Source organism: Erpetoichthys calabaricus, chromosome 18, assembly GCF_900747795.2.
Source record: "Erpetoichthys calabaricus chromosome 18, fErpCal1.3, whole genome shotgun sequence".
Taxonomy (NCBI): domain Eukaryota; kingdom Metazoa; phylum Chordata; class Cladistia; order Polypteriformes; family Polypteridae; genus Erpetoichthys; species Erpetoichthys calabaricus.
Genome location: NC_041411.2, coordinates 51,030,421 through 51,086,440, shown reverse-complemented (window position 1 = coordinate 51,086,440; position 56,020 = coordinate 51,030,421). Strand labels below are relative to the sequence as shown.

At 38.0% G+C, this 56,020-nt stretch overlaps 1 protein-coding gene across 1 annotated transcript; it reads right to left on the bottom strand.

Annotated features, from left to right (window-relative positions):
• Positions 1-1,352: 1,352 nt before the first annotated feature.
• On the bottom strand, positions 1,353-32,138 carry psmd8 (proteasome 26S subunit, non-ATPase 8). Its single transcript, XM_028824482.2, has 7 exons — positions 31,938-32,138; positions 31,569-31,641; positions 23,575-23,677; positions 23,299-23,464; positions 13,965-14,065; positions 2,381-2,489; positions 1,353-1,731 (listed from the first exon to the last, which is right to left on the bottom strand). Exons 1-7 carry the CDS (start codon positions 32,121-32,123, stop codon positions 1,594-1,596), a joined length of 876 nt encoding a protein of 291 aa, XP_028680315.1. The 5' UTR covers positions 32,124-32,138; the 3' UTR covers positions 1,353-1,593.
• Between the last annotated feature and the right edge of the window lie 23,882 nt (positions 32,139-56,020).

The following is a 56,020-nucleotide window of genomic DNA, read 5'->3' as shown; positions in this document are numbered from 1 at the left end:
ATTTTGAGTCAGGATGCAATATAGGTTGCTTTGTTCAAGCACGGGAATATAAAACACCCTGGCATCATTCATTTGAGGGGCCTTTAAAACAGAATATATGTTCACTTACCTGCTACACAAAAACACACTTTGTGAAAACTTCAAGTTGACACTGTCTCCTGTTTAGGCCACATAAGTAATCCAAACAAAATGTTTATACTGCAGAAAAGAACAGCCGTTTTATTGTAGTACAGCCACTTGCCCTAGACAGAGGGTGTCCAATTCCGCGGTGTCTGCAGGCTTTAATTCTAACCATTTTCTTAGTGACCAGTTTCTGCTGCTAATTAACTTTTGCCTTATTTGTATTTGACTTGCTATTTAAGACACAGACCTCTTGTTTTTTTCCTTAATTAGCAGTGAAACAATAATGAGACACAAAGTAAGCTAATACATGTCCAGCTAACCTGCGTCTATCATACAATATCTTTAAAGAAAAGATAGATGAAAGTAGCAGTAATGTTGATCTGCTCAGGTCTGTAAAACATGTCAACGGTTCTTTAAAAAAATAAAATAAATAAATAAAAGTCAACTGTTTTGGAAATGTCTGCTGTAGCAGAAATAAAGCACCAGCAAGCCATGGAGGTAAATAACAGGTTTAATTAACATCCAGAATAGTCTTCTAATTAAAACTGGATGGAGAAAAAGAGTATGGAGTTAGCTGGTCATCTGTTGGCTCACTTCACATCTCATTTTTGTTTGGCTGCCATTTAAGGAAAAAAAAATCCATTCTGAGGATGGAGTCTTTAAAAACATGGCAGTTAAAATGAAGGGAACAGAAGTCAATTAACAGCAGAAATTGGTCCCTGATGAAGAAAGTGTCAGAATGGAAAACCAGCAGCCACTATGGCCCTCCAGGATTGGAGGTTGACACCCCTGCCCTACACTGAAAAGTAACCTACCTTACTTGAGCAATAAAAGATTTACTAAACATTAACAAAATATTTCATGATGCAATTACAGTAAAATTTGTTCCAATATCAGTAGACAGGGAAAACGGAGATAAAAACATCACTTTATCAAGACAAAGTCACTATAGCCTCTTAGATATTAACTTCAGCACAGAATTGGAGAAAGAAGCATATCAATCAATCGACATGCACTTTTCAAAAGTGCATGTCCTTACACACCTTTAATACTACCTGGAGTATGCAAATATAGCAGAAGTATGGTACACTGGTTATGCAAGGCTTGTGAAAGTTGAAGCTGGAATGACTAGGCTCCATTTCCATGACAAACACGTACAATGATCACAACCATAAAAAAACCTCAGCCAATAAAAGAAACTTAGAGTGAAACACGCGTCTTCCCATTTCTTTCATTTTTACCACAATTTATTCCATTGGACAGGATCCATTTACAGACTTGGGACAGTAGGCTTAGTATGAAATGCCCACAAAAGGGCAGGAGGTGCATGTAATGAAAAACTGAGGGGAAAAAAAAAAAAATGACAGCTGCTTGCAATAATTACATTGTAATTACAGTCCTCTGATACGGCTTCCATACTAGGACAGAGTTTAAATAGATATGAACAAAGTCCACTGAAGAAGGAGGTTGCTAGACAATCATCTCCAGTTGACGTGCATATTCAATGACCTGGCGGGCCAACTCTGTAGATGGAATAGTGGACTCCTCTGGTTTTTGCTGCTGACAGCCAAATGTGTATTGGTTATTAGAGTTTAAATGCCAGCCACGCTGTGGAAGGAAACAAAACAAGCAGTCAAATACAAGGTGAAAGAGAAATGAAAGAGAACCCTGCAACCAGAGGAGCAGACATACATATTACTTGACCCATCTGGCTGGGAAACTTTGAACACCAAGTTTGTCGGCTTCCGTTATAAACGGAATATTAGATAAGATTAACTATTTGTCCCATGGGGAAATTAAAATGCATACAGCAGCCAAAACAAACAAAAGACTCACAGGACTAATAATCCATCCAATCAATCAATCGATAATAAATAAACTTAAGAACATCAGGTGGAAGTATTGAATTGCCTGATAGCAGTGGGCAGAGAAGACCCCAGAGAAACTTCTTAGTACACAGTGGTGGAATTAGCCTGTGGTTAAAAGTGCTAAAAACAGAGGGTCTCCCAGAAGGGATTTTTTTCATGCTGGCATCCAATTTTGCCATCTTCCTTTCCACAACAGCTTCCAGGTTGTCCAGGGTTTGCACTGTGATGGAGCAGACTTTCTTGGCAAGTTTGTTCAGGCATTGTGCTTCTTTTGTGCCTAGGATGCTTCCCCAGGCTTCCTGGCAAATTGGAACTCCACCACCAGTTCTTTAACAACATATTATGGCTGCCAAAAATTGCATTAAAGAAAACAGAGTTGAAAAGCATACCTTTTTTGCATAATCCGTCATCTTCTTAGAAGTAAAGAAGAGGACTCTTGTTGCTTCACTGAAGAGTACCTGTTCATATGCCTTCTCAATACAGCCAGCAATCTCATCTCTGCACCAACACATAAGCACAATTGAAAACAGAAGTAAAACACTTGGAAGTTTCCTGTATGCTTGTATTATGCAAAATACCAGTTCACCCTTTAAGAGTTGTGCCACATTTAAAATGTAATTTTTCTTAAAAGAATTTTAAAATAAAAGTAACACCCTGTGGAACTTGTGAATAACACTATCACTTGAACCAATAAAAGATTTTAACATTTAAAATTAAATGTTTTCATTTCAAAATATCTTAAAAGTTTGATAAAAGTTTCCAGTGGAAAGATGTTTGTTTCCATATAAGGAACACAACTATAGCAATAAAGAAATGTATGTGCTGTTTTCACCATGAATTAATGTTTTATACAGACAGAAAAGAGTTGAGTAGAAACATTTTGATGAGAACAGGTCATTCAGCCCAATATCAAATCAAATTTTGAAAATCCCTGAAGTCCATGCTTATGGATTTTCCAACACTTGGGCAAAACATACCCTTAATGAGCTTCAACTGTGTCCCCATCTTCTTACTGAACTCATTTTAAAGTAACAACGTGGATAAACTGTACTAACTCCTTTCAGAATTTTAAAAAACTTCAGCCTCCTCTCCTCTTAATCTCAGTTTACTCAACTGAAAAGGTTTAACTCCTTTAATCTTTCTAAGTCCAAGAATCAGCCTAGCTATATTTCTCTGCACCTTTTCTGGCGCGTTTTTTTTTTTTTTTTTAGGCCAATGACCAAAACTTCTTATTACTCCAGCTGAGGCCTTAACATTACATAGCTTAAGCATAACGTGCTTCGACTTGCACAGAAGAGTTCTTAGGCGCCGCCGTGAGTGGCAGCCTTTCCAGCAGCTCTGTGTACAACTATCTCTCCGATCACTCCTACCACTTTATGTGGACTCGTTTCCTGGACACTTTTTACTACTTGGACATGAATTTTTACACGTCGAGACTCTTCTACTTAGGTAGTCAACTTCTAGCGTGGCGAACAAAGGCCCGTGCCGGTGTGGTTCCCTATTTACCAGACAAGATAAGAAGGCCGTATTGTGGCAGCAGAGCTGGTGCTAAGCTAATGGCTAAGCAGGTAGCGAGGAAGTGGCGATACAAGCCTTCGGTGCCTTCTGTGATCCTGAGAAATGTGAACTCGCTACCAAATAAGATCGACGAACTGGCTGCGCTGGTGAAAAATTTCAGGACCTACACAGAATGCAGTTTGTTGTGTTGTGAATTACCCCCTGGGGATTAATAAAGTATCTATCTAATTAAGGCTAACAGAATGGTAGTGTACTCCACACATTCTGCCATATAATCTGGATATAGAAACTAACAAATCCATAATACTGTATTTTCAACAAGGTTAGCACTGTATACTTCAGTACACTTCAGATTCCAACAGAAGAATTCAGGACTACTTTACATTCCAGTTCTGAATATCCACAGCAAAATAACATGAACCTAATCTCTCTAAGAAACAGTTTTAAAAATTTCGTGGTCCAAGCACGTTCTGTCTGTATGTCTGTCCGCTTTTCACGAGAGAATTACTTAACGGATTTAGATCTGGCCGTTTTCTATAATTTGCTTGAACTTTCTGGTTGAGTTTGCGACTTCTCTCATCACTCTAAGTACCATAGTTCGCTTGCGGTACCGATGTATTTATGCAAATACAAGAGAGTGGCTGTGGGCAAAGAGCAGGGGGGTGGGGTCTTCCTCATTCACTCGCCAGCCTCTGTTCGAGTTGGTCTACGTCTTGCCACGTGTAGGGAGTACACATTGCCTCCGCTTAGCTAGCAATACCTGTTTGTTCAACAGACATTACTCCTTAACAATCTAATCTGTAGATAATGTTTGACGTTTTTGAGAGAGAGATCAGAGCTCCATGTGTTTTAGAGGGAAGGTGCCGATTGCCAGAGATCACGGCCATGTGTTTTTCTCCCCACATGGGGAATGCTTGCCCGTCAGAGCTGAACACAATCAGATATAGTGACAACGTCTATTGATTTTTAAAGTTTGTCCTGTTTCACTACTACATGGGCGAAGCACAGGGTACAGCTAGTAAGTTCATATAAGCATAAATTAACTCAAACATGAGGCCTATTTTAAATTGCTGAATACTTAAACCGACACTGAAGGTCCAGCTGTTTGCTCAGAGTAAAAATGTAGAGTAACAGTGTAGTAACTCACTATGCAATTCTAGGCAGGGCCATTTAAAAAAATAAATAAATAGAATGCTTTATGGACAACGAATGTGCCATTATACATGTGATGTGAACAGAGCCAGCTTGTGCCAAAATTTTGAGAAGTGCAAGCAAAAGAAACAAAGAAATCATGAAAGAGAGAGAGAGAGAAAAAAAAGAATATTCTGTTCAAGCACCATTTACAAAGGCAGCACATTTGAAGTACACATAAAATACAGAAACCTTATTGTGTTGGGGTGGTAACGACCTCATATCTATTAAGTAAAAAACAATTTTGGCACATTTTAGATAGAAAACATATATAAATAGTACGAGGTATACCTTGGGAGGGCGTCCACACACACTATGTTCTGTGATCGCAGTATCAAACATTTCCTGCAAAGGTTACCCATGTGTTTGTCATGACTTGTATAAATAATGCTTGTTTACCACTTTTACCACTAAAGAGGATTTCAGACTTGACATTTTTAGTCACGTTACTGATGGCTAATCCACTGGCATATGATCAGCTCACTGGTGTGGCTATTAGATGCAATAATAGCCCCGTAATAGGACCAGAACTTTTTTTTTTTTTTTTTTTTTTTTAAATAAATTTCACTTCAAGAAAGTTACAATATAATCAAGCTGATAAAATTTGCAGAACTTAACCTAACAGAACAAGAATTGCTGATTTCCTTGATCTTTCCCAGTTCTCAACGTTTATTTACTTTCATATGGTTTTTCATAAGTAGACTCACCTATAATTCTGAATGTCAAACTTTGTCATACAATAATGGCACTTGGTCATATGCTTAATCATTTTGTCTTGTTGAAGCCAATCTTTGTAGTCAGCATTTTCCAACCATTTCAAATTAAAGATGCATTTTCCTGGCATTTTAGCTACTCAATAAATCACAGTGACACATCTAATACACACAATGCAATTTAACTTGCTAACTACTTACCCTCTAAACCTAACTCAACAATAATAATCTGATGTACAGGCTAACAGCAACTACATATCTAGCACAAGCTTGGATGTCACAAGACAAACTGATATTATTGCGATATGTGGGTGAATTGTTATCAAAATATCAGATGTTTAATCTCATGATGCGACTACTGGAATTCAATTTATTATTTTCCACGACTCGAGTACCATTTACTTTTTTTTTTTTTTTTTGTTAATTTCAAGGACTTTTCAGTACTTCATTGTGGCTTGTTAATTTTTTATGATTCCTCTGGTTTTCCAGGACCCTTATGAACTGTTTCAAGTTTAAGACTGCACTCAAATCTAACATTTTTACTTCCCTAATGCAATATCCTTTATTTACTTACATTAATTTTAATCTAATAAAGCCTGCATTCTGTCCAAACTCCCTCTGTAATGATTCAGCTGATCCAAGATTTGACATTCTGCTCGATTTGATTTCATCCATTTATGTTCCTACCCAGATCACACCCATAATTTTAAAACAGCAACTGCCCAGGCATTGACTCCTAAGGAATACAAATTTTAACATCACCTAATTCAAATATGGTTCCTCAAACCAAAACTATTTGATTCATGTACTTTAGCTAATTTTGAACCAATCTAAACACTATGACCAGAATTTCAACTTCTTTACCACTAGAATTACCAGAGCCAACGAAAAAATGTGTAAATCCGGCCCACCTTAAATTCCTTCACACCTCTCCGTCAGCCTCTTTTGTCTTCTAAATGTGTCGATAAGCCCAAGCAGCCTGCTATACCATCCCCCCCTCCGCCTCAGAATGGGCAAGAAGTTCTCCCAGTTCCTACCTTGATTGATTATCTGGGAGTGAGCTATCCAGAATTACAAGGGGAAATAATTTGATGTGTGTTTTGTGTCTACAACAATCTGTATAAACACATTGTTAAAACAAACGTTTTTCATGTTTTAGTAATAAATAAAATGTAGACATGAACTGTATAATGTGTGAAGGCTGATGGCCAAATATCAAATAAACACTTTCACAAAAGGTGCAAGTACAATATGCCAGCTTCCATGGTGTATCTGTAAGATCTGCCGAATTACAATCTGGAGGTCGTGAGTTCGAAACTGGCTCTTACAATAAACACACACATTTGATTTGTGTCTGTAACAGCCTTTGTAAATTTAAAATACTTGTAAAAGTTAGCACTTCTGGAGCACGATGTCAACGCAGCACGGAGGAAAAAAAATTAAAGATACAAAAACTGTATATGGGACATTGGGTATAAATTTATTGTACTTGTAAAAGTTAAGATTTTTTTCAGTTTTATTCTCTGAATCACAATCACGCTGTAACCCCACCCCCTCCTGATCTGACTAAGTAACAGCACCAGCATAAATTCACACCTGATCTGATGCGGTTCGTTTTCAAATAATATTGCATTAGTGCGATGATGTTTTCTGATTGGTACTATTCAGGTCATAAAATGATTTCTTCAAAATGTCACATATATTGTTTCTCTTTCAGGTGTGTAATAGAAACCACAGTATAGAGAGAAGTGTGCGCATTGCAACAGGTACAAATGTCGTAAATGTAGGAAGGACGGTCCTTGCGTGTGTGTGAACTGTTAACATTTGAATGTGATGATTGCACATAGCGCTGAACTGACCTCTGTACTATTGTTGCCTCTGCATGTCCTTGAGTACAAAAGAAACACTAACATGTGGGGACCGGCAAGATTGGGCGGGGGGGGGGGGGGGGAATATGCAGTGTTATGCAAATGAAAATGAATAATATGAATAATGTTGCAACCGTGCCACAATGTTTTCTGAAATGTACTATACAGGTCATAAAATGAATAATTCCAAATATCATATATACCTATGACTTTTTTTTTTGACATCATAGACCATAAACAGTATGAGCAGGAACACTCAATAAAACTGGAAAAAAAAAAAAAAAACACAAGCAACGGTGAGATACGAAGAAGGCAGATTCACCAGCATTTGTGTGTCAGCTTTTATCCCTCCAGATCAGAGAATGTCCAGTTCCATTGCCTCAAACCACACACTCACATCTACATCTAGTCCCAGTTTCAAATAAAAACTAACAGCGTCAGATCCCTAGGGCGGTAGTATAGATCGTGACTGAGAGAATAAAAGGGGGGGGGGACGCCACGGTAACTTACTAGTCCTATAAATGTATACCGTCTGTTACAGACGCAAACCAAATGTATGTGTGTACTGTGTAGTATTAACAATAAGAGAAGCTCACTACTGAAAACGGCAAATATAGCAGACAGTCAGGGTCGAACCGGGGATTACAAGTCAGCAAATCTTACCGCTACACCACAGAAGCTACTGTATCATCCTTGAACCTTTTGTGAAAGTGTTTATTTGATCTTTGGACCTCAGGCTTCACACATTATCTAGTTTATGCAAACATTTTGTCATTTACTACTAAAATATGACAAACGTTTCTGTTTTAACAATGTGTTTACACAGATTATTGTATAAACAGAACACACATGAAATGCATGTGTTCCAAATAATATTATTTCCACTCTAAAACTCCAGCACTTCACTCCCAGATAATCAAGGCTTGAGCTGGGAGAACTTTGTGGATGTTCTGCGGCGGTGGGGGATGGAATAGCAGGCTGCCTGCTGCTTGTCTTAATCGGCACATTTACAGGACAAAAGACGCTGAGGGAGAGGTGCGAACGGATTTAAGGTGGGCCGGATCTACAAGTTTTTTCGTAGGCTCTGGTTATTTTAGTGTTAAGCCACATCTCCCTGTTTTTACATTTCTCATCAGAAAACTGTACTTAAACTGTACAAGTAAATTTACTTCTGCTTGTTAGATCACATCTGAAATGCACAAATATAGTTCAACACTTTCTACCCGATAATGTTTTTTCACTTTACACCTCTAATATATCACGTTCTGCAATACTGATCTGACGTAAACCTTCATTGTAGCTAATGAAAGATGGGTATATTGGTCTTACTTAAAGGTTCGTTCTTATTTGAAGGTACTCCTTTTGTTCACCAGATTTTCTGGAATTGGTTTACTTAAAAATAATATTTTTGCAAAAATACTTGTGTGGGCAATTGTGCACACAACTGGATACCTGACATTTAGATTATGCAACAGAAGTAACTTGACATTTTCTTCATGGAGGTTTTTATACCATTTGTTAACAGTTTAGCATTGAACCCATTAAGTCCACTGTGACAGGCAGGAACTTTCTAAAACTCCATTCTACATGAAAAAATAAAACCAAAACTTTTTCTAGGCCATTACTACAAACATGGGGCAAGTAACAGAAAAATATTTTAGGGGGAGTATTCCTTTAAGTCACACCAGTTTCATCATGGCAAAGTCCTTCCACTTTAGTATATAAGGGTTTAAATGCAGTCATTCTCAACATTTAACTGGAGGGGGCCTTCTGTGGCCACAGGTATTTATCCCAAACCACCACTTCTCTTAATTGGACACCTACCTCAAAAAAGCAAGTAATTATTTCCCAGTTTATTATTTATTTTTATTGTTAAACAACCACCCTGAAATTGCAAAGTAGATATGCCATATTGCTACTGTATGAAGCAGGAATTTGCATTACACGGGTAAGAATTTATTATTTTTACTTTTAAGTATATATTTTTAATGTTCTGGTTATTCAGACAATTATTTAATAAGTTAATTAGTTATGCTAAAAAAGCAAATTAAAACCAAGTATTTTAAGTTACAGAACACAACAAATGTCTGATTTTCCTATTTCTGTAAGTCTCACACTACTGCATATTCCTAAATGAAAAATAAATGAGGAGAAAACAGGTCAGCTAATTCATGACATTAAAGGTAACAATGACTAATTGAGACCCTGAGGACTGAACACTAAGAACCACTGATGTAGTACATTTAGTTAATTTCTGAATCATAAAGACAATCTCATTACTCAAGACTGTTGATTTTACAGAAGTGATTTATTTGGCGGACACCTTTATCCCAGTCTGTTTACAACATCTTACATGTAACTGGTTACATTTTTTGTTTATTACAATTGAAGCACTGACAACAGAAGTGACTTGCTCATGGTCATACACTGTCAGCAGTGTGATTTCAACCCTCGACATCGGAATCTGAAGACCAAAGTCTCAACTACTACACCATACTGCCTGCCTTTATCTTGAGGTTACAAAAAGTCATCCGTGTGTAACTGTTTGCGCGCAACACTATTGACTAAACAAAGACTTGAATAACCATTCTAATTCTTTTATTGAGCTTAAGTATAAGCAACGTGAGTGAAAGTACAGTTATGGTATTAACAAATGCACAAGTATAGTATGAAAAATGAAATACAATAAATCAGGATGCCATTTTGCACATGTGGAATAGCCAACATTGGTCTGTGCATAAAGTATAAATAAATCCTGAGCTATAGAAATATTTACTGTTAATGGTTTAAAATATTAAAAAGGTAGACAAATGCATACAGATATCAATGCTCATCAAAACCAATCTCATTAAGATTGTACATGATCAGAGAGCTAAATCCTGTCCCAATGTACATAGTGTGCTCAAATAGTTTCAATTTTGTATGGAAAATGGGATACTTGAGTGGCCAAAAATTAGGTCCTGTGTACTTCACTATGTGAATACAAATTACTACCACCAGTGCTTTACAGTGAAGGCTTCTTGACTCAGAACTAGCAAAAATAGAATAATTTTTTGCAGTTTATGAAATCTTTCAAAGACTGAGAACAAACATTTAAAGACTCTTTCTTCCATAGACACTCCATTATCAAGAGACAAGCTGAAGAATTCCACTGTAGGCAGGATGTCTCTCAAAAAAATAGCCAAAGGTTTGGCTGGCCTTTGACACAGATAACAGAAGAAACTCACCACTGTGAAGCAATTTATAATTCATATACAGGTGCTGGTCATAAAATTAGAATATCATGACAAAGTTGATTTATTTCAGTAATTCCATTCAAAAAGTGAAACCTGTATATTAGATTCATTCATTACACACAGACTGATTATTTCAAATGTTTATTTCTTCTAATGTTGATGATTATAACTGACAATTAATGAAAGTCCCAAATTCAGTATCTCGGAAAATTAGAATATTGTGAAAAGGTTCAATATTGAAGACACCTGATGCCACACTCTAATCAGCTAATTAACTCAAAACACCTGCAAAAGCCTTTAAATGGTCTCTCAGTCTAGTTCTGTAGGCTACACAATCATGGGGAGGACTGCGGACTTGACAGTTGTCCAAAAGACGACCATTGACACCTTGCACAAGGAGGGCAAGACACAAAAGGTCATTGCTAAAGAGGCTGGCTGTTCACAGAGCTGTGTCCAAGCACATTAATAGAGAGGCGAAGGGAAGGACAAGATGTGGTAGAAAAAAAGTGTACAAGCAATAGGGATAACCGCACCCTGGAGAGGATTGTGAAACAAAACCCATTCAAAAATGTGGGGGAGATTCACAAAGAGTGGACTGCAGCTGGAGTCAATGCTTCAAGAACCACCACGCACAGACGTATGCAAGACATGGGTTTCAGCTGTCGCATTCCTTGTGTCAAGCCACTCTTGAACAAGAGACAGCGTCAGAAGCGTCTCGCCTGGGCTAAAGACAAAAAGGACTGGACTGCTGCAGAGTGGTCCACAGTTGTGTTCTCTGATGAAAGTAAATGTTGCATTTCCTTTGGAAATCAAGGTCCCAGAGTCTGGAGGAAGAGAGGAGAGGCACAGAATCCACGTTGCGTGAGGTCCAGTGTAAAGTTTCCACAGTCAGTGATGGTTTGGGGTGCCGTGTCATCTGCTGGTGTTGGTCCATTGTATTTTCTGAAGTCAACGCAGCCGTCTACCAGGAAGTTTTAGAGCACTTCATGCTTCCTGCTGCTGACGAACTTTATGGAGATGCAGATTTCATTTTCCAACAGGACCTGGCACCTGCACACAGTGCCAAAGCTACCAGTACCTGGTTTAAGGACCATGGTATCCCTGTTGTTGATTGGCCAGCAAACTCGCCTGACCTTAACCCCATAGAAAATCTATGGGGTATTGTGAAGAGGAAGATGCAATACGCCAGACCCAACAATTCAGAAGAGCTGAAGGCCACTATCAGAGCAACATGGGCTCTCATAACACCTGGGCAGTGCCACAGACTGATCGAATCCATGCCACGCCGCATTGCTGCAGTAATCCAGGCCAAAGGAGCCCCAACTAAATATTGAGTGCTGTACATGCTCATACCTTTCATGTTCATACCTTTCAGTTGGCCAACATTTCTAAAAATCCTTTTTTTTGCATTGGTCTTAATTGATATTCTAATTTTCTGAGATACTGAATTTGGGACTTTCATTAGTTGTCAGTTATAATCATCAACATTAAAAGAAATAAACATTTGAAATACATCAGTCTGTGTGTAATGAATGAATCTAATATACAAGTTTCACTTTTTGAATGGAATTACTGAAATAAATCAACTTTGTCATAATATTCTAATTTTATGACCAGCACCTGTATTTCACTGTAAAGTGTTATTAGTTTCAGTAGAAAGTGTATGTATTTTTGTATTTGGTGTATATACTTTAAAAATGAATTAAGTTGCAAATAGCACCTTATTAAAAAATATTGTAAACAATGTGTATAGTCAGCACTAGCATTTTTGGTGTCAATATTGCACACTTATGTGGGAGTTATGTCAGTGATAGAAAGTCGTGGGTTTGGACAGAGGACCACACGTGCAGTTTTGGATATAATAAATCAAAGTGGCTCCCTATTGCCTTGGAGTTACACATCTACACAGGAAATATCTAGGTCAGCTAATAGGTTGACCAGTACAGGGTTCAGTGTCCATTCCTACCCTCTTTTGAGCTATGCTAGCACCATCAGTGATGATACATTAACTTGGGCATGAGAAATCCAACGCCTCTTGTATTTCTTGTTCTTCCTCCCTGGGAGCTGGATGCGAGGTACATAGTGCACCTTGAGTGAATAACAACTTACTTTAGGTTCGGTGAACCTTCCTTCTTGCCTTTCAGAGGTCACACCAGATATTATCTCGTCTCTTTCCCTTTGACAAAACACTTCCGCTTATTTACTCTATCAATGCTATTTTGCCCAGTGGCGCTGTTGTGTTGGCAGTAGTCAACTGGCAGCTACAATTGTCTGCATAGAGCACCACACAATTGCTCACCTCCCTGCTGTGCCTTGCCATCATACCACATCACATACTACTTCCTTTTTAATAGCCGTGAAGTCACGATCATATTGAAGATATTTGGGGGGTTGGAGATATATGGTCAGATTAATTCCCCTAGTGAAGTTCGGATCACATCGAAAGTATGGGGGGTTGGGGTTGTTGCTGTTGAAGAATTGTTTACTTTTGGTGCCACAAAAATCCTGAAATGCTGGTTACCATACCACTTCAAAATTTGGATTTTTCTAAACTTTTCCAGTATTGGTATACCATGCAACCCTCTTGCCTACACATTATTATTCAAAGATAAACAAAGAAAACATGGTCTGCTTATCTTTTTTTCAATAACGTCACCAAATTTTAAATCAAAAATCAGCCAACACATTTAAGATTTAGGGGCAATTTGTTTTTCTATTTTTTTTTTTTTTTTTAAACTCTTAAATATTGAAATATCGGAGTAGATTTGGCAAAGGTGGAGGACTTTAAATACTTGGGATCAACAGAACAGAGTAATGGGAGTGTGGAAGTGAAGAGAATGCAGGCAGGGTGGAGAGGAGTGTCACGAGTGATTTCTGACAGACAGGTATCAGTGAAAGGGAAGGTCTACAGGACGGTAGTGAGGCAGGCTATGTGGGTTGGAGAAGGTGGCACTGACCAAAAAACAGAAGACAGAGTTGGAGGGTGTGGCGAGGATGGATAGGATTAGAAAAGAGTATATTAAAGGTTTAGCTTAGGTTGGACGGTTTGGAGACAAAGCCGGAGAAGCATGATTGCGTTGAAGGCCTATGAGGAGGTTTATGGATGTATTGAGAGAGGTCATGCAGGAGGTGGTTCTGACACAGCAAGATACAGAAAATGAGAACAACCAAATGACAAACAAATATTGATATATCAAAATGTCATTTTACAGCCCATTTTCAGATATTTAATTAAACAAGTGTTTATGTGGATGAGTGAATAAGTCGGGACAGTGAATAAGTGAATGAGTCAAATTTTGCACTATATGAATAGATTTTTGTACTCAAGTACTTCTACAATTTCAATAAGAAGTTAACAAAAAAGCTGCTTCTAAAACAGTACTGTATACTAAATACAAACAGCAACGGTTTGCATTGGTTCTTCATACATGTTACCTGTCCACTTACCGGATTGTGTCAAGAAGAATGTCAATAAAAAAGGTGTAACTTTCAGCAGGAATGTTCCCTTTTGCTAGGAAGACTTTGTTGTAACTTCCCTCCATCAGATACTGGAAAGAGATTAAAAACCAACTGAAATGAAGTCTGTAGCATATATACTAAAATTAATGACATGTGTTATTGAATTTAACTATACAGCATTTTAAATATTCAGCCTATAGTTATATCTGCATGCAATTACCTATAAATGGGCTATTGAAACTCAAAAATGTTGCACAAAACAATCAGTTGGGTGTTTAACAAAATGTTGCCAATTAAGTGGATTTCAAAACATTGCTATGCTATACTAGGAATTAACTGGAATGACAGTTTTATCTGAACATACAAAAAAGGGCACATATTTACAGTTCAGAAACCATAATAAACACTGAAAATTACTTATGCTGAGGAAGAAAAAAAAATTACTCTGCAACTAATATATTGATGAAATAAAACACCATTTTCCCTTTAACTAGACCTTTCAAGTCCACAGCCTCCTTTTTTCTCTCTCTATTTTAAATGCTGCAGAAGACTTAAAACAGCTTTAAGACAGGGTAACATTAAAACTTATGTTCCTTATTGGCAGAGCTGGCTCACACAATGTAAGGCTACATCCATCAGCAATTAAATAGGTTACAACATAAAAAAAAAAAAAAAAAAAAAAATACATGGGATTGATTGAACCACACTTTGAGAAAAATCATGTTTATCTGCTGCCTCAATAACTCACTCAGGTAATTTTTTAATGCACTACTCCCTTTCATCTGTGCCCTTCAGTATGTAATTAGCTATTTAACTGAAAGAATTCTGCTAGATCATTGATTTGACCTTCAAGTAACGATCTTCATTCAAGATTCAAAATATTTAATTCCGTTAGTCTGCCAGAAGAAGACATGCTCTTTCAGGACAGCTTCATGAGCTGCTAGGTCTTTTTGTTATAGACATGTAATCAGAATAACTGCCTATACTGTAGAGGCTAGAGACTGAGCATTATGTATCTTGATTTGTATTAAATACGTTTTATAAAAATAAACGTACACTTTTGCTTTCCTTTTTAAAAAAATGTTTCTGCACATTGCCTGGCTGATAAACAAAGTTGTATTAACCCTTAAACCACCACACACTTGGGGGTTAATGCACCCCTGCACGGCAAATACTTTTTGCTGCACTTTAAGTAAACATCACAATTCACAAAGAAAATGTGAAAATTTAATGGAACACACATTTTTTTTTTCATGCAAACAGCATCACAATTACTGCAACACGGATCATTTTACACACTGCCAACAAACTGTATATTATATATATATATATATATATATATATATATATATATATATATATATAAAAAAAAAAAAAACTACTGCAACAGTCTATTATATTTACAAGGTGCAACTGATGCCATTGATAAAATTCAGTAAATCACCAAGCCACTACTGCGCTTGAACTGGCTGCACGCAAGCACACAGAGGTAAGTGCTGATGCTTGCATGCTAGTCTAGTGCAGCAGCGGAGTCCCAGAAACAGTGATGCTGCAGTTCTGCCGGGGCCAGCAGTGGTCATGAACTGGTTGCTCAACGAATATACAGCACTGACTGATCAGCTCTGGTGTGCTAGCGAATTGCTCTGTGAAGTGACTATAGCCAGTTGCAGCATTCTATGAATATACTCTGTCCCTGTGTGCTGGCAAATTGCACCGAGATACAAATATAGCCGGGTGCAGCATTCAATGAATATACGTCGCCGAATATACTCTGCTCCGGCGTCCTGGCAAATTGCAGTAGGAAACTACTTTAGCTGGTTGCGGAGTTCAACGAATGTAATTTGCCAAATATACTCTGCTCCGGCATGCTGGCAAATTGTATTGGGAACCAACTATACCCGTTTCCAGCAGTTTAAGGGTTAAACAGTAAAGTCCTAGATCTAGTTCAGAGTTTAATTCCTGTATGTCTATCACCTATCATGTATTAATTTTGACATGCATCACTTAACATCAGCAGTGGGTTGGCACCCTGCCCGGGATAGGTTCCTGCCTTGTGCCCTGTGTTGGCTGGGATTGGCTCCAGCAGACCCACGTGACCCTGTGTTCAGATTCAGCAGGTTGGAAAATGGATGGATGGATGGATCACTTTAACATTACAGTCCTTCTGTCAGGAGTCTGATTGGCTAGGTGTTTATGGATGTATTTTCCTGCCTTCCAGCTTTTCTATTCCTCAAACCTTTCAGCATTTAGACACATTTTACAAGTTCACTAACTAGATTAGAAAAGTCATTAACCTCCTTAGCATACATGTTGATCTCGAGAAAAAAATAAAACACGTTGCATTTTTTGGATTGAAAAATTACGTACAGTAATCCCTCCTCGATCGCGGGGGTTGCATTCCAGAACCCCCCACGAAAGGTGAAAATCCGCGAAGTAGAAACCATATGTTTATATGGTTATTTTTATATTGTCATGCTTGGGTCACAGATTTGCACAGAAACACAGGAGGTAGTAGAGAGACAGGAACTTTATTCAAACACTGCAAACAAACATTTGTCTCTTTTTCAAAAGTTTAAACTGTGCTCCATGACAAGACAGAGATGACAGTTCCGTCTCACAAAAGAATGCAAACATACCTTCCTCTTCAAAGGAGTGCGCGTCAGGAGCAGAGAATGTCAGAGAGAGAGAGAGACAGAGAAAAGCAAACAAATCAATAGGGCTGTTTGGCTTTTAAGTATGCGAAGCACCGCCGCACAAAGCAGTTGCAAGGAAGGCAGCAGCTCACACCTCCTCCGTCAGGAGCAGAGAATGTCAGAGAGAGACAGAGAGACAGATAAAAACAAAATCAAAAATCAATACGTGCCCTTCGAGGTTTTAAGTATGCGAAGCACTGTGCAGCATGTCGCTTCACGAAGCAGCTGCACAGAAGGGAGCAACGTGAAGGTAATCTTTCAGCATTTTTAGACGAGCGTCCGTATCATCTAGGTGTGCGAACTGCCCCCCTGTTCACACCCCCTCCGTCAGGAGCAGAGAATATCAGAGAGAGAGAGAGAGAGAGAGAAAAAAGTAAAAATCAATACGTGCTGTTTGATCTTTTAAGTATGCGAAGCACCGTGCAGGAAGCATATCGCTTGATAAAGCAGCCATTTGTAAGCCCAACAAAGAAGAGAGCAATGTGAAGGTAATCTTTCAGCGTTTTTTGAGGAGCGTCCGTATCCTCTAGGGGTGCGAAGAGCTCACAATATATTTGAGGAGTTTTATTTAATAGGTAATACGCGCTCTGGTTGGGTAGCTTCTCAGCCATCTGCCATCTTGTATGAAATCAACTGGGCAAACCAACTGAGGAAGCATGTACCAGAAATTAAAAGACCCATTGTCCGCAGAAATCCACGAACCAGCAAAAAACCCACGATATATATTTAAATATGCTTACATATAAAATCCACAATAGAGTGAAGCCGTGAAAGTCGAAGCACGATATAGCGAGGGATTACTGTATTTATTAAATCTGATGTTTCTACTATAAAATGTGCAAAACACTAAAGAGTACAAAGTCAGAAGTATAGAAAGTACAATGATGCAAATAATGAATAATAAAAATAATGCTAATACCATATATACTATCAAAATGTGTCATTTGCATAGTATATCTTAAAGCACGGTGAAATACACAATCCAACTTAACAGTTGGGACAATATTAACGTGATTCATTGTGGATTTTCTTTCCAGAGTGATCAGGTTTTGAACACCACACTGCACATATGTGATTGACACCATCATCACTTTTGTATTCATCAGAATCACTTTTACTGTGCATTTCAATTTCACTGCCTGAAGACAGATTTACTTCATCATAACTATTTGTATCACTGTCAAGAGCGAGCAACACCTCAGCTGCTGAAAAACATTTCTTACGAGACTCGACTATGAGGCTAGGAGAAGACATGTCAGCATCGTTGCCTGGGTAACACTTGGGCCTGCTGCTTACGCAAGACACTGCTATATCATTTCCAAAGCAATGCTCGGCACTAACACTGTTGGCACTTTTACAGCCCGGGTCTAACACTTGCGCGAGACGGATCTATACAGTTGCCCAAGTGATGCTCAGGACTAATGCTAAGGTGTTTAAATATAATGATTTATAATGATGATTATCAATTTCTGAAGAACTTCATGGAAAGTCTCACACCTTGTGCAGCATTCTTCACTTAAATGAGCTTGGGGTCTCTGGACTATTAACCCAAGTACCACACATATCCCTTGGGGACAAATAAAATAGCTATGCTAATAAATGCATTCAAGATTAATTGAAAATGCTCATGTCTATTATCACACTTGCCTTCCGCTTGATAATGCCAGGACAGACCTTGACCCTTTAGACCAAATATTGGATTAAGCTGGATTAAAAAAAAAAAAAGTTTTATTGAAATTTAGCCTCAAATTAATAAGTGATTCTAAAATCATTTTATGCTTATAAATAAAAATACTGTATCTTGACAACACTCTTTTGGTCAATCTTACCTCAACATATGCATAAAATTTGCTTACTAGATGGCAGTAAAATAATTGAAATGGAATCTCCAGAATGTCCTTAAGCTATTATAAAGCTGGATTCAATTTCTTTTGTGTCTGTATTGGCCTGTATTTCTATCACTAGCTGTTTTCTGACATGAAGGCTATAACGCAAACTCCTCAGTGTAAACCTTACAGAGAATATAAAAAGGAACACTGCTACACTTTCTAACTGAAATTTCAGTTTAATCAAACAAAAATCAAGACAGTCTGTCAGACCTTTCTGAACTTTTAAAAATATCTTGTAACCAAGAATATTAAACAGTGGACTTGAGACACCTTCAGGGTCAGTTCAGTGGTTGCTTTGTATCCAGTGCTGCTGGAATAGGCACTAGCTCCCCTCAATAAAAACCTAGAAAACAGATTTTTCTGATGAGGCCTATTTACAGTTTTGTGATCTACTGTATTTCATTCAGAAATGAACATAAGGTACATATTAAGCCTCGGTTCAAATTGCTGTACATTGAAAAGGAGATTGTATTAAGTGGGCTAAAGTATAAAAGCAGCCCAACTACAATTCATTAACCCAATTAAAACAATGCTTAAACTGCAGAAGTCAACCACATTAGGAGCATGAGCAAGGAATAACTAATGACCAGTGGTCAGATGAAATCAGACAGCAAGTAAAATGTAACAAGAAAACATGTTACCAATCAACATGTCTGACAGCAAAGATTTTCCCCAGCTATTTAACTTGAGCCAGAGAACCACATTCCATCTAGATGCACTGAAAGCTGCCATACAGAAAAGTGCCAAAAACCTTGCCAGCCACAGCCAATAAACTCAGACTCACAACTAACTTTCTGACTGCCCTAATAGTTTCCACAATTTTAAGCTTATGCACTTAAAAAGAAACGACTTGTGAATATTGAGTTGAATACAAGGCTTGAGCTCTGAACTTTAACATACAGTAGTCTCAGCAACTAAATGATTACCAAGAATTTCTAAATTGGAAATTTTTTGGAGGGATTGAGTTTTGAATTCCAAACCTTCCGTCCCTCAAGGCCGTCCATACTATAACAAAAGTGTTTCCACTACAGTTTGTAAATGTATGGCTACTTTTAAACTCACAAAAACCAACTATGGTAATCACCAGGGTACGTAATGGGTGGATCACCTGTTTTTTAATTAACTCATTTTTTGCAAAGAAAAAGACAAAAGTACATTACAAATTATAATTATCAAGGAGCACACAGATGTGGAAAGGTACAAGACCATCTGAAAAGCACTGAACATTCCTCAGAGCTCACGTCAGTGCATCATATGGAAGTGGAGAAAAAGGGGGGAAAAAATACAGCTACAATGTCAAGTTACCATACTAAACTTACAAGCTGAACAAGAATGACACTTGTTTGTCTGTGGAGATTTACATATTGTTACTTTCAGGTTTTGAATTAAAATTCTTTTTTTTTTTTTGGAACAATGCAGTAAAATGATTGAGAAATAGAAATTCCTAGTCAAATTGATCAAAATACCAAGTCATGATAATATACATGAAAACAGGATTGGGGATACTTTAAGGGACAGTATTTCCCTTGATCCTAGGCTTGGCATCATTACAGAAGTCTGGAAATTGTAGTGACTTAGCAATAAATGAGCTAATTTCCATTCATTCTGAAAATTCAAACAAATGTAACTACTGGACATGACTGTAGGCCAAAAACATGGTGTTTTGTTTAACTAATGAAAGTACTCTGGGCAGTTAAATGGATAGTTCGCACAACTCTTGATGTAGAAACTTACAAGGAAAGATGCTGAATTATACACAAACTGACTCTTGCCGCTTTATATTTTTCAGATTAAATTTTTCTATATTTCAACCATGTCACTGTAATTCAAGGACTCTGTTACACATGTATTAGTCGGAAAATATTTGCAACAGAGCAAATACAACACTAGATATCTATTATAAAAAACAAACGAAACTAGCTACAACCAACATTAAATTATATAATCTCAGATCTACTCAACTTAACAAAAGATAATTATTCATGACTTGATTTCATGCAATGGACTGCAGCCATTTTCAGGAGTGTTTCCTGATGACCATGAACTAAAATGAGCAAGTAAAGAAAACATATTTGGAAGGAAGCACAAGCCAGGCTCATGTGAAAATATAAACTTTTAAACAAATGTGTCAGACACTGCTGCAATGGAAAACTGAAATGAGGATCAGTCAGCATTAAAATTTAAGAAACTAGGGGGCTGTGCCCCCCTCCTCGCTTCACTCCCAAAACGTCATGCGCTACGTGCCCAACAACTTCACAACTCTACCAGTCGTGTTGTGGGGGGGGGCTGAACGCACCCCAAGGAGACATGGTCACTCCTTTAACCCCCCCACCTTTTAAAAGGTGATACAATGGGAAACTTTTTTTTTTTTTTTAAGCCACCTCTTTGCTCGATCAGCTGCTGCTGTGCTGCGTGATCTGCATCTCGTGCAGTGCTCTGAACATTTAAAAGCCTGTACAGCAGCTGTCTGTCTCACTGCCTTGTCTCTCTTCTCCCCCACACATCCTCTGCTCCTGTTGGGGGTCCCGCTCCAGACGCACATCCCTTTGAAGAGGAAGATTTTTCTATTTTTTTTAATAGAGAGACAGAACTATGTCCTCCGACTACACACGGAGCTCGATTCACCCTTGAAAGAGACTTGTTTGAATAAAGTTTGTCTCCAAAATCTCCTGTGTATCTGTGCAACTCTGTGACCCAAGCTTGACAGTGTATGTGGATTTCACTTTCACCAAACAATAAATCTTAATTCTCGCGGATACGCCTCTTCATTGGGAAGAAACACTACTTTTCCCTGATGGAAACAGGAATTAAATGATCTACAAGTCTCCGACTTAAAGTTTAAATCCAAACAATACAGTGGGGCAAAAATGTATTTAGTCAGCCACCAATTGTGCAAGTTCTCCCACTTAAAAAGATGAGGCCTGTAATTTTCATCATAGGTATACCTCACCTATGAAAGACAAAATGAGAAAAAAAAAATCCAGAAAAATCACATTGTCTGATTTTTAAAGAATTTATTTGCAAATTATGGTGGAAAAAAAGTATTTGGTCACCTACAAACAAGCAAGATTTCTGGCTCTCACAAACCTGTAACTTCTTCTGTAAGAGGCTCCTCTGTCCTCCACTTGTTACCTGTATTAATGGCACCTGTTTTATATTGAAACGAGTTCAAAGACACCTGTCCACAACCTCAAACAGTCACACTCCAAACTCCAGCTTGGTGTGAAGAAATCAACTGTGGGAGCAATTATTAGAAAATGGAAGACATACAAGACCACTGATAATCTCCCTCGATCTGGGGCTCCACGCAAGATCTCACCCCGTGGGGTCAAAATGATCACAAGAACGGTGAGCAAAAATCCCAGAACCACACGGGGGGACCTAGTGAATGACCTGCAGAGAGCTGGGACCAAAGTAACAAAGGCTACCATCAGTAACACACTACGCCACCAGGGACTCAAATCCTGCAGTGCCAGACATGTCCCCCTGCTTAAGCCAGTACATGTGCAGGCCCGTCTGAAGTTTGCTAGAGAGCATTTGGATGATCCAGAAGAGGATTGGGAGAATGTCATATGGTCAGATGAAAAAACTCTACTCGTCATGTTTGGAGGAGAAAGAATGCGGAGTTGCATCCAAAGAACACCATACCCTACTGTAAAGCATGGGGGTGGAAACATCATGCTTTGGGGCTGTTTTTCTGCAAAGGGACCAGGACGACTGATCCATGTAAAGGAAAGAATGAATGGGGCCATGTATCGTCAGATTTTGAGTGAAATCCTCCTTCCATCAGCAAGGGCATTGAAGATGAAACGTGGCTGGGTCTTTCAGCATGACAATGATCCCAAACACACCGCCCGGGTAACGAAGGAGTGGCTTCGTAAGAAGCATTTCAAGGTTCAGGAGTGGCCTAGCCAGTCTCCAGATCTCAACCCCATAGAAAATCTTTGGAGGGAGTTGAAAGTCCGTGTTGCCCAGCAACAGCCCCAAAACATCACTGCTCTAGAGGAGATCTGCATGGAGGAATGGGCCAAAATACCAGCAACAGTGTGTGAAAACCTTGTGAAGACTTACAGAAAAAACGTTTGACCTCTGTCATTGCCAACAAAGGGTATATAAAAGTATAGAGATGAACTTTTGTTATTGACCAAATATTTTTTTCCACCATAATTTGCAAATAAATTCTTCAAAAATCAGACAATGTGATTTTCTGGATTTTTTTTTTCTCATTTTGTCTCTCATAGTTGAGGTATACCTATGATGAAAATTACAGGACTCATCTTTTTAAGTGGGAGAACTTGCACAATTGGTGGCTGACTAAATACTGTTTTGCCCCACTGTATATTCAGGCCTTGGGCATGGTTAAATCTCTTGGCACAAGGTCTCGTCTTGCGGGATCTGAGAGTGTGTCTCTGAGAAAGTCACGTCTCATCTTTCTGAAAAAGTCTTGTCCCAAGATTTTTTTTTTTTTTTTATATAATAGAGAGATTTCAGTGCCATTACAAACAGCCTCTTTCTTGACACTAATCAGATTTGAAAAGGCTTGCTGAAACGTACAGATCAAACTAAATGCCTAACCATGTAAAGAATCTACAAAAGGACACCTAGATAACTGTGCAAATTTTACAATACAGAACATAATTACTCAAAGAATAGCACATTGTTCTGATCTCATTTACTGTTACCAAAAAAAGGCTAGGAAAAACACTCTCAAAAACAATATTCAAATATATTTTCTTGCACCTGCTCCAGTGATACAGGATGTTTGATGTAAACATTTGTCTGAATATCCTTGGCACTAAGACGTTCAAGCTCAGTGTGGAACTCTGCCACACGGTTTTGAGACAGTAGGAAGAGCAGGTTGAGTCCCAGCAGTTGATGCTTATAGGCAGATTCTGGCAGTTCCTCTCTGAAAGAGAACAGGACAAGGAATGTATATTTTTAAATAGTATTTCTTGAGATTCTCAAATAAATATGAAAATTTCCTGTAAACTTGAAAACTACTTGGGCTTCACTCACTTATAGTCAAAATAGTAGCACTTCAGTTGGGCCATGTAGCGTTCAAATGAGGGGATGTCTTTCTTTAGGATGCTCCATTGTGCCCCAATCTCCAGAACATCTCCTACAAAAGATACAAAATGCAGAGTTAGAGGCAAAGTAGGTGTTGGACATATTTTTTCTGCATTTACATTTAAAAGGAATAAAAACCAAATGTAGGAATGCAACACAGCTTTCAAATGATATATAAAAGATGCCAAGGAGAGATCAGGGATATTATATTTTGATATACATTTAAATGATATAACCAACAAATGAAGCAGTTTTTTTTTTTTTTTTAATTAATTAGTAAGTGAATTTTTTGGAACAAGTGCACCACAAGACCCAAGGGAAATTTGAATTTTGGTAACATTTCAAAAATGTGTCAAATGTTTGTATAAATATTGCTTACAGCAAACCAGGACATGACTTATACATACCAACCACTAAATATAGGTCTGAAATCAATGTTACAAAATCAATCCCAGGAAAATTCAACTTAATTCGGTTTATTCTTGTATAGCTCTCTCCACTTAGTTCAAGTGCTGTAATAAGTTCACATGTAAATGCAATTACAAACTTTGTGTGATGCATTAAGTAAAAGCTTTGTTTGAACAGTAAAAAAGTAAAAGTAACTTAACATTATTGTTAAAAATGGATTATGGGGGACCAGAGAAACCTCTTCGAAAGGACAAATCTCACCCCCACCCCAAACACAGGTTTGGTAGTGGAGCACATACTGTGAGAAAATGCCATTACCTAAAGCTATAAACTCAAGATTTCATTAGTAATACATTTTTGATCATGTGTCTTTTCAAACAGTTCTTTGTAGAAGAAGAAGAAATTTTCCCTAGTACAAACTTCAAGTCTTATTGCAGATCAAACAGGCCCCAGATAAGCTGTTGCATAAACAATACACACTAACAAATTATAGTCACTACTAATCCGAATTGAATGTTATCAATATGAATAGAAAAGACATACTATAATCATATTTCAACAGTGAAAACTATCACACAACACAAAATAAAAGATTTAAACAAGATAACGGAAGATTAGCAATCAAAATTAGAGAACAAGCTGTACTAGTTAACAGCTGGTTTCAATCTGGCAATGCCTTGAAAGACCTGGCAACACCAACAGATTGGCCAACATTGGTAGGCATTTTACAAGACTGGCGACTGCTGTATTGTAGCTAAAAATGCTGCAATGTCAGGTTGTTCAGAAGAAGGCCGACAGGATGACCCTCTCAGCCTTTGGAAGTTGGTTGTTCCAAAAGCATAACCTCTCAGATATTGAGGCAGTACAAATAAAGCCATTCAAGTCCCGAAAAAAAGACTGGTTGCCTACGCAAGATGAGGGCATGCAAAACCTGGATGATAGAGACATTCATTGGGGGTCAGTTCAGCACCGCAGCTGGAATCGTTCACCAATTCAGTGTTGAACAGAGCAAGAACTGGTCTTCAACAATACACTGACTCGTCATCTTAAAGAACTGTCCCCAAAGTTCACTTCTATTTAAATTTCTCTAGAATTATAAATAGCAATGTTAGTAATCCCAGAGTCTTATTCTCTACAATTGATCGCCTGCTAAACCCAGGTCACTCAATGGAATGCCTCCAAAATACTTCCAGTGAAACTTGAGGCTTTTGCTGTATTTTTTCTTAATCAAAAAATTAAAGATATTAGGAATATAGTACATCTCCCCAATACTGATCCTCTTAAACCACAGTACTCCATTATAAACAAATTAAATTCTTTCACCAGGATAGATCTACCTGATTTATATAAAATAAATTTCTCAACTTAGACCCTCCACCTGTATCCTTGACCCAATACCAACAAGTTTTTTCAAAGAAGTATCGGGCGTGCTAATTGATAGTATTCTTGACATAGTAAACTCGTCATTAGATAGGGGGGGTCTTCCCAGACTGCCTTATAGGGGGGTCTTCCCAGACTGTCTTAAGAATTCTGTAGTTAAACCCCTGCTCAAGAAAAATAATCTGGACTCCTCCGCTTTTGAAAATTTTAGGCCTACTTCTAACCTGCCTTTCTTAAGTAAAATTCTAGAGAAGGCAGTCATTATGCAGCTAAATGACCACCTCAATAAACATGCTATTCTTGACAAGTTTCAGTCGGGTTTCAGAACAAATCACACTACAGAAACTGCACTCGTTAAAGTAGTAAATGACTTGCGGATAAATGCAGACAGAGGCCGTTGATCTGTTCTCATCCTCTTAGATCTGAGTGCCGCATTTGATATAATGGATCACAATATTCTTAGTAATCGCCTTAATCAATGGGTGGACCTCTCTGGCAGTGTCTTAAATTGGTTTGAATCCAACCTGGCAGGTAGAAAATTCTTTGTTAGTTGTGGTAATTATACTTCAAAGACAAGAGATTATATATGGTGTTCCACAAGGCTCTATCGTGGGTCCGGTGCTCTTTGATTTACATGCTTCCGCTCGGTCAGATTATCTCGGGGCATAACGTGAACTACCACAGCTATACTGATGACATACAACTATATTTATCAATGGCACCTGACAACCCTGACTCTTGATTCACTGATACAAGGTCTTACTTGTGTTTCTGAATAGATGAGTAGTAATTTTCTCCAACTAAGTAAGAAGAAAACAGAAATTTTAGTGATTGGCAATAATGGATATAATGAGGTTATTAGAAACGATGCATTAGGATTAAAAGTCAAGATGGAGGTAAAGAATTTAGGGGTAACTATTGACTCTGGCATGAATTTTAAATCATATTAATCAGATTACTAGGACAGCATTTTTTCACTTAAATATAGCAAAAGTTAAACCTCTTATAACATTGCAAGATGCTGAGAAAGTAGTTCACGCTTTTGTTTTCAGTTGACTAGATTACTGTAACGCACTCCACTCAGGACTACCCAAAAAAAGACAATCGATTGCAACTAGTACAGAATACAGCTGCTAGAATCTTAACTAGGAAAAGAAAATTCTAGCACATTTCTCCAGTTTTGACATTAAATAATAATAATAATACATTTTATTTATATAGCGCCTTTCCCATGCTCAAGGCACTTACAGAATATAATAAAGAACGGCAGAATATACAGTATATAGCATTGTACAAACCAGATAAATAAATAAAGAAGATTAAGACAGTAAATTCTGAAAAAAAAAAAACAGACAACATAATTGATGGTCTAGCACACACACATACATGTTACATGAGCATCTTGACAGAGAAGTAAACTGAGAGAAAGGTAATAAAGTCAAGTAGAGCTAAAAGCCTTCCTGAACAGATGAGTTTCGAGTTGTTTTTTAAAAGAATTCATGGAGTCAGCTGACCTGATTAATTTCGGTAGGTCATTCCAGAGTCTGGGCGCTATACAGCTGAAGGCCCTGTCACCCATGGAGTGTAGATTAGTGAGGGGCACAACAAGATTACCAGAATCAGAGGACCTTAGAGGGTGGGCAGGCACATAGTGATGGAGAAGGTCACTGATGTAGTTTGGTGCGAGGTTATTTAAAGCTTTGTAGGTTATTAGTAGGATTTTATATTCGATTCTATAAGACACAGGGAGCCAATGAAGATGGAGCAGGATGGGTGTGATGTGCTCGCTGCTGCTGGTTCGAGTAAGGACTCTTGCAGCTGAGTTTTGAATAAGCTGGAGCTGTGATATAAGATTAGAAGGAGCACCTGCCAGTAGGGAATTACAATAATCGATGCGGGATGTGATAAAAGCATGGAAAAGTTTCTCAGCATTAGAGAAGGAGAGGAAGGAACGAACACGGGATATGTTACGGAGGTGAAAGTAAGAAAGTTTCTTAATGTGATTTATGTGGGCGGAATAAGTGAGGGAGGAATCAAAAATGACACCAAGATTTTTTTACAGTAGAGGCAGGTCTGATGAGATCACTGCCAAGATGGACTGGGAAGGAGCTCATTTTATTAAGTTGCATTTTAGTCCCAATTTGCAGGACATTACTACATTGGTTACCTGTGTTATTTAGAATTGACTTTAAAATACTGCTAAAGGTTTACAAAGCCTTAAATCTCGCTCCATCTTATATTTTGGAATGTCTTACACTCCAAATTGTAGCCTTAGATCTTCAAATGAGTGTCTACTTAGAATTCCAACAGCTAAACTTAAAAGTAGTGGTGAGGCGGCCTTCTGCTGTTATGCACCTAAATTCTATTGGCAAGCTATTCCAGATATTCGCCAGGCTAATACAGTAGAGCACTTTAAAACACTGCTGAAAACTCATTACTTTAACATGGCTCTCTCATAGCTTCATCTTAGTTTAATCCTGATGCTCTGTATATTCAATTAATTATTATTCATGGTGGCTCCAAAACCCGTACTAATCCCTACATTCTCTTCTGTTCTTTTTTCGGTTTTCTGTGGTGGTGATCTGCGTCACCACCACCTAATCAAAGCACTGTGATGTCCCTATAATCGATGGATTAAAGGCCAGAAGTCCACATGACTGTCATCAAATTCTTCCAGGAGAACCCTGAATACAACGAGGACTGATTGAGGTCATTTATGTTAGGTAGAAAGTGTAGAGGGGACTGTGCAGTCTCGTGGCCTGGAACCCCTGCAGATTTTTTTTTTCTGTCCTCCCTGGCCATCAGACCTTACTTTTATTCTATGTTAGTGTTCCCTAATTTTAATTCTTATTTAGTCTCTTCTCTTTCTTCAGCATGTAAAGCACTTTGAGCTACATTATTTGTATGAAAATGTGCTTTTTAAATAAATGTTGTTGAAAGAAGGTTTAACTTAGTTGGTTCAGTTGGGAAACATTGCATTCAGCATTGAATTGGGGGAAAGACTGAATCTAAAGTGTGTGAACAAGTCATAGAGTTTGGTGAGGTGTCATGGGGAGGGAGATGTTCCATGCAACAGGAGTTGGGTCTGTCATACAGCTACATGGAAAAAGTGAATGCTAATGTGTATCACAACCTCCTTCAGCATCATGCGGTTCCAAGACTGCAAACATCACCCAGCCAGCCATTTTTACACATGACAATGAAGGAATTCTTAGAAGCAGAGAGTACTGAAGTGAGACAGCTCAGAGTCCTGGTTTGACCCAGATTGAAAATCTGTGGAAGATAATGAGAGAAAGTTATGGCAAAGAAACCCACTACAATTACTGAATTTTGGAAGAAGCTGGAAGATGAGTGGAACAAAATGAAGCCAGAACAGTCCAAGAACTCGGTCAAGACTTGAGGGCAAAGAAGTGGCAAAGTCATTGAAAGCAGGGGCCTCTATACTTACTACAAAATTTTGAAAGGTATAATCATCAAAAAGTGTTGACAAAACCCATCTGTAGGCTTTCACAAAACAAATGTAACAGTTCTCCATTTAAATCATTGAAGATTTCCAAAATTAAATGGTTTTTGTTTAATAACTTTTGCACCTTGGTGATTTTTTTTTTTTTTTTATCATTCTAGCAGAACAGTAATCATACTTACAGCTACCAAGACAAAGTTTTGAGCAACAACAGTCAAATATTAGAAACAAAATTTTCATAAATTGTTCTCTAATTTTGATCGTTAGTGTATTTCCCATCTTTTACACACAACAGACATATACGTCAAAATGATCAGTCAGACAATTATACATCATTGAAAAGGTCTGTAATCTGTGTGAATTTCCCCTTGGGATTAATAAAGTATCTATCTAATCAGCTGTCCAATGGTGCAAACTATATATAAAGCATTTGTTACGATATACCCATTTGTTTACTACTTGTTTCCATGTATAAATTAATCCATTACAATTTATTGCTATTTAACTACTTGTGTCAATAGTAAAGGGATCAAGAAGCAATGGATCAGGAAGCCCATTCTCTTGCAGCATTTTAGACAAGACACCACAGGCAGACAGTCAGAATTACCTATCCATTATAAAAAGATACACCATTTAGAAGTTCACTGTGCCATTACTCTCACCGAGAATTTTTTGGAGTGTTCACACTATGTCTTACTGAATTTAATAGGGAACAGTAGCAGCTAGTAAAACATATGACAATGCAATAATCTTAACTATCACTAACGTGCTCCAAAAATAAGATTACAAATACAGTACCACCAAAGTTATGAGACAGAAACATTCAATTCCACATTTTGCATTAAACTATTGTAAAATATGTGTGTGTAGTGCGTTGAGAGAGGACAAAATTGAAAAAATAAGTAACCCAAAACTATAAAAATGGAAACAACTCTCAAAAGAAAAATTCATGGAATGAAAACAATACAGTAGTTTCGTGTGTAATTTGTGTAATAGTCCACTTGTTTGCTGTAGAGGCTTTAAAGAACAATTAATTGATAGGAGCAAGCAATGAAGGACTATTAATTTAATTAAATTTATTTATTAATTAAATTTTAACTTTAAGTATACAATCACTGAATCACTAACAGGATGCAAATCGGCAAGACTGGAGCAAAGATGAAAACAAACAGAAACAAATTACCCTTTAAATGATCGGTTAAAGGTGAAATACAAATCAATGAAATCTTTACCAAGATTGGAAAGGTCAATCACATGCTAATCAAGCCATTATAAGTTCTCAACATAACCAACCCTCCAGAATTGAAACACAACCTTCTGAAGCTATGGCACATAACTGCACCATTTAAATTCAGGACTACACATCATCGAATTATAATAAGAATGTGGAACAGTTAGTTCTGTGTTCATTACCAGCTGCTGCTCAAATGACATTTTCAGCTTTTGGCAGTATCAACATCTTTGCCTATGAAAATTGGCACATGAACAGCTTAAAGATGTGATTTAGCTGGGATATCAAGGTTTCAACATGGAAATCACTTCCTTCTTGGTCGCTTTTCATGCAAAGCAACGTGATTTGTGATGACTCAAATTTTACTTACAACTGTTCAAACACAATATCAATTTGATAAAGAATTCTTAAAAAAAAATTAACATGCTTTGGCATCCTACCATTGACATTTTTCCTTTTAAAAATTGTGGAGCTGATATAAGTTGGAGAAAATTAAGTAAGTTTCAATAATTCCATTATTTCATCCTTTTTCCAAACCTACTTAACAAGATCATGGTCATGGAGAAGCTAAAACCTATAACAGTATTCTGAACAATGCCCTGACAGGACATCTACCCATCGCAAGGTAAACACATACCAAAGCAGAATTTAGCATCGCCAGTCCAGCTAAACTACAGATATTTGCACTGCGGGAGGAAACTGAAGAACTTGGTGGAAAGCCATGCTGACACTGGGAGAACATGCAAACTCCACACTAGAACTAACTAGGTTGAAAAGTTTTTGTTTTGATTACAACAAAAATTAACCAAGTCATAACTTTTTGCTAATAATCCAAATCAGTTTCACACCAAGTCAAAACCTTTCCTAGCAGCGTTGGGTACAAGATTGAGAAGGATGTCCAGTCAAACCTTTACATTGGCATAGTCAAGTTTACCTTCCCAGCCGTTACTAGCTGGCCAAATTAGAATAACCACACATGTCTTGAGAATGTAAATGGCCTTAAACAAGAATACTTTGGGGCTAGCTTAAAAACACAAACCGATTACAAACACAAACTTTCTGACTGGGCCAGGTAGTGAACCCATGAAGGAACTGTCTCTCCTATAGTTTCATTAAATAACAAAATTCTCACATTTTATTTATTTTGGGCTTTTGACCGATCACTTGTCAAATGGTATACTGTACATAAATTGGAGCTGGGTTACCCATATTAAGAATTTTAATTAACCCAAATTAAAAACTCAAATTGTATCATAGATGAAATTTAAAATTCACAAATTAGCTATATCGTATTTCGTAAACTGAAATAACGCATCAAAATTAGATATATGTCCTTATCACCGATGAAAAATGGTCGCCCGGTACGGGGGGGTTGGGGGGGATCTCGTGGTAGAAACAAAAATAAACAAACAAGGGTTAAAGTAACAGAACACTTATTTTATACAAAAGGATGGCACTTACTGGCTAAGATCATCTGCTGCTTTGTCAACTTCGTTTCAGTAGTGGGGAGGAAGTTCAGCTCCAAGAGGGAAATCTAGATATGAAAATGTAACAAATGTAATACCAATGGTCGTTTAATCAACTGAATTTTTTTTTCCCCCCTCATGAACAGCAACGTCATAAGAGTAGCTCAAACTAAAAATACTACATCCAAGCTACAAAACAGTGGTAAAAAAAACCGATTGCTTCTCAGTCCTTTCTACAATTTCCACATACGACCATCCATACAAACGGACGTGACTAAGCTCGGCCCGGTGCGAGAAATAGCAAATGCAGGACTGTGACATGAATAACACCTGAAAAATCATATAAACCATCAAATACACCTACCTTGAGTTTCGATAGAATGTCCCCACATTTGTTCAAGTTGGGGCTTTTCTTATTCCACTCTAATTTAAGCTGTTCATACAGTCCAACAGCTTCCTTCAGCGCCGCCGCCATGCTGAGTCTGCAACAGTACGGCGCCGGGCGCGTCATCTTCTTACCAAGCCGCTTTCTCGCTGGGACACGCCCCATTTCTGTTTGGGGTGGGACGAACACTGAAGGCTTGCGTTGAGTGGACAGTAGTAGTTGTTAACTGGCTGCGGATCTGAGGGACAAAGAGAGTGAACCAATAAACTCAAAGGAAGGTAACAATGACAAGTAATTTCTCGTTCGACAATGCAGTACGTTTTGTAACGTATGCAAAGCAACTGTGAGTATTACGTACGTTGTTAAACTAACCTGTACGTGAACACCACCCTCCACAGAAAGTAAAGAATGTCATGTTCAACTGATACCCATTCATTGCAAAATTTTACAGTTTTAAATTGAAATGTTCTTTTTATACGTTTGATTAAAATAAGGTTACACATGTAGTGAATGCCGTTATAAATGGGGAAAATGCGTTTACTTTCATATATTTATATTTATAGTACTGTATAGTATTATCTATCTATCTATCTATCTATCTATCTATCTATCTATCTATCTATCTATCTCAGTGCTTCCCAAACTCGATCCTGGGGACCCACTGTGGCTGCAGGTTTTTGTTCCAACCAGCTTCTGTTTTTAATTGGACTCCTGGGCTAATTAAGTGAACTGTTGTTTCCCAAGTTCTGTGTTTTGGGAACAATATAGATATTAAAAAACTAAGCTTGGCAAAAAATAAATAGATAAATATAGCAAGCAGTTATATGGAAATAATGTATTTTTTTCTGTTAAACAATATTTTTATCTTGATTTTCATTCTACTTTTCCAGGTGTTCTAATTGTTTAATTAATCTATTATTTACTAATTAGAGGGTCTAACGCTAAAGTAGTTGCAGCCCTTAATTATTCATTGTTGTTTGCCTGGGTGTCTGCTCTGCTTGTTTTTAATTGCCATAAATAAGATACAACGAAGGGGGAAAACTGCACAGAGGAAGGGCAAAATATAATGAAATCAACAAAAGAGAGTTTAAGCATTTAAATCTATTGAAAAAGCAGAAATATTTCTAAATGTTTTATAAATGTAAAAATCATGCTGCTGTACTTTTCTGACTGCAGAATAAGAGAAAAAAACAGCTAATTAAATGAGATCAATGTTATCAGGTGGTGTCTCTGATTATGAATCTGGTTGGAACAAAAACCTGCAGCCACAGTGGGTCCTAAGGACTGAGTTTGAGAACTCCTGTTCTGTGGTATATTAAATTATTTACTACTAGCCAACCCGCGGCATATATGCCGCATAATTATGTATTGATGGGTGAACACTTCCTGAACGACACAGTTGTCCAAATGGGGCGGGTTTGAGGATACCACTGTGAGGGAATGAAAAGATGGACCTCTGGAGGGAGCAACGTACAATTGTCCATGACTGAAAGCGGGATCGTCTGTGACGATGGAGGCCACGCTGGTGAAAGTTACTTCGTCGGTGGGATAAGTTTCAGCACTTGTTCATTAAGGTGTAGCGAGTCTTCGTTGTTGACGCTTAATATAGCTTGTGTACTGAGTTGTTCCGGAGTCACAGTTGAGAAACAGTTTTTTTAATGTCTTTTAAGCACAGGGAAAAAAATGAACATGTGAAACATCCGTAATGTAATAAGCCACCAAGAAAAGTAACATTGCAATAATGCATGCTACGACCTGATTGCTGTAAACAGAAGTGAAAACAAAATCGAGCCTGGTGCATTCTTTAACTGCCTTGTAGCGCAGTGGTATTGTTGCTGCTTTGCAGTAAGGAGACTGTGGAAGATTTTGGGTTCGCTTCCCGGTTCCTCCCTGTGTGGATAGCGCTTTGAATACTGAAAATACCGGTATATCAATGTAATAAAGTATTATTATTCTTATGTGTCCAGCGCTTTCTCTCGCGCGCGCGTGCCTGTATGTGTGTGTGTGTCGCTCGCTCGCTGCACGTGTTCCTACAGGCATACCAGTAAGTGAATGAAAAGATGGAACTCTGGAGAGAGCAACATACAACTGTCTGTGACTGAAAACTGGTTTTGGCAGATACATGTACATCTTTTTGAAAGTTTGGCCCTGTGCCTTAGTAATTGTCATCGCAAAGGCAAATCTAACAGCAAATTGTCTTCGTGTAAAAGTAAAAGGCAAATTATCCGCGACAAACAAACTGTTTTACACGCTGCATACCAACCCGCGGCGTAGTATACGCCGCATAATCACGCCGCTTTTGTAATGTTTTTTAAGCAGAGGGAAAAAAATGAACATTTGCGAAATCCGTAACGCTGCTTTCAGTAAGTACAATGCACACGCATTTAATTTGTTGGCCACTTTTTGCCAGCCATCTTTTCTGGTTTGGGCTGCTTTTGCAGTGTTACTGCTTGTGCATATTAAATCTTGAAATCCTTCGAGTAACTAATTAACTAACTAACACCCACCCACCCAGCTTGTGTGAAAAAAATGCGCCCATTCTTTCATCATTTTGTTGCAGCCTATCAAAGACTTGCTGATCATGTTTTCTAGACTCAATATACATTGGCTTTTCACTCAGTGCGGGGGCGCGCATTCATCTCGGATTATTACATCCTGCTAGACTAATCTGCTACACGGCTGCGTTTGAAAAACCGACTTATCCCGGATGAGTTTCACCGCCATTAATGATTAGGAATCTGGTTGGAACAAAACCCTGCATCCACAGGGGTTCACCAGGACAGAGTTTGGGAGACACTGCTGAACACAAACGAAACCGACTCAGGTGAGGAGTTGGGGTGGGCAAAGTAGTTGCAGCTATTGATTATTCAGTGTTGTTTGCCTGGGTGTCTGATCTGCTCGACGGGATCAGAAATAAAAGGAAAACAATGTGAAGGCAATGTCACAGGTGATCCTGTGGTATAGCGGGTCCACAGCTCCCTTTCAAAAGGCTGTGGAAGTGTGGCTGAAATGGTTTCTGGGTGGAGTCGTGCTGCGGGCATTTCTCCCCTGTGCAGTGTGCGAGCGAGTGAGGAGAGAGAGAAAGCCGGTACATTAGAGTGAACGAGAGCAGGCTCGAAGACAATGTGTTCCTGTGGTATAGCGGGTCCATAGCTCCCCTTCAAAAGGCCATTTTTAATCAGGCGACTGACAGTAGTGGAGTCAGGCACAGAGAAGGTCAGCTGCTGAGAGAGCATCTCGACTGTTGCAGGTCCTGCATCGGTGAAGCAGGTGAGACGCTAATGAAAAAGAGGCACAGGGCTTATTGGTTTTTAAAGACTGCTTCCTTCATTGTGTTTTAACCTAAGTTTTAAAGGATTGTTGTAAGGATCCCATGGGATACCCTGTCGCAAACTGTTTTACACGCTGCATACAGCCATTCACATCCGCGAGAAACATGCCTCTATGAACAGTCAACGTGGCTCAGAGATGCATGTGGACTCTAGCACAGACGAATATAAATGGCGGCATATTTTCCGAGTCGTCGTGTCCGAGTTGGTGGGTGTGGCTCTGCGAGTTGTTGTCGTATCCAATGGTCTTAGAGTTGGTGGGCGTGGCTCTGTCCTGCGTGCGCCATGGGTGTCTTAATTGTCGGCGGCTTAGTGAATTATATATATAGAAGATAAAAATAACTTAAATAATAACCTAATAATAACTTAGGGGGCTTAGCCCCCTGCTCGCTTTGCTCGCCAACCCCCCTGCCTGCGCTATGGGCCAGCCACTTTGTGTCTCTGCCGCTCACGTACGTGGACTTCACTTTCGTGATCTTTACTCTGTTTTTTTGAGACTTTCGAATTTTAGTACTTTCATAATCTCTAACCTGCTCTGCACGTGTGCCAACATTTTTGAACCTCTTTACGACATTCTACTTTGTCTTGCACTGTTTGTCTTTTATTTCCGACCCCGCTTGGATCTGTTGAGCGCAGGAACTGTGTCTGACAAGAGCATTGCACATTTAAGTAACGGTTTCATTGTACTCTGTACACAAGACAATAATGATCCTATAAATATGCATATAAAATGAGTTGGACGGCCGGGGCCCTTACCTGGCCGGTACGCTCTGACAATGGAAGGACCTGGGGCTCCATGTATAACGCCGTGCGTAGAACTCACACTATAACATAGCGTAAGCACAAAAGCGGGAATGTGCGTACGCACAGAAAAATCCAGATGCAAGAATCTGTACGTACGCAAACTTTCACGTTCTTCCACTACATAAATCCCGATCAGCATGAAAAGTAACTCACGTGCACGCGCCTTCTGTCCCGCCCCAACTCCTTCCAGAATTATGCCTCTTTGAATATGAAAATCGATATAAATAGCCTTCTGTGAAAAGACAATGGGAAAAGCACGGGGGAAAATATAACAATTTCAGCGAATACCAAGTGGAGGCAAAGGAAAAACGTACTATTTGTTGGTTTAAACAGTGGTATAATCAACAAAAGAAAGTTGATCGAGTGACATAGTGTCGGAGAAACTCGAAAGCTCAAGTTCACAAAGTCGCACAGTGCCCGAAATAAAAAAGAAGTTGTCACATATCAAAGTTGGTGTGAAAAGGCGACTCGTAGCGGACTGTCTGAGTGTCATATGAAAGCTTATTAGGGTACAGAGAAAAAAAATAGGTACACAGTGGGAAAAAAGCATGAAATGTCAACTTTAATCTCGAAATTTCCACTTTAATCACGTAGTTTATTTTGTCATTAAAGTAGAACATCATAAACTTCATCTTAAAATCGGTTATTTTTTTAGTTTCTCAAATCCCATCGTAACTAAAGTAGGACGTTAAATGCTTTGTTCTGTGTTTGATCTTCTATATGCTCTATGTGTGTGAATCACTACGTTCTTCTGTTCTTTCTCTTTCTCCGACAGGACACAGAATCCATTACATTCGTGATATTACAGCTCTCTGAATAATTAAAATACTGAGATGTATACGTGATATCTTTTTCATAATGATAGGAATGAAAACATGTTATTAAACATGGGAACACGGTGGCACAGTGATTGTTCATATCTCACGCAAGAGGCTTGCTGCGCCATGCGCGACCTTCGATGAAATAATTTATTACAGAAGTACTGTCTCTTTCAAACGTACTAATCTCCAATTCCTGTCCTTACTTTTCTGTCTCCAAATACCCAATCGCCACACAATCAGCTCCGTAATAGATGTTAAGCCATCAGTAAGCTTAGAACGCCAATTCTTCAAAACTTTTAAGGAACATTGAAATATCTTCATAGTACATGTTTAATTATTCTATCCGTCTATCCTTCCAGTGTCGCATCAGCACCAGCAATAATACAGAGCAAGGCAGGAGCTATCCGTGAACTAGCTAGTGCTGCGGTACCGTGTCCTCACATGTTTAATTATTAACAATACTGATTATTTATATGAAGTTAAAGTTTTATCTGTATACTGTAAGCAACATATTTTGCTGCATTTCATCTTAAAAATGATATCGTCATCATACGCGCTTTATAAAGTGGCGCAGGTTGTGCAATATTATAACTGTAGTGCAAGTTCACAGTGGGGTAATTGTACTTATAAGTACAAACAGTTCTACAAGGAGCACTTAATTGAGTGCGTTTATAGTTCTTGGGATGAAACTGTTCCTGAAATGCGAGGTCCGTATGGGAAAGGCTTTGATGCGTTTTTACGTGACTGAGGTAGTGTGTGCTTGAAACAGTATACCGATAATTCTCTTTCCGATCAGCTGCTGCTGTGATTCCCCACTCAGATACAGTGATATAAATTATCCAAGTGGTGCAGTGAGAGTAATATGGAAAAAGATGATCTGCTGTGACAACCCTTAACGGGAGCAGCTGAAAGAAGAACAAGATGCAGTGAGAGTATCAATGCTAAAGCAGTTATGGTATTTGGAATACTATGGCTATTCCCTGGACCATTATATTGCTACAGGTTAATTACAATCAGATGCATTACACTAATAAACAATATGCAGTTAATTTCAGTGTATTTATAAAGCCGCGTCAGGAATGTGGGTCTAAGAAAGAAAGGGTAACCACACAGGAACAGTAGCACTGCTTTGACGCTGGGTGCCGCCAGTCTGCAAAACCAAGCGGAGAAATTGCGTACGCCAGGGTATGAGGTACATTGGAAATGTGCGTGGCTTTACGCCAAGTTTAGGTTTTATACATCGCGATTTGAGCGTGGAAACGTTCGTACGCAACATTTCTGTGCGTGCGCACCGTTTATACATGAGGCCCCTGGGAAGTGAGCATCTGCAAGGCTCTACCTCCTCTAGGACTCTAGAGGGCCACCCTTCTAGGCAGCTGTGGCACCACAGATTCACGCAGGGCACGCTGTTAATTGAAGTTTGGTATAGCCCTGTTGGATTCTGTGGGGGCTGCCAGGTGGAGCTGCAGAGCCCTACAGGGGACTTTCACCACGCCTGGGAGTGATTACAGGTAACGCTGATGAATTAAAGGAGCCGCCACACTCCATTCAGGGAGCCAAAGTTGGGAGGAGGTGGACGAAGCTTGCCAAAGAGGGAGTGGAGGTGGAAGGACTGAAAGTCATAGAGGCGAGAAGTGAAGAGAAGATAGGACTGTGCTCTGGTGCTTCTATTGTGCTGTGCTCTGGAGAGCTAGGAAAGCGCTCCACGTGTGAAAATAAAAAGCGTTGTGTGTTGCACCTATGTCTTTGCCTGTCTGTGTCGGGTTAGGATGGCTGTACGTGCCCTTGGGGTCCACATTATATATAAATATGAATTTATATTCTTTACAATAAAGCTTCTATTTAATTACTTAACTTAAAATACAGAATTGAGTCCTAAGAATTCAGGATTTTTCTTCATAATCAAAATGTAATCGCTTTTATAACAGCTTGATAACGGTAGCAGGGAGATAGTGCCTATCTCAGCAGCATTGTGCATAAAGGCAGGTACCAGCCTTGGATGGAGCAAAAATCCACCATAAGGCCCATCTGCACATGAACTAATTACATTGAAAAGTGATTGCTAATTTGGACTAACTTGTTGGTATTTGTAAAACCAGTCAGGAATTTGTGACAAGGATTAGTCTAGAAGTAAATTAGAACTGGGATATTTAGATAGTATTTAAAACAGTAAACCTATTTTAGAAGCATTCTTGGCAGTAAATATGTCATATTTTACTTTTTAATATACTGTCACAAGTTCTTTTAGATTAAATCTCTAAAATTTGCTTGTCCCTGTACCTGTCACACTGTGTACAGGTGTTTTTTTTAGGGCTTTCGTTTACTCTCCGCTATCCTAAAATTAGATTTCTGTATGCAAGTTTAGATAATAGAGGCATATATTCTTGCTTACAAATTCACAAGAAAATTAATTTTGTTCACTGGTGTCCATCTATCGCATCTACAGTGTTACATTTTATAAATACAACAATATATAAACTAATCTGCTGTGTGTTTTCTCATCTTTGTAAAATGCATTATGTAATGGTTTGTTAGTTAATGAGAATGTGACCTCACTCTTATAACCTTCATACTTAAAATAAGGTCAAACAGACCAAAAGTATGTAAAAATGTGGTGTTTATTAAATATAAAGCATGCAAGGGAGGGATACACAAACAAGAGAAAATAAAGTACAAAGAAAACAAAAGTAAGCAAAAACACCACAGCCTTTCTGAGCATTTCTAAACAGACATTGAAAAACCCAACCTGTCTCATGGAGTGGCATGTCCGTTTGCCATCCTCAAGAGTAGCACCAACCACTCTTTTCCTCACAGCCTCCTTCCTCTTTTGCTTTTGTCTCTGGTCCTTCCTTCTGATAGTAGAGTTTTTCCCCAACTTTTCTCCCATTTCTAGACTCAAATCTCTGACAAGAGGCAGCGTTAAACCCTTTTCAATATCACTTCTAGTCTTAGGGATGACTCTGTTTTGGCTCTGAGAAGTCCAGGATACAACTCCTCTAGGTGTTCCTGGTGTACCTGCTCCCATGAGCCGTCAGTTGCCTATAAAAGACAGGCTTCCAAGGTAACTTCTTAGATGCTAATTTTCCATATGAAGTGACACGATTTCCCTTCTCCATGTCAGGGACCATCTGTTCCCTACTCCGTAATCCTGATCTTGAATGGGCAACCAGGGTCCAGCATCCTCAGCCGGTGGCCACATTTTCTGACCCAGTCATTTGGTTTCCACAGCCCTGGCAACCTCTTGCAGGCCTAAAACCTGTTCACAATATATTTAACAGATCATGGCAATGGGCCTGTTTTGACAAACAAATAGGCTCAATAACAGATTTCTCATCAGTGGTATAGACACACCAATTGTTATGATCTTTACATGTTTTTTCATTTTTCAGAAACTTGGGTAACTTTTTAGCAATTTGTATATAAAATATAAAAATGTATCAATATTACTATATTAGATGGGTTTTGTATTATTTATTTACAAGTAAATAGTAGAATGATTATGCCAATATTTAAAAATGAGAACTTTTGGTTAAGAGAAAGTTGACCCTTGCTATGTTTGGACAAGATTCAGATCACTTCACTTCGTTTGCCATCTCCCTACCCTAGTAAGAATCACTGTTGTTAAGGATGGGGAGGCCAGGACTGTCCAATTCTGTTTGATGCTAACATGACTTTCATACTTTTGCAAAACAAACTCAATTCAAAAATTTATCTAGATCTTTTAAAATTTAATTTTATTGTAGTTGTAGTGGTAGCAAAAGTAGTAGTAATTTGGTCACATAGTCATATTGCATTGCAATTCTTACTTGCATATCTGACCAATGTGCTTAGATAGATAGATAGATAGATAATACTTTATTTCTCCCAAGGGATAAATCTAGGTTTTTAGAGAAGCTCAATAAATAAATTACCCCTAGTTATAAATTGTTACTGTCAATAGGGTAGAATCATAAATTACTTGGCAAAACTATCACCCACAATCTGAAATGCCATAAAAACATAACTGCAATTTTCATAAAAGCTCAGCAGCATATATATTTTCTCTGTCAAAAAGTTTAGCCTGTCCTTCCTTCAAGCTTTGCTATTACCTCCAGGTTGTCAGGAGTGTGTCCCATTACTAAGCCTGCTTGTTAATTCAATTCGGGGTTATTTTGAACCCAGCACACAGCAACTTATAAAATCACACTGACCATCACAGACTTGTAGAATTTATAAAGGAAGTCACTGCCCACATTAAAGGAGCACATTCTCTTAAGAAAAAAGTTCCACTGTATTATGGGATTAGTCCAGCCTGTCATTGATATGGATTTCCAAGTACTTGTAGCAGTTCACATCCAGCCCTAACTTTATTTTGTGCAAGTCTAAGTGAGGGTATATTCTGTCTGAAGGCTGGAAGAAGACCAGGAGTTGAAATGTAATCAAAACCAGAAACAAGTCTTAAATGAGAAGACAAAACCTATTACAGCAAAGCCTAATTACTAATCAGAAGTCAAAGTCAGAGGGAAGGGTGAAAATTAGAAATTGAGAGAAGTTCACACAACATTTGTTATAGTTTTTTTTTTATCTAAATCACAGATTCAAATGAATTGTCATGACGATATTTAAAGAGTTGTGCTGATGATGTAAGACCCTGCAAACACTGAGACCACTTTCCTTAGGAACCAGAAGCAGCATACAGGTAACGGGAATGATAACACAGTGATGTCCAAATAAAAAATAAAATGTTGTGGCACCTTGAAATAAATATTCACTATGATGCAAAGGTAACTGCATAGAAATGTACCCAAAATTAAGAAACTCATATTCACACATTTTGCTTTGAAAAATTATTTCTAAGAGAACTAAATTCTCAAAATGAATCATTCTTCAGGACCATAACCCCACCAGTGAAGCAGATATTCCACTTTAGAACCTTGGTATCTAAAATCCAGTATATGTTGAACATCCACTTATACAGGGATAGGCGGAGAAACCTTTCTACCATAGGGACTGGAAAATACAGATTTTTAACCTAGGCACATGAAAGACTGGGTGTATTTTTAAATAAATGGGAAGACTCAGCTTATAGGAAACACATCCAACCTTCCTGAGGACCACGTAGGGCTCAATATAACAGGGAGTTACATTAGAACATTCTAGATGAGAACAGGCCATTCAGCCCAACAAAGCTCGCCAGTCCTATCCAATTATTTCTTCCAAAAAACCATCAAGTCGAGTTTTGAAAGTCCCCAATGTCTTACTGTCTACCACACTACTTGGTAGCTTATTCCAAGTGTCTATCATTCTTTGAGTAAAGAAAAACTTCCTAATGTTTGTGTGAAAAGTTGAAGTTACCTTCAACCCAGCTCAAAAACTCTGGAACTGCTTGACTCTTGCAATCAGCAAATCAGTTGGCAGCAGTTTTTACCCTCTGCAGGTCCTCCTAAAAAGCCAAACTAGAAACACTTGAAGAAATGGAGGCACTGTCTGTTAAATTAGATTTGAACCCATTCGTACATTCCAAAGGAGACATTCCTATGGAAGAGTGATATCATGTATATCTGGCTAGTCAAATATTACTTCAGCCATCATGAAAGGTGTTTCCAGTACACCTTGAAAATGTTTCCAAGTCTTTGTTGTTCCACTCTATTTGCCCATTGGCTTGAGGGTGATAACCAGAAGTTAGATTTAGAGTACACCCTAATTTATCTCAGAATAACCACTAGAACTTGGAAACAAACTGGGGACCTCTGTCTGAAATTATTGACAAAGGAAAACCATGGAGCTTAACAAACTCTTTCAAAAATATGTCTGCCATCTCTTTAGCTGTTGGATGCTTGAGTACTCTTGGAAAAGTGATCAACTATGAATAATATAGTGGTAAAATTCTGTGAGGATGGAAGACTAGTAATATTGTGTTTTTGTATCAGTAAGGTGCTGCTGGAGTATGTGAATTTCCCCTTAGATAGATAGATACTTTATTAATTCTATCTATCTATCTATCTATCTATCTATCTATCTATCTATCTATCTATCTATCTATCTATCTATCTATCTATCTATCTATCTATCTATCTATCTATCTATCTATCTATCTATCTATCTATCTATCTATCGATAAGTCCACACTGATACATTCAATAGATGTTTTTTCATCAAAATGAAATTTGCTCTAATTCTAAAGTTTGTTTTATACCTGGATGACTAAATATTTTATTCAAATGTACCTATTCTAATACATCCTTTCTGAATTCTTCAGAAAGATTTAATGATGATTCTGTGTTTTTTCAATTAACCCCCCTGGGTTGATTAGTATAGTAGTGGCCAAAAATTGATCAGGGGATGAAATTACCTCAGGTTCTTCAAAAATTACGTCTTGATCGTATTTCCATGACAATGCACCTACTTTTTCATTCTTTTTTCCAGGTCTATATACATAACCCCAAAACTGAACCGATTAAAGAACAAAGCCCAAAGGGGCTTGTCATGCATTTAATATTTGAGCAATTTTAAGGTACATTAAAGTTTTGAAGTATGTCTAGATAATGATGGGAAATCGAGTTCCCACTAGCCAGTGTCTCCATTCTTGTAAAGTGAATTTTATGGTTAATAATTCTTGGTTAGCAATTTCATAATTTTGCTCTGTGCTGGTAAGTTTTCATAAAAAAATATGCACAAGGATGTAAAGACTCCAACTGATCAGTTTACTGTGAAAGTATTGCTTTGACCCCACTACTAAACGCACTAGGTTCAATTATGTTTTTACCCAAATCACAGATATAAATGAATGGTCGGTCGTGCCAGTATTTAAGGAGTCGCTTTGATGATGTAAGAAGCGGCGCCACACAAAACTACGTTCCTTGGCCATTGGGAGCAGCATACCAGTAACATGAATCATAACATAGTGGTCCCCATATGCAAAATAAAATAACATTGTTGCATTGTGAAATAAATAATGACTATGATCAGGAACATTATTCTGCAAAGTTAACTGCAGTGAAATGTAACCAACATAAATAAACCTACATTCCCATGTATACCTTTGCTTAGAAGAATTATTTCTAAGAAAAATTAATTCTTAAGGTGAAAATCTCATAACAAGGTGTGTGTGTGTGTTAGTGGGCCCCATGATATATTTTTTGCTTCCTCATTGCACTCAGTGCTCTTAGGATAGGCTATTCCTTCCTGCAACTCAGAACTGGATTAAGAGGGTTTGAGAATCCTATTTCATGTATTGTAATGGATTAGAGAAATCTCTTTGAGATAATAAGGGCTACTAAACACAAGCTAGCCTTGGACTAGTGAACAGCACTGAAAGGAGAAAGTCAGCTAGGAGACAAAAAGAGAGAAAATATAATACATCATGTGTGAGTTTACAAATAAATACCATCCAAAGTGCCTTCTGAGGGATGTATGCCTAAAATGAAAAAAAGATAATAAAAAGCAGAATCCAACAGAGGAAACATTTTGCCCTACCAAGAAAAAATGAGGCAAAGGCTTGGTGATGTATTTGTGATCTTCTATGGGGGAAAAAACACATTTTACTTATTATTATTTACTGTTTTTAGAGCATTTAGCTGGAACATTTATCCAGAAGTAACTTCCATTTTGCAATGGTTCAGCTATTGATAATAGTTGATATATGTATTTTCTGACAGGTTAGCTGACTTACTTAGTGAAATACTTTCAGAACTGATGAGTGAACCAGCAACCTTGGAGTTTATAGTACAGCTTATCAGCCTTTAGCCCACATTGTGGATTTCACTGACCAGATGCATGATGGTAATCTCCCAATTTTGTTATTTCTGTTGCGGGGTATGTCCCAGGGAAGAAGAAGAAAAAGAATACAGGTTAGGGGCACTTTACAAGCCAAAATAAGGGCTCAGCAATATCCCAGGGCACGTATGTGTGGAGGAAACTTCACTGGTATGAGCACTTTATGCTATGTCACTGCAGAAGAAAGGCATTTTCTGCCAGTCAAATGGAGGAATTCATAGAGTAACTTGTGCTTGCACAGTCTCTGTCTGATATGATTGTATTAAGTACTTTCAACAAACAAATTATTCAGTAGACGTGTTTGAAGAAACACAAATGGGTTTTTCTTATACCCTCAGTAATATGCCTTTATAATGCTTCACTGTGAATGTGACTGTGCTTTTAATCTTCAAAGATTCAAGGAATTATTTCAGTGCCCATTTACAAAGCAAGTGTCCAGGGCACATTACATCATAAACACACATGATATGCAAAACATATTAAAAGACAAAAGTTAGCATAAAATAAAATTACATAAATACATAAAACAAAACAAGTTATAAAATATATATAATAAATGAAATAAAAAAATACCTAAACCAAATTAAACTACTTGATTTGATCATGTCTAAGCACTGCACCTGTCTAATGCAGATTGGGAATGAATTCCAAAGTTTAGGAATATAACAGCTGAAAGCTTCTGCCCCAGATGCTCTATACCTGTATTTTGGAACCACAGAAAGATGAGCGTCAGTGGAGGGAAGAGCTCCATTTGACACATAATGATTTATCTTTAACCATGTCTTCAGTAATTCTGGTGTTTACTGGAGGAAGGTTGTTGTTGTATGCTGTAATATTATGTTTATTTATTTATTGAGCTTCTGTAAAAACTACATTACCCTCTTGGGACAAAAAAAGTACTATATCTATCTGTCTGTCTGTCTGTCTTAACCTGACAATTAAGAAGCCTGCAGATGAAAGCAGTACTGTTTTTTTTTAATTTGCCCACCCCTTAGTATTTGAAATAAGGGTCATGGACCTGAATTGTCAATTGTACATGCCTATAATCTCTTTAGGTATAAAAATCTATTTTTTGTAATGTGAAATATTTATAGAATAGAATACAGATTCAACTGAGGCAAACAAATCAGAATTTTATTGTGTGGTTGTCTTTCCATTCCCTCATTTTCAGATTCTACATTTCAAGTATGTAATTGTTGGGAGATAGAAACCATTCCAAAAACATCAGGTAGAAGGATGCTACCAGCCTTGAATGGAATGCCAGTCCACCACAGGGAAGAAGTTATATAAGAAACCACTCAAAATGACTCACAAATTTGGCTTTATCACAAATTAGATAAATGTTATTTCATTATTCTTGAATGTGAAATCTTCAATTTACAAGATATTTTCTTGTTTCCTTTCAATATAATTCAGTGCATATCTTACCTATAACTGTAACACAGAGATAAAGAAAATTGTAAAAGCAGATGCTAACATACACTCACCAGTTCCATGCAGATGCAGGATGAAATTGTTGGGCAGCTTTGAAGGGCTTTTGAATCTACTGGGAGCTACCAAATACAACCCTCCCTAGGCAACAAGTAACAAAAGATTCAAATTCTGAAAAAAATAATTATAGTTGTCTAATACGAGATTTATATAAATAGTATTACATTATGAAATCATATATTTCATAAATGCATAATTTTTAATTACTGTTAAAAAATATTTATTTGTAAATTACCATCTGCTTTGGCTATAACAGCCTAGCACATGCTGCAGTATATATTAAATTTAAAAAGGTTTGTAATTTTGGTGTTGCAATTTCACTTTAAAATAACAAAGCTTAACACGTTTAGTAAACCAGCAGATCCTCCCCCTTTTTTAAAGTAGTCACTTCCATTTCCTGCTTCATCTACTTTGTAGAATTCACTATATTTGGTACTTTTATTGTTACAGTACAGTGATAGCTACAAAACTGGATTTCGTTTCTCTGTTATGTCCCTTACATACAGTGAAAAAGTAAAATTGCACTCCTATGATACACCAGGACTGGATAAGTGGCACATACTGTTTTATTGAAGAAGCCCTTTGTCTGCATAAATGTAAAGTAGTAACATTTTGTTTCACTTCACTGCTCATTCATGTGTTTATCCATGGCTTATACTCATATCTTATCATATTTGTAGTGACAGGATTTAGACAGGCATTGGTAATAAATAGAAAGAGTGATTACCACTATGAATATGTAGTACTAAGGTGTTGTACAGTGTTACCTATTATTAATGTGATGGGAAGCAAAATGACACTTTTTATTGGCTAACTGAAAAGATTATAATATGCTAGCTTTGGAGGCAACTCAGGCCCTTTCTTCAGGAAAACCATCTTGGAGCAAAAACTATTGGTGGCTTTTTATTGTTCAACCATCACAGTATGGTACGCTGGAAGCATGACAACAGACAAGAAGGTTCTCCAGAGAGTCATAAATACAGCATAAAAAAATCACAAGCTGTTGTCTGCTCTAACTGGAAAATGCTGCCATCTCCTGGTATTTAACCACCACCACAAACATCATTAAGGATTCTTCACACCCTGGTCACCACCTGTTTGAACTGTTGCCTTCCGGTCAGCATTATAGATCTTTAAAAGTACAGACTGATAGATTCTGAAACAGTTTCTTTCCAATGGCCATAAATACATTGAACAGTCAGTCAGTCAGTCATTGCCCAACCCACTATATCCTAACACAGGGTCAGCAAATGAAGGCAGTTTAAATATATATATTTTTTGTCAGCGCTGGGAAAAAGACTCAAACATATTGCTGCTGCTCTTGTGCAGCTACTTCATAGTGGAATGGCATTATTTTACTGTATTACTGCTGGTTCCATTGTTACTTTATCTCATTTGTTTTTCACTATATTTTTACATATAATATTACTATTTTTTTTCTTGCTTGTATTATGTATGGTAGCATTGGTGCCGTTTTACGAAAAGTAGTGTAATTTTTGCTTTTTGTACTCAGTTGGAGTGGCACTTGTAATTTCATTGTAATTATTTTACAATTACAATAAAGACTTTCAATTCAATAATAAAGTAATGAGCACCAAGACTGAAAGACTGAGAAACATAGAACGAATAAGCATAAAGCTTGATAAAAGGCATGCTTATTTAACAATGAATAATCCACAGCCATACTTTCAGAAGAATCACCTTCTCAGTTATGGCCATGTGAAGCGACCTATAAATTGCCAGTTACTGAAACTAGCAGTAGCTACTGTATAAGTCGCGGTCTGTCTTCCAGTTTTCTGTTCATGTTTCACTGTGCCATGCCAAGTTCCTCTCTGTGATCTGTTATCTTCTTCAAAGTTCTATTTATCTTATACCCTGGGAATCTCTGCCTGCCTTCTTGAACCTTCCCAAGCTGTAAAGTGTAATGTGAATGTTCCAGGGATTCAGGGAATGCTGAGCTCAGTGTACCTGTGTGACATTTCACTGTCAGTTGCCCATCCAATGTAGTTTACCTTCAGCGTAATATGCTGGCTACTACAATAGTTTGCACTCATGACCACCTGTGAATTGATACCGTGGTATTGCTTGGGATTCACATATGCATGTCCATACACACTTGCGGTAATAATCTTTATATGTGTGCCGATTGCCTGGATACAGTTTGCTTTGATATTAACTCATGTGAAGTAATGGGGAAATGTATGAATCTACATATTACATCACACATTGTAAGGGTGATCAAAGTTTGGGGCAAAATTCGAGAAATGATTGGTTGTGACATACCAAAATAAAAATATTGCAAAGCTGTGTTTATCCTGTGGCCAAAATGTTAACAGCACTTTCATTTTGGCTGACAGTGTATGGTTTCTATGTAACAAACAAGTTATTGTTTTTCCACATTTCCAAAAACAATTAGCTTTTCACAGGATGTGCTTGCCGATATCTGCCTGAATGCCATCTTCTGGTAGTTCCTAGTGAGTAAGGACAGCTCATGAGCCCTCCTAAATTCTATTGAAGTTAGGAGTAGTCTTCTAAATTTTATCTTGCTTTGCCTTTGATTAAACTTTTTATGTAGCACTTTGAGATTTTCTGCTAATGTAAAGTGCCCTATAAATAAAATGCATTATTTATTATTATTATTATTAAAATAGAAAAACTGACAAAATACTTTTACTCCTACACCTAAGAGTAGGACCAAATATGAGTCACATAATTTTGAGCCAGTAAGAACTCGTATTCCTACTCAGAGACACTTGATAAATATGGGCACAGAATAAGGTTACCAACATCCACATATTTTTTTCTAAATTTACCTATACAGAGCAGACTCTCAGGGCAGCTGGCACCTATCCCAGTAATAATCTTTGGGCAGGGTGCCAGTCCCTTGCAGGGTGAACACACTCACACAGGCCAATTTAGCAATACCAATTCACCTAACCTACATTTCTTTGGAGTGTGGAAGAAAACCAGAGCATCCTGTGGAAATTCAAGCAGACATGGGAAGAACAGTTCACACAGCGTGCACAAAGTATGAAAACCCCAATCTCCTTGTTGCGAGGCAGCAGCACTACCACTGTGCTACTATTCTGCCCATGTATACCTACAATGTTTAGACCTAAAGTTAAACCTCTCTGTGGAAGGGACATGTGGGAAAGTCAGGAGAAATGTAAAAGAAGAAAATTATTTGAAGAAAGAGAAATGTTAGTGGTCAGAAAGGATGAAGACGATTTGGCAATATACATCCAGTGTTGAAAAATAGAGGCACAGTCCCAGAACATATGGAAAAAAACATCTTAAGCATTGGAGGAGCAAAGCAGATAGAAAGGGCTTGGAGATACGGGTCTAAAATGTCTGTGAGCTGAAATGTAACATCTGAACAATTTGGAATTGTGTATGTTGGTATTTGGAATTTGTTGAACTGGAGGAGATATTTCTTAAATTGGTATTACATGTGTGGGCCTGTGAATTTTTTTTTTGTCAAATAGAACATAAAGGAACTATTTTGTATGAAGATTTGCATAAAGCAGCATATAAAGTGGAAACAGGCCTTCTAAGAAAGGAAGAGGATCTCAAAGGGGTAATGAAAAGATAGGGGGGAGTGGAAAAGATAAAGAAGTCCTTCATGCTCTACAAATGAAAGCAAAAAGGAAAAGAAGGAAGAAATGACTAGATAATTTAGATTTCTGGGACAGCAATATCTGGAGCCCTTAGTAATTTAACAGGTCATCCAGGAAGGCATTACCCAGTGTCACAAACTTGACCACAAGTCATAGCAAGGTTTAGAGCAGCCACCCATATAATTGATATCCTGGCTGCAAATTCGCAAAAGCGTTATACAGCACTGATGTGCAGAAAACCAAGTCCAAAACAGAACTGAGGGAATAGGGAAAAGGTGGAGGCTTTTACAGGCGAAGACAGGAAGTGAGGTCAAAGGTGTCGGGCTCATAAGGGTCTTCAGCCATAGGTTCGAGCCCGGACTTGACATCACAGGAGCCGGAGCTGGCAAGGTCTTCTTCCATAGGCTTGGACCCAGAAGTGACGTCAAGACAGCCAGGTGGAATCTCCCGTGAATGGTCTGCAGGAAAGGGAGATAAAGAGTCAGTGCACTCTGCCACATCCCGGTCTGATTCAGAATTGCCCTTACTCAAGCCCTTTAGCTGCCTCCCATGCGCACGTGTGTGACACCGGGTTTGCACATTTTGGAAAAGAGATGAAATGGCCACCAATATTAAAAAAAAAAAATTCATTGCCTTTAAAAGTATGTAATCATTTATAAAACAGGATCCCAGTTTGTTCTTATATATTTCCATGAATGTATAAAACTTGCTTTTAACCTTGACCCATACTGCATTCTTCTCATTTCTGCTGAGAGATTCTTTTTCTGATGTAAATTTTATTTTAATTCAGAAGTTATCTAATTTTTATTGTTTGGCTAAATTTTGATCGTCAGTTTTCAATATAACATCACAGGATTTTATCTATGTCCGACAGATATTGCTCTCACTTGTATATTTTGCCAAATATTACAATAACATCATAACTCAGACTTCCATTTGCAGTGATCTGATAAAATCATCCTGATTATCTGACTGCTGTTCAATATCATAGCCACTGTTGTACACCTGTTTTTGTTGTATTGTTATAAATTTCTCCTAATGTTTGCAAGAACTGTATAATTGTTTTAAGCTGCTTTTTGTTCTTTTTCTTTTGCCATTTATACTTTTGTGCCGCATGGTGTTACTTCTGCTTTGGTTAAGGTTGTTTTAACTGAACAAAGAAAAAAAAAACATTACTGTGACTGACTCAAAATTAGATTTTCATTGCATACAATGAAATACATAAAAGCTCATTATTTACTTGTACAATTACTGTCACAACCATCTCACTGAAAAATGATTACAGAAAAATTGTTTAAATGTGTATTTCTATAAACTGTACATTGTAAACTGGACCTTTGAATAAGTGGGTATGATCGGACAATGCAGACTTTTCCTTAATTCAAGTTTTGTTTGTATGCATGAGGTGCTTTAGGTTGCACTGGTGTTATGTTGGGACTGGTGCAAAGATGAGACGTAGCAGCTTGCAACTCTTAAATATATCATACTAGGGGGCTCTGCCCCCTGCTCGCTTCGCTCGCCAACCCCTGGTGTTGGGAATGACAAAGAGCGTGATGTATGAATGAGATATAGAATAGTGTGAAGGTGTAGATGATGCAAATAGAAAGCAAACAATAAAGTGTGTGGCACAGTGTAAAGGTTTATTGGAAAATTTCTTTGTACACGCCGTTTAAGTGTAAAAGGTAATTCCAGGTCAGAACTTGTAATGTCAATGAAGATGGTTATTGTTGTGATGAGAGTCAAGTTTGTCAGAGCTTATAAAGAGTTGTGTCTCTCCAGGAAGTAATGGAATGACTTGGGTATTTATGTTTTCCACATTAATATTTTTTGGACATAATATAGTGCGTTGTGTTAAAAGGGGCATTTGGTCTAATGAGATTGCTGTTCCAAATCTGTCTGTAACTAAGTCGTCGCAGATAAAGGCTTGAGGAATTGTAATAATATGTGGGTGAAGTCCATCTGTATTGGTGAGTGTACCATCTCCCAGTTGTAATAAGCAATTGTTATGATCTGGTTCTGGACATCGTATCTTTTTTACTAACTGTATCTTTTGAAAGCAATGCCAATTGTCTGCGTATTTTAAGGTGCACTGAACAATAGCTGAGCGCATGGCATGTGGAAGAATAGCTAAGCACTGTCTAAAATCTCCTCCTAATAAAAGTACCTTTCCTCCAAAGCGAATATTATTATTCATAAACGTTTGTAGAAGTTTATGAATGGTGTTGAGTAAGTGACTGGATGCCATTGTACATTCATCAATAATTAACATTTTTGCAAGACGGATGTCACGTGCAGTGCCACCGTTAATGTTCATAGTGGATACCGATTTGTAGGATCTAATGCAGTTGATAAAGATTTCACTTTCAGGTACATCGTTAGTTAGAAGCTTCTGTAGATATTCAGGATATGAATGTAAAGGAGGCAGTCTAATTTGACCCTTTTGACAACAACGTGTAAATGTATTACTTGTATTGCCAGTTGTTTCTTCAGGGAAGTGAACTGAATGACAATGATTGCAAATGACATTCATTAATCCGAATGAATTTTCCTGGTGTATGTTTTGCTTGTGCCGTTTGAGAGGCGCGTTGTTGCATGTGTAGTATTTGGGACGTGTTGTTTTGGAGCTGTAATCGATTTGCCTGTGCTGTGTGAGAAGCCCGTTGTAGCCTTCCTTGCCGTTAACGTATGTCTGAGACGGGATGTTTTTCGTTTTGAATCCGTGCCTGTTGCGATGCAGCACTTTGATTGATAGATTGCGTCATGTGGATCTAGGATGTAGATTTGTGCATATTTGCGTTGTTGATTTGTTTCAGGGTGCACTGTTTCAATGCGATGCAGTATTTGTGCACATATGGGAAAGCAGTATGGGCCATTGCCTTTTGGTGGCCTGATATTTACTCCGGTAGATGCAAAAGCAAATGAACTATTGTAGGATCTAATGCAGTTCATAAAGTTTTTACTTTTAGGTACATCGTTAGTTAGAAGCTTTAGTTGAGCTTTGCGTTTTTGGAGCCGAGACATTTTTTCTTTTAGAAATATGGATAAGTAATAAGGAGTATTGCACTCACTGTTAATATGGAGCCTTTTCTGCGGTTGAACGGTTAATAGTGCCTTATTGTAATGAGATCCACCTATGTTGCATAGTGTGAATTGTGTTTGGTCCCGTTATCCGAGCGGTATCGTTTTGTACCTGTGATCGTGAATTCATGACTTGTTTGTTCTTGAGCGTGAGAAATATGGATAAGTAATAAGGAGGATCGCACTCACTGTTAATATGGAGCCTTTTCTGCGGTTGAACGGTTAATAGTGCCTCATTGTAATGAGATCTACCTATGCTGCATATTGTGAACGTGTTGAGATGACGTATGTTTAATACGGACGGTTCATTTAGAAATGAAGCTTTGTGTGTCACTTGTTATTTATGTTACTGTGGTCGTAGATTTGTGCATATTTGCGTTGTTGATTTGTTTCAGGGTGCACTGTTCCAATGCGATGCAGTATTTGTGCACATATGCGAAAGCAGTATGGGCCATTGCCTTTTGGTGGCCTGATATTTACTCCGGTAGATGCAAAAGCAAATGAAGTATTGTAGGATCTAATGCAGTTCATAAAGTTTGTACTTTTAGGTACATCGTTAGTTAGAAGCTTTAGTTGAGCTTTGCGTTTTTGGAGCCGAGACATTTTTTCTTTTAGAAATATGGATAAGTAATAAGGAGTATTGCACTCACTGTTAATATGGAGCCTTTTCTGCGGTTGAACGGTTAATAGTGCCTTATTGTAATGAGATCCACCTATGCTGCATAGTGTGAATTGTGTTTGGTCCCGTTATCCGAGCGGTATCGTTTTGTACCTGTGATCGTGAATTCATGACTTATTTGTTCTTGAGCGTGAGAAATATGGATAAGTAATAAGGAGGATCGCACTCACTGTTAATATGGAGCCTTTTCTGCGGTTGAACGGTTAATAGTGCCTCATTGTAATGAGATCTACCTATGCTGCATATTGTGAACGTGTTGAGATGACATATGTTTAATACGGACGGTTCATTTATTAATGGGGATTTGTGTGTCATTTGTTATTTATGTTACTGTGGTCGTGGGTCTGAATCGTCGTTTTTGTGTACGTTTCGTGTGCTATGTCCGTAGTCTGTCCCGTTTCGTGTCCAATGGGCTTTGTGTGGTGCTCGCGGCTTCTTTTTTTTTGTGTGCTTGTGGCTTGTTGAATTCTCCACTTTGTGTGCGTCCCGTTTCGTGTGCAATGGGATTAAATCCTCCTCTTTGTGTGTGTCCCGTCCGTTGCTTGTGTGTGTGTGGGGGGGTTGCGGGCTCTTTTTTTTTGTGTGCCAGGGGCTTGTTGAATCGTCCTCTTTGTGTGTGTCCCGTCCGTTGCTTTTGTGTGTGTGTGGGGGGGGGGGGGGGGTGTTTTGCTCGTGCGGCACTGTGTGCGTCGCCTGCGTTTGACTCCTTTTTTCTGTGCTCACTCCTTTTTTCTGTGGTCTTGTCCGCCTCTCGCGGCGCCTCATTTCTTGGAGCGCCTGCGCAGTACGTCTTTTTGTGTACGTTTCGTGTGCTATGTCCGTAGTCTGTCCCGTTTCGTGTCCAATGGGCTTTGTGTGGTGCTCGTGGCTTCTTTTTTTTTGTGTGCTTGTGGCTTGTTGAATCCTCCACTTTGTGTGCGTCCCGTTTCGTGTGCAATGGGATTAAATCCTCCTCTTTGTGTGTGTCCCGTCCGTTGCTTGTGTGTGTGTGGGGGGGGGGGGGGGGGGGGGGGGTGGAGGGGGGGGGGGGGGGGTGAAGGGCTCTTTTTTTTTGTGTGCCAGGGGCTTGTTGAATCGTTCTCTTTGTGTGTGTCCCGTCCGTTGCTTGTGTGTGTGTGTGTGGGGGGGGGGGTGTGTGTTTTGCTCGTGCGGCGCAGTGTGCGTCGCCTGCGTTTGACTCCTTTTTTCTGTGCTCACTCCTTTTTTCTGTGGTCTTGTCCGCCTCTTGCGGCGCCTCATTTCTTGGGGCGCCTGCGCAGTACGTCTTTTTGCGGCTACGGCCCATGGCCGGATGTCCCTGCGTCCATCCGGTTTAGCATTCTCGGTTAGTAATATGGATGGGTTCAAAAAAGTCATGGATAAACATTTCACACTGTGTTGAATACAGCAAGTACTTTGGTGATTTATTACACATTACTATCATTTTATTCAAAGTACTTTTGTGTTTAGTTTTAATTACACGTATTAATGTGTACAGTGAAATATAAATGAGCAGTACACTACAGTATATGCATAGAAAATGTTTTCTATAATATATGATACTAGGGGCTTCGCCCCCTGCTCGCTTAGCTCGCCAACCCCCGTGTTTGGTTTTCCAGATACACACTTTTATGTTTTTTTTTCTTTGAATTGGTGCTATTTCATTAGTTTCACTTTTATGTCAGAACTTATGTAAAAACAATATTTGGAATCTTTTGAGTCCCAATATGCTGAATCTTTTAAATTAGGTCCGTGAGACATGTGTTTAATGACTTTGTACCATAATTCAGGATAGGTTTCTCTGTTTGGAATTTCAGCACAGACAAAACGATCTGCATCATCAGCAGTTAATCATTTTTTTTGCAAAGTAACCAATAAATACATGTGAGGTAAAACACGTTTTTGAAATTCTCTGACTTAAACTTCAATGCCTTATATAATATACTAGCAAAATACCCGCACTTCGCGGGTGTTAAAGAGGTTATGTAAACATATATATACATATATACATATATACACATATCTACATATACACATATCTACATATAAATATATATACATAGATATATATATATATATATATATATATATACATATACACATCCACATATATATATACATATATATATATATACATATCAACATATATATATACACATACATATACACACATACATACACACACACATACATATATACATATACACATACATACATACACATACATATATATATATACACACATACATACATACATACATACACACATATATATATATATATATATATATACACATACAGACACATATATATATATATATATATACATATACATATTTACATATCTACATATATATACATATCTACATATATATATACATATCTACATATATTTATACATATATATATACATATCTACATATATATATATGTATATATAGACATACATATATACATACATACATTCACATATATATATATATATATATATATATATATACATACATAG

Coding starts and splice junctions, on each gene's coding strand:
- psmd8 (XM_028824482.2), bottom strand. CDS start 32,123: ATGGGGCGTGTCCCAGCGAGAAAGCGGCTTGGTAAGAAGATGACGCGC. Junction 23,678..31,568: donor GCAGCAGATGATCTTAGCCA/GTAAGTGCCATC, acceptor TATCTTTTGTAG/GAGATGTTCTGGAGATTGGG. Junction 2,490..13,964: donor ATTCTTCTTGACACAATCCG/GTAAGTGGACAG, acceptor GTGTTGGTGCAG/AGATGAGATTGCTGGCTGTA.